We start from the raw sequence: 72089 nt of genomic DNA on the forward strand, positions 1-72089 counted from the left end.
CACCAGCCCGCACATTTATGGAAGGCTGCCAAGACGTCCCGAGTTCATGAAAATCTGCATTTTACACACATGTCGAAAATAAACATGCCATTATCAGGCGGCAGGGAAGACGTGTCCGGTTACAACTCGTCGTATTTCTCGCTAGAGAGGGACCGGTCACAATTACGTTTCCCAAAGCGTGGTTCGCGTCAAGGGGCAGTGAGTTCATGCTTATACTGCATTTCTTGGTTCATTCCACAATTTGCCGCTGTCAGATGGATTCGATGGAAAACAGTTTGCATTCTCCTCTGATGACTGTAGTCTAAAATGGCCAAAGTCTATTGTCATCTTTAACAGCTTTTTAACGTCGCTGTCTTAGTGACCACCACATCAGTCACTCAGGCTTGTGAGATCCGGATCAGGTCTGCCTCAACCAAAGTCCAAATTGACCAAAGCATATTTGGGTTCAATTTGTTGGTGATTGCTACAGGGGACCTCAAGTGTTTGTTTGTTTGTTTGTTTGTTTGTTTGTTTGTTTGTTTGTTTGTTGGGTATTTTTGTTTATTTATTGTTGGGTATTTTTGTTTTTGTGTCTGAATGCTGGCTGGCAACCGGTTCAGGGTCTCCTGAAACACTGCCCAATGGATAGGCTCCAACAAACACATGACCCTTGTGAGGAGAAGCTGTTTAGGTAATGGATGTGTGGATGGACAGATGGATGGATGGATGGATGGATGGATGGATGGATGGATGGATGGATGGATGGATGGATGGATGGATGGATGGATGGATGGATGGATGGATGGATGGACAGACTGATGGATGGATGAACGGGTGGATGGACAAATGAGAGATGGACAAACCAAATGGGTGGATGGACAAATGGACAGATTGATGGATCGATTGATGCACAGATAGTCGGAAGGACGGACCGATAGACAGACAGATGGACGGATGCTCACAAGGGAAAAACCAAGGAGTGATCCTTGCGAGCAACAAGTTCCCTACGTTCTCAAGCATTGGACGATGTTGAGCTGTGATCATCTGTGTGTGGCAGCAACCATTCGATTACCCCTGTGAAAGTGACCACTGTGGCGGTTTATCTCCAGATATGACATCTTTTGCGCCCACCCCACCGCACCCCACCTCCCCGTCCGCCCACATCTGTCTCTAATTGAACCTCCAGTCTTTACGGCTCACTCTCTTGAGCTTTTGTTCTCACCTGTCACATTCTTCCCGCCATCCATCCACTATTTTTTGTCTGCTCGTATCTATTGACAGTCACTGCTCCTTTTCGAGAAGGTGTAAAAATGCTGCATCTGATGGTGGGAAAAGGAGAAAAAAAGGCGAGGAAACAATCAGTTTTATTGTGCCGCAAGGATTCTTTCAGTCTGTTGAATGTACCGTACAGGGGTCTCATAAGAAAAAAGAAAGAAAAAATGAGGGCAGGCTCATGGGTGTGACTTTTTGGGAACATTTCTACCTGCAATTCCACTTGCCTCCCACTGATGCTTTTTGAACACAGTGTTCCAGAGAGTGCAAGCTGCACTCCGGCTGACCTAATTCCTCCCTGGCGTTCTTTCAAAGTGCTGAGCATTTCGAGCGCTGCTCTGTCAAGGTATCCGGCCCCGCCTCTCGCCATTAATTCTGGAAATCAAGCAACATCTGTTGTGCTTTGGGGCTCCTTGTGATTCACAGGAGAGATTTTTTTTCTTCTTCTGTATAAAAATAAATAAAGAAGATGTATTTGCCTGAAGCCAACAATGAGATCTCAATGAATTTTTCACATTTCTGAATATATTTAGTTGGAATCGTCATTGCTCGCTCAAGCTATAGCCGCTCCGTTTAAAAGATTGAGCTGACACTTTTTGTCAGTTTTTTATTTCCTTTAGCAGCGGCAGACATATGTCTGAGAATTTGTCTCGTTTTAAGCACAAGTCCTGTTTATCCGCATAGTCACTCACTCCATAAATTTTAATATTCCTTCCGAGTGCTATATGCAAGCAAAGTGCCGCACAATTCCCAGCCCCGGAGCACCAGTTTAGCGCAGTCTTCGAGCCACTCTCGCCATGCATCTTGCATGACTTTATGACTTAAAACAAGTTCAATAACATCACAACAACATCAAAGTCGAGGTGACTATGATATTATTCATACACGGTGGGCGGAAAAGGTTTGTCCTCCCTTGCCCCTCTCCTTCCAGGGCTCCCTGTGCGGGACATGCTATTTTCAGTTCCGCGGCCAACTGGCTCATTTGCCTCAATAATGTGGGCCGCGGTCTCCACGGGGGAAAGTAGTCGCCAGCCTCCGCCGTTGTCATCCTGACAGGGGATAAATGACACGGCGGAGTTCATCGATTGAAAGGATTTACACACTCGCGCTGGTATCGAAGCCATCATTTTGAAACACGGCGTGTAACACGGGTCCACATTTTGGACACCCGCATTGTAAAGGTTGTACATTGTAGAATTCTGAGATGGGTTGTAGTCTGTCTGCTTTGATGGCCATTGTTTATCATCTCCTTAGGTTGCCGGTTTTTGTCTCCGAAGACAACCTCAGTGAGTCCTTCTTTTGCCAAAGTATTTCCAAATGATGCTTGTCTGTAGCATCATGGGATAGTTTTATGTACTCTGACACACCCGTCAACTATCGTCTCCTTGACCACCTTTGTTCGTACCATATTTTCCGGTGTGTAAGGTGCACCCAAAGGCCATTATTTCCTTCAAAAGACGACCCTGCGCCTTCTACGCAGGTGTCCCTTATATGTGAAGTAATGTTGAGCTACAACAGGTCTCGCCTTGACTGTCAGCAGCCACTGACTCCATTTCACCCGGTAGAAGGAGTAGTGCGCAACCCCAGCATCTACTCTAGCGCCTTATAATTTGGTGTGCCTTATATTTGGAATGTTTTTATATATTATCTCTTTAAACATGTTTTTCATTCATTGAAGGTGCGCCTTATAAAGTCCCATGCGCCTTATACTGTATGTGGAAAAAGTTTGAAACGACACCATTTATTGGAGGTGCGCCTTATATTCCGGTGCGCTTTATACACCGGAAACTACGGTTCTCTTTTCCAAATTATCATGACACAAGTACATCTGTATGACGTTGTTTTTTTATATTATTACTTACCTGGGGGGCAGCCCGGTAGTGGAGTGGTTAGCATGCCGACTTCACAGTGCAGAGGTCGTGAGGTCAAGAACCGGTCCGGCTTCCCTGTGTGGAGTTTGAATGTTCTTCCCGGGCCTGCGTGGGTTTTCTCCGGGTCCTCCAGTTTCCTCCCACATTCCAAAAACATGAGTAGCAGGCTGATGGAACACTCCAAATTGCCTCTAGGTTTGAGTGTTAGTGCAGATGGTTGGTTGTCTCTGTGTGCCCTGCGATTGGCTGGCAACCAATTCAGGGTGTCCGCCGCCTGGTGCCCGAAGAGAGCTAGGATAGGCTCCAGCACCCCCCGCGACCCTAATGAGGAAAAAGCGGTACAGAAAATAGATGGATGGATGGATACTTACCTGGGACACAAGGCAGTTCCACCTTCTCAAACGACCCCAATGCAGCACTTTCCTTTTGTGACTTCAATTTGTAGTGTCCTGAGATGGCCAGACTCGATACTTTTCTCTGCCGGCTGTGGCATTCAGTTTCCTGGGATGACTGCTTTCAGTAAAAAGCGCAATTCCGATCAGGTTTTTCAGAACCTTTACATCGTAAAAACTATTGATGCTGCCGTAAAGAACAGTTCTGAATTCACTGTGATGCTTGGCTGATGGTTTTGATGATATCGCAGTTTGGGGGAGCATGCTTTGTGATAACGTTGGCGGGCCAAAAACATTGTGACATTTTATTGACTGCGGATTGTAGCCCAAATCTGATGGCCACCGCACAGTCAATGTCTGCGGAGCGCTGCGAGGTGAGAAAAATCTCTTGCGCTGCCAGTCAGACCCTGTTGAATATTAAAACAAAGATAATTATCTGTGGATTAGCCCCATTTTGGCTGAGGCCACTTCCACTTGTTGATGGACTCCTGGGAGTGATTGCTTAATCATTATGACCTTTTTTTACTCCCTATGAACTGCCAGCAGTGCAATTCGGTACAGGGGGGGGGGGGGCAAAGATATATTATATCCTGACTTGCAAGCCATTTTAGCAATGCAGCGTCAACCAGAGTTGAAGCCAATTGAAAACCTACATGTTTAACGGATCCTTTTGAAGTGTATTTATCAATGTGCGACAGCGCCTTGTGCAACATTTAACACCTCCAGGGACCGTCCGTCACATGTGCTCGCCTTCGGATGGGTGTGAACAACTTTTCACACTTCATCCTATGGACCCGACTCTGCTCCAGATATACATAGAGTCCAGAAGAGTGGCAAAATGCACGGGCGGGGGGCGAACGCGGGTGCTGCTGCCATTTTTGGTAGTTTGATTTTACGGTGATGTCATGATGTAAGGCAGGGGACAAAAATATTTGGGCAACTGGCAGTCGCCATTTGAGGTTGATAGGTGTTAGGTTTAGGGTTTTACATTTGTGCCCCATTTGGAGATCCATTTGGCTTTTGTCCTTACTTTTCCTTTCGAAACAATTCCCATCACGCTTGTGAAAATCCGGACTGTTGTGAATACAGTCTGCTCACTTGGACCTAATCATAGGGGCCCATTCAAAAGTGGCAAACATCACATCGGAGCTGTATTTTGTCCAAATGGGCCCACAATCTGCTCGGATGCGCCTTTTGAGAGTGACTCAGAAAGAAAGAGTATGTAGCGTGTAGTTCCCTTCTAGGTGTACATATGGCGCCATTCTAAAGCCTCGGATTTTTTTTTAACTGTTCATTTTCATTACCAGAGGAGGACGGTTGAGTCCCCACTGCTTTCTCCTATGGCAGCCCATGTGGTAGCAGTCCATCTGGGCTCTGTGAGGTCACTGCACACGCCACCTGCTCCGTGGCGTGGCTCTTAGGTGGCAATCTCTGCCCGGTGTGTAAAAAGGGAGAGCAGATGTAGAGATTTAGAGCTACACATGCGCACAAGCATAATGGTTAATGTTGCAGGATGACATTCAGTGTCTCCTTTTAACATAATCGTGTTTTTGCCGCATGTGTTTTAGTTTAAAAGCTATAGATTGTAAAATGAGTTTGTCATTGGCTCGCAAACTCCCCCAGAGGACCGAGGTCATCGAGTACATTACTGTATGCTGCATTAAATCTTGAAACACAGTTTCAATTTAAGATCAGATTTTATTTATCTTCTGTGTGCTATATGTTAAAATCAATGACACTCTTTGGAATTGTTTTTTTCTGCACTATAAAAATGTGACTTTAATATACAGTAAAGTCTCGTTATATCGATATTCAAGGGAGTACGAAAAAATATCGATATAACCGGGACTATCGATATATCCGATCCTGCGCCGAACTGCATTAAACAAAAGCCGCCAAAAGAGGGCAGCCAAGCGCCATATAAGAAACGGAGCTGGCCATTAGCTCCCTTTTTTTTGGGTCAGAGATGTTCCCCCAATGTTGCCTCAAAATGGCACATATAATTCTTTAATGATTGTAAACATGTATGCTTTAATCTTCAGAACTACAGTGTATTTGAAACATATTCATAACTGGATGTGTAAGAAGAAAGCATATTATCCGAATCTGAAGCCAGTGTTTGGATTCACAAGCAATGCAAGACGTCTTGGCGTGAAGTCATTTTTATTTGCATTTGAATAAAAAGTGACATCGGCTGTCCTTTAATACACAGTATGGAATGTTAATAATTTTCAAAATCATCGCGCTTCAGCAGACAAAACAAGAAACATTGTTGCAAAAAACGATTGCATTCATATACAGTACAGTGGGCATGTACATAACACAACAGGGAAACTGCAACGCTTAGATCTTACTGTATTATGTATGCAATTTAAAAAAGTCATCAATCTTCTTCTGCTTCCCATTTTTACCTTTTAACACAAACACTTCAATCTCGTCTGCTACACACGAGCTAGCGTCTGAAAATGAAAATGGCTCTGCTACACGGGTGCTGGGCACGTAACCAAGTCACCTGACCAAGTCGACCAATGGCGCGACTGATGGCGTGACACGTAACCAAGACACGTGACCAAGTTGCCCAATGGCGCGACCGATGGCGTGTCACGTGACAAAGTCACACGGCCAAGTCGACCAATAGCGCAACTGATGGCGGCTCATGTGACCAAGTCGACCAATGGCGCGACCGATGGCGGCTCACGTAACAAGACACGTGACCAAGTTGACCAATGGCGCGACGGATATATCGATATAAACAACAAAAATGGCCGGCGGGGGATGAAAAGGAGCACCGTAATAACCGGATTATCATAATAACCGGGTATCGTACTAAACGGTACTAATTATACATAAAAAGACTAGAAATGTGCAAGGGAAATGAAAATAGTATCGTAATAAGCGGTACTATCGATATAACCGATATCGATATAACGAGACTTTACTGTATACTCCATATATACTGTATACCACAGGTGTCAAAGTCAAGGCCCGCGGGCCACATCCGGCCCGCCACATCATTTTTTTCGGCCCGCGAAAGCAAATCAAACTTGTTTAATTCCATGATGATTGCTAAAATCTGAGCCAAAATTTCATATTTTTGGATGTTAACCACAATAAAAGTCATTATTCTTGACGAGTTATTCATTAATTTGCTGTGTGCTCTATATGTAATATTTGAAGGGATTTAAACATTCTAATGGGTTCCCCAAATTCATAACGGCCCTCGAGAGGAAACCATAACTACAATGTGGCCCGCGGCAAAAAATGACTTTGACACCCCTGCTGTATACTGTTACAATGCCTTGCATTGTAACAGTATACAGTATTGAAATAGAAACATTAGTAATACAACCTCACTTTTGCTTTTAGATAAAATAAAATTTGATAATATAAGATTAGATTAGATTAGATTAGATTAGATTAGATTAGATTAGCCTTTATTAGTCTCACAATGGAGAAATTTACAACTCATTTCTTACATTTTGACTACTAGTTGTGGCTCTCTTTTAATTTTGGTACATTACGACTCAATTTTATTTCTTTAGATAAAAAATGTAACTCCAAAAGATGCATTTGCCTTTAACCTGTCACGTCCGCTCGAGGAGTGGTGACAGAACTCGAGGGACGACGGAAGGTAGTTAAGGTCGGATCCAAAATACACGGTGGAGCCAGTGATTCCAATAAAGAGTCTTTACTGAGACACATGTATCGAACAAAACAGAAAGTCAAGCAACGTAGGAGGGCAACGGCAAAACAGACCTGCGTGCGGAAGGGTGACGGGGGACTTCCAGGAATACACCGACAACAACGCTATGGGTGGCTTTTATAGCCAGAAGGCACAATTAAGGAAATGGGGAACAGGTGTGTGAGTCTGGAGAGCCGGGAGGGGAGGGGCCCGCTCCAGGAGCAGAGGAGGAAGAGACAGGAGGGGAGGGGCTCGCTCCTGGCGACGACGAGGATGTGACAGTGCCCCCTACTCAATGGACGCCTCTTGGCGGCCCACCCGGTTTGGAGGGGTGGGCCGCCCAATCGACCAGGTACTGCACTCCCCTGCCCATGCGCCTCGAGTCCACTATCTCCCGCACGGTGTAGACAGGGCCGTCGTCCAACATCCGGGGGGGGGGGGGTGTCGGAGCTAGGGTGCTGGTCTCTGGCTTGAGGAGCGAGACGTAGAAGACCGGGTGGATCTTCATCGTGGGCGGCAGCCGGAGCTTCACCGAGACCGGGCTGAGGACGCCCTCGATGGGGAAGGGACCAGTGAACCGTGGACCCAGTTTGGCCGAAGTCCCGGCCAACCGGAGGTCCCTCGTGGACAGCCACACCTCCTGCCCGACCTGGTAATTGGGTGCTTGGCGGCGACGACGGTCCGCGACCAGTTGGTTCCGGGACGCAGTGCGCGACAAGGCGGCCCTGGTCTCCTTCCACACTCGATGGGCCCGTCTCAGGTGGTGTTTGATGGACGGGACCTCCATCTGGCCCTCCTGGGTGGGGAACAGAGGCGGCTGATAACCACAGGCGGACATCAACGGGGACCGACTTGTGGCTGTGGAGACCAGGGTGTTGTGGCCGTACTCCACCCAAGGCAAGTGGAGGGTACACGACGCGGGACTGTGAAGGCACACACACCGGAGGGCCGCCTCCAGGTCCTGGTTCTTTCTCTCCGTCTGGCCGTTGGTCTGTGGATGGTAGCCAGACGACAGGCTCGCCAACGCCCCTGGGGACCGACAGAAACGTTTCCATACCTTGGACACGAACTGCGGTCCCTGGTCCGACACGATGTCCGCCGGAATCCCATGGAGACGGACGACGTGGTTAACCAGGAGTTGAGCCGTCTCGATGGCGGACGGCAACCTGGTTAACGGGATGAAGTGGGCCGACTTGTAGAAGCGGTCGACAACGGTCACGAAGTCAATGGAGATGTGGGACCAGGGTCGGTAGCGGCTGGAGGAGTCCCGCCGGGGGTTGGTGGGAGGCCTTCCCATGAGCACAGGCGGGGCATGCCTTCACGAATTCCGTGACGTCCTTTCTGTACTCCGGCCACCAGAACTGCTGGGCGATGAGCTCGATCGTCCTGTTGACCTCCGGGTGACAGGCGACCCTGGAGGTGTGTCCCCAGAGTAGCCCCTCAGTGCGTAGAGCGGGGGGGACGAACAGGCGATCCACCAGGCAACTGTTGGGGATAGGGTTATCCCCCAGAGCCTCCTGGACTTTCCTCTCAACCTCCCACAGCAGGGCGCCCAGGATGTGTTGCGCCGGCAGTATGTTGACGATGACCTCCTCCTTCTCTGCCGGCTCGTGGATGCGAGATAGGGCAACAGACTTGGTGTTCTGTGACCCTGGGCGCGTGAGGAACAGCGCCCATCGGGCCTTCCGCGAGTTAAGTCTCTTGGCGGACCGAATGGGGGCCAGGTTCTTGTGGTCTGTGAATACGGTGAAGGGTTGTTTGGCCCCCTCAAGCCAGTGTTTCCATTCCTGTAGCGCCAGGATGACCGCCAGCAGTTCCCGGTTCCGCATGTCATAGTTGGCCTCTGCGAGGCTGAGCCGGTGGAAGAAGAAGGCGCATGGTTGGAGCTTCTGGTCGACCGGGGAGCGCTGGGATAGGACAGCCCCCACTCCGGACTCAGATGCGTCGACCTCAACCGCGAACGCGAGGTCCGGGTCAGGATGACGTAAGACCGGAGGGTTGGAGAAGGCTTGACGGAGGCGGTTGAACTCTGTGTCGGGTTTCCACCTGAATGGGACCTCGCGGATAAAGCGGTGGTAGAAATTGGCAAACCCCAAAAATCGCTGGAGTTGTTTGCGCGTCTTCGGGGTTGGCCATTCGACCACCGCTTTGGTTTTGGCTGGATCGGCCCGGAGCTGCCCCTGCTCCACGACGAACCCTAGAAAAGACCGAGAGCGGACGTGGTACTCGCACTTCTCTGCCTTCACGTAGAGCCGGTTTTGCAGGAGCCGCGCCAGGACCCCTCGGATGTGCTGCCGGTGTTCTTCTGTGGATTTTGAAAAAATGAGGATGTCATCTAAGTTAACAAACACAAAGTCGTTGAGAAAGTCCCTGAGCACATCGTTAATGAGGTTTTGGAATACGGCGGGAGCGTTGGTGAGTCCGAACGGCATCACCAGGTACTCGGATAAGTCCCGCCGCAAGGGAAGAGTCTATGTATGTGCTCAGGGCTTCTTGTTCCGGGTGTGATATATGGTAGAGTCTGGAAACCGGTAGGGGGCCCCTGGCTGCAGTTCAATCGCGCAGTCATACGGTCGGTGAGGCGGCAGGGATTGCGCATTGTCCTTGCTGAACGCCTCCCGCAGGTCATGGTAACAACGTGGCACGCCCTCGAGACAAATCTCTTTGGGCGGCCCGCCGCGGCAGGGGTCTCGCCATAGGCAATTGGCATAGCAGTAGGGGCTCCAACCCTGTATGGTGGGACCCTCCCAAGAGATGGAACGGTCGTGGGTGCTGAGCCAAGGGAGGCCTAGTACGAGTGGCACATTGCGGGAAGGCATGACAAGGAATTGGCGGTGTTCAACATGGTTACCCGATAACCTGACTTTAAGCGGTGCGGCGATACGGGTAACCATCGAGGTCAAGAATCTCCTTGGGGGTCTGGAAAATCTCGCAGCCCAATGATTCGGCCAGTTGGAGATCGATGAAGCACCCATCTGCCCCCGAATCCACTAGCGCCTGTATAGTCTGGGAGTTGGACGGGCTAATTAGTTCGCCGTCCAACTCCAATCGCGTGACGGGCACCGCCGTTTAGACGGGGACTTACAGGAGCTGGAGGTCTTCGACTGGGGGCCTTGAGTGCGACGACCCCCGGGGTTGGTTCGATCGTTCCCACCTCCCATCTGCATGGGTTCGGGGGACCCCTCCAGGCACCGCGACCGCTCGTGGCCACCGGGCGTGGTGGTCCGCAGCTTGCTTCAGGGTTCATGTGGCCGCTGGTAGCCTTGCTCCCGCTGCCTCTCCCGAAGGCGATGGTCCAAGCTGATGACAATGTCGATCATCTCCCCGAGAGTGGTGCCAGCATCGCGGGTGTCCAACTCGTCCTTGAGAGCGGCGCTCAATCCGCGACGAAATACTCCCTTCAGCGCTCGATCGTTGTAGCCACTGCCAGCAGCCTGGATGTGGAAGGCGATCGAGTATTCCGCGGCCGAACAGGAACCCTGGACGCAGTCGTGGAGGTGTCCGTCTGCCTCGACTTCCGTGACCGGGTGGTGGAAGACTTGGCGCAGCTCGGCCACGAAGTCCGTGTACGAACAACAAAGTTCAGGTCGGGACTCCCGGACGGCCAGCACCCAGGTCTCCGCTTAACCCTTGAGCAGGCTGCTGATGAAGGCTACCTTAGCCTCATCGCTAACGTAGGCGGAGTGTTGTTGATCGAACACGAGCGAGCACTGCATCAGAAACTGAGCGCAGCTCCCGGTTTCGCCTGCGTAGTGTGAGGGTAACTCGGTGAGGGTGAGGTAAGGGTAACTCGCGCCTACTCACGGGAGGGGGGGGGGGCGTAAGGGAGACAAGCCGTGTCTCAACTTCCTGTAAGCGTTGAGCCAGCGTGGACACGGTTTAGCGGACCTCCGCAACCGCTTGAGCCAGCTGGCTTGAACGCTCCGCCTGATGGGAAAGGGCGGCTAAGAATTTGTCTCCACCGGCGAGATCCATGGTTGGTTGGTGTATTATGTCACATCCACTCGAGGAGTGGTGACAGAACCCGAGGGATGACGGAAGGTAGTTAAGGTCGGATCCAAAATACACGGTGGAGCCAGTGATTCCAATAAAGAGTCGTTACTGAGACACATGTATCGAACAAAACAGAAAGTCAAGCAACGTAGGAGGGCAACGGCAAAACAGACCTCCGTGTGGAAGGGTGACGATGGACTTCCGACAACAACAGAACGGTAAGATTGCCTTTTATAGGCAGAAGGCACAATTAAGGAAATGGGGAACAGGTGCGTGAGTCTGGAGAGCCGGGAGGGGCGGGGCCCGCTCAAGGAGTAGAGGAGGAAGAGACAGGAGGGGAGGGGCTCGCTCCTGGCGACGACGAGGATGTGACATAACCAGTGATGAGATCATAATTAATTTTTCACATTTCAAAATAGATTTTGTTGGCATCGTCATAAAAGATGACAGGTTTTTTTTCTTTGTGCAGCACCAAACATGCCTCATATTTTTTTTGCACTATGTGTGTGTGATTTTAATAGTCCAACTCTGTATACCAGGGGTGTCCAAAGTCGGTCCTCGCACCTGATTCAAATCATCAGGACCATTTTGATGCTGCTTCAGAGCTGACTGATGAGCTGATCATTTGAATCAGGTGTGTTGCTCCTTGGAGAGCTGGAAAACAGGCAGGACAGCGGCCCTCGAGGACCGACTTTGGACACCCCTGCTGTATACTGTCAAAGTGCCTTGCAATAAATTATATTTTTTTTGCGAATACACTAAAACTTCACTTTTGCATTTGTTTTGTATTTATGGCTCTCCTTTGATGTTGGTACCTGAAGACTGTTTTTTTCAGAAACACTGTAAAAAAAATGGAGAAACATGCTTGTGGAATACACTAAATTTTTTTCACTATGGTCAAAAAACACAAGTGGTGATGCTCGTGCGATCACAAGAGGCATCCTGCCTGGTCCTCCACTGCACTTAAGTAGGTGATCCCTGATTACCATGGCAACAGCTGCAACATTTTTCTCAAGCCAGCATCCAAATGCTGTTATTTGAAGATCAAATGACCACATAATACTTCCCAAATAGGCTTATTAAAGTGGAAATAGGGGCTGAGCTCGACACATCACTAACTGGTTGGATTAGAATAAAGAAAAGCACGTTTTTTTTGTGTGTGTTAAAAGCTTCTTTGTTGAACATATCCACAAGGCTCTTGTTTTGATTTAAACCAGTTTATGTTGCCTATACATGTTGTGTTGACACTGTATACACACTTGATACTGCCAGCTGTCCTTTTACTACCTCCGAATGGCCAAAGAAACGCTGAATTACAAAGCACGGCCATTTCAAGTTGGTATATCAGCAATCTGATCTGTCAGGAAATCCAAAACTCTTTTGAGAAAGTGTCAGACAAGTGTTTTATCCATTCGCTTGTGGGGCGGTGCAAAAACGGCGGGCTTTGTAAGCTAGCAGGATTGTGTTAAAACTAGCTTGGATCTGTTGATGTTCCACTGTTTTTATGTCACCATAATTGCAAAGCTGTGTTTGTTTATTTGTGGGAGAACACAAAAAATAAATTCTGCTTCATCTTTTCCAATAAGTTTTTGGTTTCTTGCGTTGAAACCAATAATTTGAATCGAGAGACACAGTTTGGGCCAATGTCTTGTACGCCTCTGACTAATGATCTCTTTCCCTAAAAATTGTGTGTCTAAATATGAGAAATCTCAAACATTATGACACATCAGTGAAGGATGACTTCCATTTTGGATGTGATTATTTTTTTTTGTTCCTTTGATTTGTTTGCTAAAGTAACGCCGAAGCTAACGTGAAACCTTCCACCAATGGCGCACAAACAGAAGAATGTAAAAATGAAAAAACAAAATTATGTACTGTTTCTGACATGGATTCAGTTTTAAAATTAAGTTGGTTTTGTGCAAGAATGGTTGAAACGATTTCCGTGAAATTTTGATCATCCTTTTGCTACTTGGGTTTGAGCTGAGAACTGTTTTGCTAATATCTACGTCAGTTTATTTAGTTTTCTTTGACCGAAGAAAGCATTTTTTGGACACAAAATATTTCATCCCCTCCACATATGACATACAGAATGCACAACAAATTAACACATTTTCAAATTTGAATTAAAAAAAAATAATGACTCTTATTGTGATTTACGTGGGACAATTTGCAAATTTGGTTCAGATTTCAGCAAGAATCATGGATATTCAGTTCAATTTAAATTTCAGTTGGAATTTCAGTTCAGTTTTCAGTTTAATTTGCTTTCGCGGGCCGAATAAAATGATGTGGCGAGCCAGATTTGGACCCCGGGCATTGACTTTGATGTCAATACCTTATCGGTTCCGATATCCAATTGGTGGGTTATAACATGAGTTGAAGTTACCCATACTGGCAGGAAAAACTTTTTATCGAGGGCAAACAAATAAATTATAATTCATTAATAATTTAAATAAATAAATTATGACAGCTGCCATGCCATTTTTTTCCCATTATGCATTGCTGTTTCGGTGATTTATTTTAAGTTTGGGTAAATATGATGTAGAAAAAAATATATTTGAATTTGAGAGCAAAATACCTGCCCTTTATGTTGAAGATATGCAAAAACGACAGAGCCAACATCACGTGAAATCTCAAATGTTTTATCTGTACTGTATCTATTTCATTCGCTCGTGTGCTTCCTCTTTGGAAGCAAAATCGACTCGCTGTTGCACGCGCAGCTCTTTACACGTTTGTCTCTATTTGTTCGAAGGGGGGGGGGGGGGGGCGGGAGCCAATAGGAAATGTTTGAAAACGTTGCGACGTGAACTGTCGTACGACGGAGCGACGAAGCTGCGGGTGCAAACCACGCCCCCCTCCATCCCACTCCCCCTCCACTCCTCCCACTCCGCGCGTCACTGGAGAGTAGCGTGGACGCTGGAGTCACTCCCTGCCTACTTTTAATAGCTTTGTCATGTGATGGAAAGCAGTTGTAAGACAGGTGCCCTCGGTTCATTCTCGGCGAGGGGCAGCAGTTGCCTGTGTGCGAGCGAGTGGGAAGAGTGCGTGGATTTCTTTTTGACTTGAGCAACCTCCCCACCCCCCTTTTTTTCCTTTTCAGGCCCTTTCCCGACGTTGTTTTACTATTATTATTGTTGAGGGTTTGATTATTTTCTTTTTTTTCTTTTTTTCCTTTTTTTTACGGACCGTCATTCAGTGGCTGGATGGCGTGGGACAGGTGCAACCAGGACTCGGTGTGGAGAGAATTAGAGGTGAGCATAAAGAAGCATTCGACAAAAAAGAAATGAACCATGCAAAAAAGAGAAACGAATCGTTCGATCCTTTTTTTTTTGGACTGCTGCTATATTATTTCCTTGGAGCGACGGAGCTTTTAGTGGCTGCTGAGTCCTCTCTTCCCTTCCCCGATGCGTAACGCGTAATGTGGACGCAGTTGAGGATGCACAACGCGGGACTATTTGGCAACTGTTAAACAAGCGGAATGTTTTTGCCCCTTTTCACATTGATTTCTGGTGTAGTTTACCCTCAACGTTCCCCCTCCAACGTGCCCCCTCACCCCCAAAAAAGGAAACATTTCACTTTTTCTTGCGGATGTATCGCTTCCGTGTTGCGTTCAATTGTCGGAGAGGCTTCCCGGTGTTTTCGTGTGTGTGCGCGTGGGTTGGTGCGTGTGAGTGAATGTGAGTGTGTGTTTGCCTGCGTGCGCGTGTTCGTGCGCGCGTGCTTGTGTGAGTGAGTGCGTGTATGAGTGTGTGTTCGTGTCTGTGAATGTGTACGCGCAGGTTTGCGTGAATGCGCGTACAGTGTACGTGCATAAGAGAGTTGTGTGCGTGCGCGTGTGAGCGTGTAGTTTTACGCACGGTGGTGATTTGCGTCCATGTGTGTTTTTTTATTTTTATTTATTTTTTTGCCAAGGGAACAAAGGTTGCACACTTGAAGAGAGGGTGGGTTAGGGCCGACCACTGTTTGGAATTCGATCTTTAATCAACCACCCGATCACGTCAGCACCCCATTCGACTTTTTTTTTTGTTTTCTATGGCACTTTAATCTGCAGCATGCTACGCGGTGATGCTCTGCGGAGGAGCAGATTATTACCCTGCTGGAGGAAATTTCTCCGCAGTGCTTCAGATTTGTGTCCAAAATGTGCACATCCGCTTAAAAATGTTTGCAGCGGAAGGTATAAAGCAGCCTCGGTGCTGGGGGCGGGTTGCTTTCTCCATACCCCCTGCGCCGCTAGTCTTGTCTGAGTGGGAGCGATTCCATCACTTTGCACCCGGCCGGGAAGTCCATACGATAATTGGGCAGGCTGGAAGCGGACGGACGGAAGCTTGCAGAACGTTTGCGGTTTTTGGCTGCCGTGCCTTGTCAGACTGCATCATCTCACAGGCACAAGACCCCCCCCCCCTCGCTTGATCCCTCGCGTGTGCAACACAACCCAGATGTCTCATCACAAGTCTTGAAGTCATTGTGTATTCGTGTGGGGGGGGGGAATGAAGTGTGACACCCTTCTCTGGGTGATCCTCGCTTTGCTTCTTCAGCAGCAAGCGACATGTCTCCCGGCTTTTTTGACCCCAAAATCAGCCGCCCCCCTCCCCTTTTGGGGATGTCCACCTTTCCGGCATGTTACAGTTAGACTAGAATGTTCTACATGGCTTTGAAGTTTGCGCTGTATTTGAATGTCGGGGGTATATTGATGCATAAAAATCGGGGGGGTGGGGGGGCTTCCATTTCCATTCTTGCCTGGCGGAGGGGCATCAGAGCAGCCTTCCTCCAGCTCCATTTACCACGTACCTGAACAATACAAAATAAAATAAAATAAAATAAAATAGATGAGACATGCAAATTAGCCCTCATCAGCACTATAATTGCTTCTCTCTTTCTTTCTCTCTCTCTGTCTCTTACTCTCTTTCTCTCTTCTCATTTTCTTTCTCTCTCTTTCTTACTCCTCTCTCTCTTTGCTCTCTTCTCATTTTCTTTCTCTCTCTTTCTTACTCCTCTCTCTCTTTGCTCTCTCTTTCTCTCTCTCTTACTCTCTCTCTCTCTCTCTCTTTCTCTCTCTGTCTGTCTCTCTCTCCCTCTCTCTCTCCCTCTCTCTCCCTCCCTCTCTCTCTCTTTGTGTCTCTGTTTGTTTTCACAACACCCAGAGCCTTGTTCGGCCCTCAAGCCGCCATCCCAAGCCCCCGTCCTGTTACAGTTGGTGGTTGGTGGTTGTGTTTGGGGGGGGGGGGGGGGGGGGGGGGGGGGGGGAGCAGAAACAGCAGAACAGCAGAAACAGCTGCTCCCTAAAGTACACGACAAGTCGCGGAGATTACATAGAACGTCAAGCGGGCATGCGTGGAAATTGCATACAGAGCGGTCGCATATTGCAGGTTGGGAGATCGAACAACACACGCATTTGTTCTGTTTATGTGGCTTTGACAATTTATGTGTTCCCCCACTACAACAACAGTGTGCCGCTTTGGTTGGCGAAGACCAACCCCTCTGCCCCGATCTTCCCGAACTCGACCTCTCTGAGCTTGACGTCAGTGACCTCGACGCCGACGGCTTCCTGGGAGGCCTGAAGTGGTACAGCGACCAATCGGAGATCATTTCCGCACAGTACGGCAACGATGCGTCCAATTTTTTCGAGGTAGGTCGCAGCAGCATCTTTTTTGTCCCGAGAATGTCCCGGAGTGTTTGAAAAAAAACATTGCAGGCGGGCAGGGGGGGAAGATAAGGTGGAGCTTGATAAGAGTGCCGGGACCTTTGTCCCCTTATTTGGGGCTTGACAGTGGTGGGCCTCCTTATCAAAAGTGTTTATTTCAGCTTCAACTTACTAATGCGGCTCACATCTGAAAGCAAACTCTGGACACGTTGTAAAGAAAGGCTTCTCAAAAGGCTTGTAAAACTTTAATCTTCCCTCTATCACACTTCCACTGTTCCTTTTTTTCCTGTTGTCACCCAGTGGGGGCTGCCAACAAGGTCGATGATCCAGTCTGGGCCATAAAGCCGTCAGTCTCGCAGTCTTCATTAGGAGCCCTTATCGCTGCCGTAGATAGACAGTCAAAGGCCGGGAATGGACGTGGCAGCCTCCAAGGGGGTGGTGGTGGTGGGTTGGTTGAAAAAAAATGGTGCCGCGTCGTGTCACACGCTCACGTTTTCAGCTGCCGTACGTGTGCCGGGAGCTCCTGCGGGGCAACACTTGATAACAAGCGAAATTCTTTCCGTGTTTAACCTCGTTGACCAGCGTCGGGGAACTGTTTTTTGTGCTTTTGTGTTGCGCCTCACCTCTAAGTGGGAGCTGGCTTGACTGGCTGCCGTCGAGCTCAGCGGTCTGGTTAAAAATACCAAGTGTCAGATTCTGGAACAATGCAAGTACGACAACCGTGAATAGCTGTTTGAATTTGCTGTCCGGTTGCGGTTCAAATCGATGGTGTTTTAAAAGTTGAATCCATACGATGGTTGTACACTTTATGTGTGGCAGTGTCATCGGATGAAATAACAAATAAGGAGGTTGTTGTTTTTGAAAAAAAGTTTGTTTTTAAGCAGCAATAGTGGTCGGTAGAAATATGAGTTAATCCATATGTGGAACTATTCCCTTCTCCTATTCATTTCGCTCGACGCCCGAATTGATTGACCTCCCGGCCACTAGGGGTTTCTCATCATCCGATTTGCATTATTTGGACACACAGAAACAAAATGGCAACCGAAACAAATGGCAACGATGTGATGCCAGCACCTTCCATTTTGATTTCTGATGTCCACAATATTGGAAAGTGGCAAAACATGTCTTTGGTCAAATTTGCAAGGTAGAATCTTTAACTCATTCACTGCCTTTCCCAAATTTCTTCGGGAATTGAAAAGCATGACGTGGAGCGTCATTCCCAAATTTGTTCTGGTTTTGTTTTTTCTTGCGAGTTGTGCCAATAAAGCGCTGGTCAGGCATCTGGCACACAAGGGGGCAGCATTTGCCTTTTGTACAGCCGCCCCCATTTCAATCTCACATAACTCCAGACCCATAAAACTTAGGAATTACCTCATTTTTCCAATGAAAGCGAGAGTTTTAGGTTTCTTACGCTACATTGAGGGTTTATGTAGTCCTAAAACTCAATATTCGGTGTGTATTGCATTTTGAGTGAAAATGACAAAAACTCTGGCACTGGAGTGGACACATTTTTGCATGTCAGGTGGTATGAGTTAATTGTCATTACAATTTCTAAGAGGAAAAAAATATTAAGCGAATATCCACTTTATGTTTTCAGCGTTTGGGCAGAACTGTTGTGTCAGGAAGTCAAAATTTTGTAAGGGGATCCGTGAAAAGTCTTGTCATAAATGCCATAATGTCTAAAAATATTTATTCGGTCTTTACCTCTTTACCGGGTTTGTCCCAGCTTTTATTAGCTTTTACTTTTGAGGTGTTTCATTTATAATTACTTGTTCTTTCTCCCTTCGACATGGTAGTCAACAGTTCAGCACATCTGCCTCAGCATAAATAGGTCATGGGGTAAATTCTGTGCTCCTGGGTGGGTTTTCTGCGGGTATTCCAGTTTATTCCCATGTTCCAAAAATAAGTGTGGTAGGTTGAGCAGACACTCCAAATTAGTCGATGGATAGATATTATATTATTGTTGTTTCTATTAATATTTTTGGTACAGTGGGACCTTGGCTCACGAACTTAATTGGTCCCGAGACAGAGTGTGTAAGGCGAAAAGTGTGTATCCCGAAAAATTATTTCCCATAGGAAACCATTAAAATGAGAATAATCCGTTCCCAGGTCACCATAAAACATAATTTTCTACTTTCTAATTTTCTAGGCCTTAAAACTACACAAAATATACATTATTTTATGTATAATAAATGTGCTATAGTATTATGATTAAAGAAATAAATTGTACTGTACAATGAAGTCATTTTATTTACCTTTGTGATGGTCGTTAATGGCTTGTTGGAATGGAGTTTCTGGTTTCCTCAGCATTAAACACTTGATGAGGAACATAGGCTTCTTTCACCATCTTGAGGAATGATCCCTTGTATGTGCTTTCTCTGTGATAATTGTATCTAGTTCTTCATCAATTGTGATCTGTTTAGCTGGGTTGATAGCTTTTTGCATCAAGTGTACAGATGACTAGTGCGGGTTAATTGAGAAACCTGATTGGATTGGATTGGATTGGATATGCCTTTATTAGTCTCACAGTGGAGACATTTACATTTCACAGCAGCAAAGTGATGAAAGGGATATTTTAACTGTTTTCTATCCATTTTCTCACTCACACTTTTGTTTTTTGTTTCAAGCTCTGTCATCTCCCTTTCGTGTGTGTGTTTTCTCACTATCTCTCTGTCTGCCTGTCTCTTTAATGTATAACCCCCCCCCCCCCCCCACTGCTGGGTTCTTGACCAATCACATGGCTTTAACCGAAGACTGGGGGCCTGGAATAGAGGACAAAAACAGAGGCCACCATTTTCTTGTTAGGAGAACGGGCTCGTTCGCGAACGACAAATCACTCATTGTGTCAGCTCCCTGTGTATCCGGAAAAATAGTTCGTCGGACAAGGTAAAATTTTCATAAATGTAATGTTCATAAACCGAAAAGTTCGTAAGCCAAGGGGTTCGTAAACCGACGTCTCACTGTATTATGAAAGTATAAAATGCTACACTAAGCGCATATTCGCAATCCGCGACAAAAATATAATAACATTTCCAAAAAATCAACAAGTATTTACTTACATTTCCAAATAAAAACAAAACACGAAAAAATGACTGGTGCAATTACTCCAGCCATTTTGTTCCTGTAATGTGCAATCAGGCTTACTATACCCCACTTTGTTGTGGTCAGACATCAAGTAGGAGGCTCACGTGTTTTGCATGAAACTGATGTTTTGCAGCACTTGCCGTGCACGCCAGCAGCTATTGTGTCACACTGAGTGAGATCTCTACAAATCGATGCCGTGAAGAAGCAAGGCTATAAGGGGTGAGAGGGCGTATAGTTTGCAAACTACCACCACCACCACCACCGCCACCACCCCTTCCCTCTCCCACCCTTCACGGTCTCCATTTTTGGAAAGTTTCAAGTCACCATATGAAGTGGCCAGTTCTTCATGTAGCAGGACCCGGCTAATCCCTTTTAATCTGACACAGGAAATTTTGCCTCTTGGCAAGGATTAGAGCGCTGGGGGGAGGAAGGAGGGTGAATGGGGTGTGGGTGGTGACGGGGGCACTGCTGATGTATTTTCTAATTAGCCCGATGGAGCATTGGAATGATAAAAACCTGATCGTCATCTTGGAATCGCTTTCAGGTTGCGCAAGGTTTAGCCTGACCAACATGGCTGCCACTGTTGTACGCCTTTTGATGTCACGTCACACATTCGTCTGGGTGACAAAATGCTTGACACATGAAGATGAGGTCAATTCAACACGCCATTGTATGACAAAGGAAGGTCCACTTCAGATGGCTACACCGGTCCCTGGGGCAGACTAGCAAAGCGCCGGTAACTTGCTTGAAACCGAAGCTACTTTAGCACGGCTATGTTACGATTTGACGGTGTGCCCCTTGTGTGTTGGAATCATATGTGGGGCAGCACCGGGGGATCACGAGGTGTCCCCTGGCTGGCCTTTTCCTCCATTACAAACTGTTCCTCATGCGAAATGTGCAGTATGGTAGGCCACACCCCACTCAGCGCCAACCCCACACATGCGAAACTTTCTTTGCTCTTGGTCGACATTTCTTCAAATCGGGCCCACAGTGAACGCCGGCGCTCTATTTCGGGCCGTGGTTGTTGGGGCGGCACAGGGAGGTGCGCTAGCTCCAATAATTTCTTGATGTACTGCCAACGACAACAGCATGGAAGCGTTGACCCAATGTCTTTTGAACTGGCCACAGCCCTACTAGGGTTACACAGCTGGCGGTCAACGGAAGGGTGGGCATTGGGGTTTGTTAGGGTAAGCAAAGACTCTTCACGGATCATATTCACACACGCCTCATTCATCCTCATTGAATCGATCAAGAATTATTTGTCATTCCTGAGTCCGTTCACTGAAGCATCGCTAAGGCTAAGCTAGCTGCATTGATCGTCAACAGGTGCAAACCCCAATTTAAGGATTCCACATTTATTGTCAAAACATATTGGTTCCTCTATTATGAAATCAACATAAGTAATAGTCCTGTTACATTAGTTTCTCAGGAATTGCAACAATCTCCCATAGTCCACTGACCCAATAATCGTCGTCATTATAAACTCCGTGGCGCATCATCTGTCATATGCGGTACGTTGATGACACTTGGGGAGCTACATAGAAGTCGTTTCATGCCGTGGACGATTGTTTTGCTTTTATTTAATTGAAAAATGACCTAAACTGGCCAGCGACAAGAGGATTCGGTGATGTTTGGGAGTCATTTTGCTGCGATTGAACGCCATGAACTCTGCCAACAAACAAATGAAGAAAATAATCAAAGCAAATCTGTCTACCTGTCCTTCTGTTCCTGAAAAAAAATCCAGCTTTTCCATTTTCGAGTGAGTCAACTACACAGGATTTTTAAAAAAAAATATTTGCTGCTTTGAGGCTGGTACCACTCCCTCCCCCACTCATTCGTGTCGTTGTCAGCCTCACATTTGTCACCGCAATGGGCCAGACAGACATGAGGACAGATGGGTAGAGGAGGAGAAGGTTTGGGCTGCTGCCAGCCTGTATCAAAGCCGAAGGATTGCAAGTAAAAGGTTGTGGGCTTTGCAGCTAGTAAAATGAAATGCCAAGGCTTTAGAGTCTTACAAAGATAGTGTGCGTGGACATTCTGCAAGCATTCGATCATGCGTCGCCCAACTCGGTCACACATGCCCTGTGACAGATTTGGCGTAGGACCTTTGAGCCAATTCTCCTGTTTAACCTCCCCTTCTGGATTACACTAAAACAAGCAGAAAAGTAAATAAAAAATATATATACACAGTAAAGTCTCGTTATATCGATATCGGATATATCGATAGTCCCGGTTATATCGATACTATTTCTATGCACGCACGGAGAAAATTACATGCAAACAGGGTCGGATATATCGATAGTCCCGGTTATATCGATATTTTTTCGGACTCCCTTGAATATCGATATAACGAGACTTTACTGTATATATATATATATATATATATATATATATATATATATATATATATATATAATAATAATATACAATTATATTTTTAGGATTTGGTTTTTAGATTTAAAAATTTGAAGTTCCAGAAAATTGAATTTTAAAATTTACTTTTCTGCTTGTTTTAATGTAATCCAGGACGTTTGTTAGGATTGGTTTAATCTCTGCCACTTTTAAGATGCTCAAATTTGCCTGGGTCAAAATGACCCTGAAACATGATTGCAGTTCCCGAGAAATGAACCGAGTAGGAGGTTTAAGATTATGGTGATCGTGGGTTGCATCAACTAGTTCAAAAATATAAGAAGTAGATGATCTTAAATACACACAATCACACACACACACACACACACACACACACACACACACACACACACACACACACACACACACACACACACACACACACACACACACACACACACACACACACACACACACACACACACACACACACACACAAGCAGACACACAAAAACACACTACAGGGCAAGCTCTTGTTGTTCCTCTTCCTGCCCCTTGCTGAGCACTTTGATTTTGCAAATTTAATTTATGGTGACATTTGAGAATACACCACCCACACCGGTTCGGCACTCCAGCAAAAGCGGTGTATGAATTACCGCAGTCACCACGGCGCACCACCTCTTAAACATCTTGGCTGTTAATTCAGCGCTGCTTGGGCGAGCAGCGGAGAAGGCGCACGTTTGGGCGTCTTTGCGCCACCGAAAAAACTCCCCGCCTCCTTCGGCTCCCGAGGCGGAGGATTTGTTTCTTCTGGAAAGACGAAGCTGTAGAATGTGGGTTGGGGGGGGTGGGGTTTGCATCCCAAACAATAGTCCCTTCTGGGAATGTTTGGGAACAGAGTAAGGAAAGGAAAGGAGCATCCGTTTGGTCTCGCTCTATCTCTCCTCCACACTCATCCCTTCGTCCCAGTGGGAAGCTGCTGCCGCTGATTGCGGCACGCTTTGGTGAACATACCCAGCTGATCCCTAACCTCCCAAGTGCATCCCTGTCCTCGCCACAGGTGTCCACAGGTGTGTAATTGAAACGTAGCACGGGCACGTCAGATGGTGGTCTTTTGGAGCCGGCGTGCATCAGCCAGTGCCGGCTATTTTTAGCCAATGGGGTAATCTCAGCTAAGAGCCTTTCAAGGCTGTTTCACGTTAACCTGGCCAAAACACTAAACCAATAATCCAACCCTCCCCCAGACTATCTCGCGCACACACACCCACATACAGACACTAACATGTTGCCGTGATCCCACCCAATAACCCACCTTGTATTACTTAACACAAGATTGGATGCACGGAATTCTGATCCAACTCCCAAAATATTCCCATTAAATTGCTTCAGTGACATGTTTTTTTTCTTCCTTTTGTAATCCAGAAAGACCCGCAAAGAAGAAATTTCATTCCTTTTGCTCCATCAATCAGCAGTACGGGTTCCATTGTCATAGAATGGATTGGATTTGCCTTTATTAGTCTCACAATGGAGAAATTTACATTTCACAGGAGCAAAGTGATGAAAGTTATGAAAGTAGAAAAACAAAATACTGCCGCTGCTGGAAAGGCAGCCACTGTCGCGGCGCCGTCTTGAAGTCAAAAGAACAAAAAAAATATGACAGCACAAAGACAGAGAGTCATTCATTCTTGAACTCTCTGAACCCTATTTGTTACACGAAGCAGTTCTAGATGAGAGAGGAGAGTATCAAAGTGTCTTTCCACCAGTGGATCAGGGACATCATGGTGGAATGTGCATGTCGACTACAAGCTAAATGTTTAAAGCAAACAGGCATCTGTCGCATACATTGATGAAAACAGATTGTCTCACATATCCTGTTCCACATAAATCCGCTTGAATTCCAAGCCGCAAAAGTTTCACATGCACATCGGCTTCTTCTTATCGCGGGCTCCTCAAGCCATGCATCCATTCAGCCGCAGACTGTCCAACAGCACCGACCTTTTCGCTGAACAAAGCGGGGCTGTGAAAATGCTGCTCATTACAGGCGCAAAAAAAGCACAACGGCCCCAAAGCTGTCCAGCGATGACAGTCGAATGGCACCAGCATTCCTCCCATTCAAAAACAGTACTGGCATATTCATGTTGCCGAAAAGGCGCAACCGCTCAGCACAGTCTCCTCCTTGATGAATGTCGTGGTCAAAAATGCTGAAAAACAATCCGTATCCATTCCACATGACGCACAACAACACAAAATGACAAAAGAAAACACAAAACAAAACAAAAACAACAAAAAAGCAAGGCTCATGAGAGTACTTGCTGACGGCTGCCTACTCTGGCGCCATCTTGGACTCCTGTATATAATGTATGTATGTATGTATGTATGTATGTATGTATGTATGTATGTATGTATTTATTTATTTATTTATTTATTTATTTATTTATTTATTTATTTATGTACTTGCACATTCATAGTTTTATTATTTAGTTATTTTGTATGTACTTGTGCACTTATGTATGTATTTATTTATTCATTTATTAGTGTATTTATGTACTTGTGTCATTTATTTATTTATTTCGTTATTTATTTATTTATTTGTTTGTTTGTTTGCTTACCTGTCATTTGATGTGGCCATTCATTGTATTTGTTTATTCTTTTCACCTTAGAGTTCTCCTCAACAACCAAACAAGTGATTTTTTTTAAGCTTAACGTTGTTCTTGTCAAGTAGCATCTTTTCCGTGAGGTCAAACTGAGCCACGTAACAAATCTCATGAGGGAGGTGTGGTAGGATGCCGCGGAAAGTCTCATCAAACATATTCCCGGAACGCTCGCATCATTATGTGTGGCATTGATGTTCGACAAAGATGATCCTTGTACCAGCTTTGTTCTCTACTTGTAAAGAGAACGCAAAAGCCTTGTGAAGTTCTCTCTCTTTGACGAGCCCATATGGCACTTGAAAGTCCATGACAATCGGGTGGCGCTGAGGGGCCTGCTGGTGGGGGAGCTCGGGGAGGAGGGGGGACTGGTGTAAAGCGAGATGGAGACAGCTGAGATGGCGTGCTTGCAAAGTCACGACCAGGAGAAGAGATTCTACCTGCTTCCGTGCGCTAGCGGGCACAAACACGCACACACACGTGCAAACACGTGCACACAGAAGTCAAGGTAAAAGATAATAGGTGTATTTGGTAATCAGCAAATAGCTTTTAGCTAGTGGGTAAGTGGCGGCGCCTGTGAGGCCTTGATAAGATCGCGTGTGTGCTTTCAGGTGTTTCCCTGTCCCGCCGCCATTCAGCGCAAATTGAATACGGTGACCTTCTTTTGCCGCCGCGTCAAATTGACTGCATTTCCCTCCCCAAAAGATTCTGCCATTTCAATTACCATACATCTGCGATATTGCCAACACATGCACGCTCACACGCACGAGCACAACTCACAGTTGTGACGACGACGTGCACAATTTGTTTGATACAGCACATTGGCGTCCTTCCGAGGACGCCGTAACTGCGACAAAACGCTATCGATGGGCTTGGCCAGGCCCAGAAGGTCACACACAAACACACGCACACACACATGACAGCGTGCAGCTGCGTAAGCGTGATGGTAGTATCCTCTGGTTAAAAACACGACAACAAACCCAAACAAATGTAAATTTCTCCACTGTGAGACTAATAAAGGCATATCCAATCCAATCCAACCCCCACGTATTTACAAGTCGGCATTCGTGAAGTCGCATGTATGTATTCATAAAAATAAAATACATGGCACTATGTTGTAGTGAAGGCGAGGAGCTTCATTTCGTCGTGCTATAGCTTTGTACGAATAGGATAATTTTACTCCCTGGTGCATCTACTGGCTTTATGACTGCTTTATTTCCTGTTTTGATAGCTGCCCATGTTAGCGCTGTGTTACAGCTGCAGCTGTTTTTGAAGCTCTATATAAATCAATATGTATTGTAATATTTTCTCAAACATTGGTTAGTCCACTATTCACGAGTGTTACTTGTTGCATACCTGCCAGCCTGCGAGGCACTGTTACCTTACTAATGGCTCAATTTTCCCTTACTTACTGAGAAAAACCATATGCGTGTGTAATATTTCATTGTGCAATTTTATTAACAAAATTTCACATGCAAACATTCATACTTTTAACAAGTTACAACATAATTCCAGCAATAATCAAGTATGTTCTTTGTTGTAGAGCCTTTTGGCTTTTTTTTGCTGTGGACAAATTGAATTTGTCCACAGTAAAAAAAGAAAAAAAATAATTTAAATTGTGTTCTCACGATGTATAATGTTTATTAAAAAAATATGAATGATATTACGGCAAAAAAAATACATGGTAAAATGTTTTATTTAATTGATTTCAAAATAAAAATCCACTTGACCGCAACTTTTGTTTATTCTCGAGACTTTTAGCACAGACTGGTTTTCTCTGTGGCGGACTTCGCTTTTTATGAGTAGCAATATTTGTCATAATTAACGTTACTGCTAATATTTAATGGTGAAAACAAAATTGAAAATATCCCAAAAAATTATATTTAACAATGTTCGCGTTTCCCGTCCAAACTTTGTTGTAAGCTGTGCACATCTAAACATGTGCAAAAATTGTACAGAGTATGGCAAAATACAGCCGGTTGAAAGGTATGCTTGTTGGGTCATGTGACCAGTTTATCGTCCAGACATCTTTTTGGTCCAACCGAACTGTCATGTATTTTTTGCGATTTTTTCCCCATTGCATATTTTCAGTCAAAGAACAAACACACGGTGGTTCGGAGTTCATGTCCAGCTCTTTGTTCCCGCGGCGAACTACTAGATGGAGGAACATGGCGAGGTTGCACAAAAGGAAACCGAAAGAAAATTTTTGCTCAATCCGATCTGGTCGCACGTACACACGCACGCATATCCGGTACATATACAGTATAAACAGTATATGAATCTACCTCTTCTCACTTTCTCTTTTCCTCTTTTGCGTTCCCATCTGTTCATCTGATAGTGTTCTAACGGTGTCGGATGTTTCTTGGGATATTTATCTTTCTACGCACGCAGGCACATCTTCATTGACGGGTCAAACCATTTCCTCTCTGATGTATTACTCGCATGGCCTCCTAAAGCGGAGACAGACAGACATCTGGCATATAAATAGCCAGCACGCTCCTGCAATGCCGCCTAATGTCAATTCATCCGCATAGCTCGTGCGCTTTAACAAGGAGACTCCGAGTGGTGAATTCCGAGCAGGACTAATGGATTATTACAAAGTCACGGTAGCGCCACCGTCACATCAAATGATTGGATTGGGAGTAACTTCTGATGATAACAAGAGCCAGTTGGCCGCTATTTATTAAAGCTAATCGCAGCGCCGGGGCCGAGTGGAGGTTTAACATTTAGTTTTATGGTTTGGAACTCTGTCAGGCACACTAGGGGGTCAGGGCGGGTGGAGGTTAGGGGGAGCTCTTACGTACAGTTGCATGGCTGCACACGGGCTATAATCACCTTTCTCCGTTTCAGTGAGTTCATGCAAAATGAGCGGAGGTCTTTGGCGGGACGCTGTGCCCTGAGCCCCTTTTTTTTTGACACCTTCCCCCATCACGGCCAAATGCGCGTCCAGACCCAGCTGACTCACCTTGAGGACTGACTGACTGACTGATTCAGTCCTCCTGGAGTTTTGGCAGAGTGACATTATTTGTTTTGCTTATCCCAAAGTTGAAAGCCGAAATGATTTGCCTGAAATGTGATGAAACGTGACCGTCCAGGAACGATTTAGATGAAGCCAATGCAAAATATATATTGTCTCACTTCTGGAAAAAAAAACATGTTGCTATACATAAGAAGCAATTAGCTGATTTAATTTGACTATTTGCCCCAGAGTTTAGAAGCAAAGTGTTTGTTCGAAGCAGCTCCTTTCACCTCTTTCCCTCTCTTATCAGTCCGGTGAATAGTATCTCCTGGAACACAATGCATTGGTCCAGAACTCAATAAAATAGTTAATGGCACTGACAATCTCAAAGACAGCCCTACCCGATAACAAAAGGACCTCACCTAATAATGAACAAGCGGCTTTCTTTGCACCGACGTTGGGCAAAGGAGGCGGTTAGAGGGAAAGTTCTGCCAAGCCCTTGCCAGCATGTTTTATCGCTAATTGAAGCATTTGGAATAAAACAGCCACAGAATGACACCCTTTAGAATTGCGGTGGGGGTTAATATATTGTGATCCCACAATTAGCCTGGGATTGTTAAGATCTCTTTAATTCGGCGAGGTCCATTAAGCGAGATGGGCCAGAAAGTGCCTCCACCGAGACGTTTGTTTTTTGCTTTTTTTTCCCCTCCCCTTTCTTTGTTCCGACTGCCCCCGGATACTCTCCACAGCTCAGTCGTAATCAATATAAGTGGACTGCAACCAGGTTAGCCAGCGGGCTTTTTACCCATCTGCCGTGTATGTCAAAGCACATATAGGGTGCCACCTTGGTCACTAAAATTGTATTTATTGAGGCATGCAGGCTTGGGTATGAACATGTTGCATAATCACGATACAAAAAAAAGATTTTATTCTGTTACAGTTGCAGGCGTGAAAAATGTGCATTATTCTGTAGAATTGTAGGTTTTAATGTGAGAGATTGGTGTATCTATCTATCTATCTATCTATCTATCTATCTATCTATCTATCTATCTATCTATCTATCTATCTATCTATCTATCTATCTATCTGCCTGCCTGCCTGCCTGCCTACCTACCTATCTACTTCTCTCTCTTTCTCTGTCTTTCTCTCGCTCTGTCTGTCTGTCTGTCTGTCTGTCTGTCTGTCTGTCTTTCTATTCCTATGTCCATCTATCCAGCTACATGGCTAGCTAGATTGCTGTCCAGCGGCTAGATATATAGCTCCATAGCTAGATAGCTTGATAGCTCGGTTGCTTGCTCCTCAACCTGATGCACAAGTTGTTAGCATCTTTGTGGGTGCCCAGGCTCCCCCCTCTATTTAAAAAAAATATGAGTGACAAGACCAGACAAATATGTAAAAATACATTTCATATTAATATTGTTTGAATTTTGAAAAACATATTTGGTATGGACTAATCCAAAAGTAATTACAAGTGTATTCCCGTTCCATTACTTGAATATTGAGCTACTTGGTTCCCGTTAATAAATACATTTAACATTGATCTTGTCGGCGTATCAGAATACTTTTTGAAAAGTTACCATCCCATGGTTCTCATTTTGAAACTATAAATCACTCAAAGTAATGGTAGAGCTCTGATAAAGGTATGTCCACATAGCAATCATTACAAAGAAAACCACACTATGTCCCTTGTCTTTTTAAACATCGTTTGTCGACGTGTAAATCATTAAAAGTCGCTTCGTGACTGGACTGGTTGAGCATGTGACCGATTCTCCCCCTCTTGTCACCTGGAATTTGGAAACAGTAGCGATTTGACTTTTGGAACATTTTCTCTGTGTAGTTTGTCTTCTTCAAGGCGGTGCGGCTGGGGGGACGAGGGGTTATCAAGCCCAAACAGATGGCTCATCAAAGACGATCGGCGTGAACAATCCGACTATTAATCTCAAATTTGAGTTTGTACGGAGGTGTGCGCAAATCTCATGTTTGAAGCTGATGAGCCAAAAAAAAGGGTTGCACGCCGTTCCAGCACGCTGGATTTTAAAGCTCCTTACAAGTAATTAAACAGCATGACACCTCATACCGAGCAATTTCCTGTGAGGCATTTTTTTTGCTTGCCAGTGTTGCATAGCCCCAGTCTACACCGTGTTATCTCGGTGAAATATGTCCCCTTCATCATTTTCTAATAATGACAGAGTGCTCATGTTGTTAGGGAGACGCTCAACTCACTGAGCATCCGATTATCATTTTCCTCACTGTTAGAGAGCTAACTCAACATCTAAGATGGCTTCTAAATGAAAATTAAAGGTGGTGCGGGTGGATGGGATGAAGGGGGTGGCGACATGAAAATAACCAGTGGCGGCCGGTGACATTTTGTCAAGGCAAGCATAATAACACTTATTTATCCTGAAAACACTCAGAAAATGGCTGTTTGCACATAAACAACACATTGATTCTGTTGCGGCAGTGTTTCCATAGCCCCCAACCCCACCGCACCCCCTGTTCGTCTGAGTGCTATCAAATAACAATAATTGAAGTTTAGAAAACAAGTTTAGTTAGCTTTGAGTAAGTTATTTGCTGCATTTCGAATGTGGAATAAGTCATCACTTGGTATAATACGCATCTAAAAATGTGGGAAATTGACACCTGTCATTGGCATCCGCTCTCCTGTCAACATTTTGTAAACATGCCGTGTTCATTTTTGCATAAGCGGACAGTAATTCTCAATTGGAGTGGTGGCAAATGTCTTGCCAGCCAATGGCAGGCAAGAGAGTGAACTTGCCGTCATTTGTTTGCCCACAAATTCATTCGTAGCCAGCGCAAACATGACCGTCTTCCCGAACTTGATGCTTGCAACTTGTCAGCCTTGGTAATGGCTTTCTCGGAGAAGATATTATTTTGGTCCAGCAAAGCTGCGTCTTTAAAATATTAGTGACAGGCTTGACTCACTTTGCAAGAGGAAGAGAATTTTGTTTGCCAGAATAGAGAGAGAGAAGGGGGGCACAGTATTAACAATAAAAGTCTGCATATAGCCACCCACCACTCTTACTTTCCTGGTAGGAGAAGATTTACAACTTCCAGACTATAATGTCCTATTTTTCCTTTCTCTATGTGTTTCTGTCTGTCTTCTGCACCCCCCCACCTCCCAAACCCCACCTCCCTATTTTTTTTTCTTTTCCCGCCTGCTAAGAAGATAGATGAGGAAAATGAGGCCAATTTGCTGGCAGTGCTTACAGAGACCCTGGATAGCATCCCGGTGGATGAGGACGGTCTGCCTTCGTTTGAGGCTCTGGCAGATGGGGACGTGACCAATGCCAGTGACCAGAGCTGTCCCTCCTCCCCCGATGGCTCGCCTCGCACCCTGGAGCCCGAGGAGCCTTCCCTGGTAAAGCCTCTCCATTTGTCCTGGCCGCTCCATCACTTTAGAGCATTTGTATGCAATTGCCGTATCAAGAGCTGGCTGTGGATCATAACACGACTCTTTCTACGCTTCCATTTGGCTTGAAGTCGGTTTGGTGTTGGGTTGTGGAGGTGCACAACATCTGATTATCATAATTTCCGGACTGTAAAGCGCACCAGATTATAAAGTGCACCTTCAATTAATGACATTTTTTTTTTTTTCCAAATGTAAAACGCAGCGGATTATAAAGTGCACCGTCAATGAATAACACATCCTTAAACTATTCTGTATATAAGGCACACCTTTAATGGATGACACATTTTGAAACTATTTCCACATATTAGTCGCACTAGATAATAAAGATGAACGACACATTTTAAAACGTTTTCCATATATAAAGTGCACCTTCAATGAATAACATATCCTTATACTAATCCTTATATAAGGCACACCTTAAGGGACAACCGATATCACTTTTTTGTTTCCTAACTGACATCAGAAAAACGTTTTATAGCAACGTAAAAGCTGGGCCAAAACAAACATGCGTATCATACCTCTGAAGATGGAGGTTACTGATTCGCTGTGGCGACCCCTTGAAGGGATAAGCCGAGAGGAAAAGAAGAAGACCATCTAAAATACCCAAAACACGCAGTATATTTTTTGTCAAATGCAAAACACCAATAAAAATGACATAAAGTGTCCAAAATCTACAAAAAAAATGAACCCGGACGTGGCCAGTTTCAGAGGGTCCCGCCCCCTTGTTCGTGGTGTCACCCCAAGAAGTCTTGCTTTGCTAGAGAATCAAAACAATGGCTTCAGATTCGGAGAAGCTGCTTTCTTGTTACTCATCCAATTATGAATATGATTCAAATAGTTCTGAAGAGGAAAGCATACATGTTTGCAATCGATTAAAGAATTTATTCCGTGCCATTTTGAGGTAATAGTGGGGATAGTAGCTGGCGGAGAAGGAGAAATTTTGGTTGGACTTTGATGAAGTCATACAGAACATCCCGAGAAGTGAGAGGGTTGTAATTGTTGGAGACTTCAATGGACATTTTGGTGCAGGAAACAAAGATGATGAGGAGGTGATGGGCAGGTTTGGACTCCAGATGAGAAACGCTGAAGGACAGATGGTGGTTGACTTTGCGAAGAGAATGGAAATGGCTATTGTGAATACTTTCTTTCAGAAGAGACAGGAACATAGGGTGACCTATAAGAGTGGAGGCAGAAGTACACAGGTAGACTACATTTTGTGTCAACGGCACCATCTAAAGGAAATCAGTGACTGCAAAGTAGTGGTTGGTGAGAGTATAGCCAGACAGCATAGGTTGGTGGTGTGTAGGATGACGCTGGCAGTGAGGAAGATGAAGAAACCAAAGGCTGAAGTGAGGACAAAATGGTGGATGTTGAAAAAGGAAGAGTGTTGCATGACATTTAGGAAGGCGGTAAGACAAGCACTGGGTGGGCAAGAGGTCCTTCCTGATGACTGGCAAACTACAGAGAACATAATCAGAGACACGGGTCGGAAAGTACTTTGTGTATCGAGTGGGGGAAAGGTAGATAATGAGACTTGGTGGTCCGATGTAGTGTGTCCTTTTTTCGGTGAGGCGCGTTCCTTCAGTGATGTAACGTGAGGACCCGTCACCAACTCAAAAACAAGACTTCCGGAATATTCAGCGCGAGTCTTAAAACGTAAAATATAGTTACATGCGGTGGAATCCTCGTAAAATACGCTCAGTACAAGTCATTTGAAACCATTTTACAAATTATGGACACAACTTGTCCGGACACGTCGGTTGTCCTTTAAATTTGTTTTTAATATTTTAAACTGTTCATATATAAAACATACCGGATCATAAGGCAGACCTTTAATGAATGACATATTTTGTAACTTTTTCCATATATAAAACACACCGGATTATTAGGTGCACCTTCAATGAATAAAATATCCTTAATCAATTCCAGAAGACGCACCGGCAAAAAATGCCATATTTTTAAACTCTATCCATTTATTAGGCACAACAGATTAGAATGCACACTTTCAATGAATGAAATACTTTAAAACTTTTTCCAAATATAAAAAGGACCTGATTATCAGGCACACCTTCACCGAATGGCATATTTTAAATGTTTTCCTTATATAAGGTGCACTGGATTATAAAACGCACCTTCAATGAATGACATATAAACATATAAAGCGCGCCGGATTAAAAAGCGCATCATCAACGAATGACATATTTAATTTTCTTTTTCCATATATAAGGCGCACCTTCAACGAATGACATATTTTAAAACAGTTTCCATATGTAAAATGCACTGGACTATAAAGTGCAAGATAATCTTTACAAAAAAATGAAGGCTTTTAGTTGTGCCTTATGGGGTGGAAAATACAGGGTTTTTTGTACCTTTTTTTGTGCCTTCACATGACTATGTGTACTCGAGTACTACTGTTTGTTTTGATCAAATTAAATGAACAAATCAGGGAAGTCAAATCATTCTGGCTCTTAAGTGCTAATCCTATTCAAATAGGAGCAGCCTGGTGGGGGCCAAATATGGCCGTAAATGGAGTGGGCAACGAATGAAAGAAGCGAAATTCATCTCCTCTATTCCCGATAGGTCTCGGCTAATCCCCCCCCCCCCCCCCCGGTTCCCCCGACCCTCACCACTGCCACGCTCCTTGTGCCAAAGTCATCCCTTTTGGAAGCAAGGCCTTTTAGTATTGTACAGTTATTTTTACACACCAGCGTGGGAACAATTCTCATGGCTTTTAGATCTTAAATGTTAACTTATACTTCATTAAACTTTCCTAATGAGCTTCCCAGTGTGTCTGTTCAGCCCCTTCGGAGAACGCAAACCTGTCACGTACTTATTTCGACCACTTTACCAGCCCCCCTGCATCTCCTCAGATGGATAACAATTACCGTCCATTTGTCGGTCATTTGCAAAACGGGAGCTAAATTCACCCTCTCTAACTTGCCTCATTCTTTGTCGTGTCGCCACCCTCCATCTTCTGCGCCACTTGGGTCCAGCTGAAGAAGCTCCTTCTGGCGCCTGCAAACTCCCAGTTCAGCTATAATCAATACACAGGTGGCAAGGCACAGAACCATGCAACCAGCGGCAACCACCGCATCCGACCACCACCTGCTGTCATCAAGGTACGCACGCACACTCATTTTTACGTAGTTAATCTTCCTCGCTCTGCTCTCGCGCTCACAAATTTCTTATTTTGGTCGCCGACTTTAGAAGATGTTAGACGACTGCTCTGCTATCCCAAGCCCTTGGGATAGCAGAGCAAAGGGGGCTTCTGGGAATGAAAACAGGTTGATCGCTGTTGGGGTTTGCACGCGCGGTACTCATTAGCTTCGCCGCTTATATGTCAGAAGAAAAAATAACATTGATGGGATTCCAGAATTTTGGTCACGTTCAACGTCGCATGAGCTCAAAATGGACTTGCTTTGCTACGGGTTGTCGTTTTGTGTCCAAACACATATCGCGCCACTTCATTTTGTTCTTGAAATGAAAAGATCAGACGTACATTGGCGCTGCGCTATCTTTGCACGGTGTCTGATTCCTTTTTCACACGCGTGCTGCCTTCGATTCACGCGTTCGCGAAGTGAAGCCAACGAAGGGTCTCAAAGGACGCGACATGCTAACGGAGCGCTCGGAGGGCTTCGCAATTAAGATGATCACTTCACACCCGGCATCGGTGTCTCGTCTCTGAGGCAGCCGCTGCTTCCCAGGTCCCAGAGTTGTTCTTTTGAGCTCTCTGTTTACAGATAAATATGATTCGAATGCGTACTTTGCATCGCGCCAACTTACACAAAGTGTTTTTGGAGTAATTGCTTCAAACGACAGTTGAATACGTCGCTTTCATAACTGAGCACGGAGGAGGGTGAACTTTCTTCCTGTCATTAGGAGAAAGGAAATGAAACACATTGGCCAGTCCTTTCTATGGTGGTCATCCTATGGCAGACATGTCCAAAGTCCAGTCCTGGGGCCACATTTAAAAATTGACCATGGGCCAAATATGGCCCGTGGTCAATTTTCATCCAGCTTGCAGCCTCCATCATAAAATCAATAACATCTTGCCCGTATGAAGAATGAATACATTGGGCAGAAGTAGCACTGTTACCTTCGTATGCTAAGTGCTGCCATTTAGAGGCTCATTAGAAACAGCAAATTAGTATGAGTCATTGACCGAATGAGCCAACCAATTTTCTAAAATGGCGATTTTCAAAATTCTTTAAAAATGTTCTAAAATGGTGACAAAAAAACAATTACTTCTATTCAACTGTTACAAATAATTTAACTCATTCACTTCCATTCCCGAACTTATTCGGGAATTGAAAAGCATGACGTGAAGTGCCATTCCTGAATTTTTTTGGGTTGTGCTTTTGTTTGTAAAGAACATATGCCAAAGTTGGTCCCACCCTACTTTTTTAACACACCAAATCTGGCCCCTTTGCAAACAGTTTGACCTCAATTAATCACATGAATTTTGTCACTCACAATTCCAGAATGAACTTCGCTAACATTTTGGAACTACGCTTCTCCCTCCCCTCCCCCACCTCCTCCCAGACGGAGAACCCCTGGAACGGCAAAGCGAGAGGGGTCTCCGGCCAATTAAACCGCCCTCTGAGGCGACCTTGCACAGAGTTGCTGAAGTACTTAACAGCTACCGATGACATCCTGCTCCACACCAAAACCAACGACAAGGGCAGCTGGAGCGCCGCCCCCGCAAGGGACAAAAGCAACCTGGGTCTCGGCGCTTCTTCTTCCTCCTCTTCCTCCTCGCCGTCCTCATCATCCACTTCCTCCTTCTCCTCCCTGTCCTCCACTTGTTCTTCATCCACGGCCGCCTCCAAAAAGAAGTCGGGCGCGCCGCCGCAACCGCCGCCGCTGCCGCAGCAGCAGCATCACCAGCGAGGTGAGAGCCGGGCTGCAGGCGAATGTAGTGGGGCTGGGAAGTGGCAGCGTTGCCCTCAGGATGACGGGGTTGAGGAGTCGGAGGGGGCTTCTGTCTCTGTCGGCCACAGAACCTACAGCTGCGGCCGCGTTTGCCCTAAAGCCAGCGAAGAAGGACGGCCGCCAGGTGATGAGGGCCACCTGGCCGCCGCTAGGTTCATTAGGTATATGCATTCTTATTCCCTCCCCCCCCGAGAGGTGAGTCACAGCTGTGAGCATTGCCGAGAGGCTGTCGGCGCCCCTCGAAAAAAGAGTCGCGGCCCCAACCGCGCTCAACGTACGCATGTCACGGTGACTGTTAGGAAAAGGGAAGCCAAGCCGGGTCACCCCTTACTTAGCCGTCTGCTCACCGCCAGACCGAGACCCGCTCGCTACCGGGGGCACCTTCTCAACCCCGTAACCGGCAAATTAGCGAGAGGGAAGACCTCCGAGCGGGTCAAACCCAAGGAGGAGGACGAGCGCGCAGGTGTTAGAACCCCCCGCGGAACCGCAACCCCCCATAAGATAGACTGGGTCTTTGGACTAGACCTGGGGCGGCCAAGCCGGGGAGGCTATGGGGAGGATGTGGACCATGATCATAAAAACAATAATCATGATGATGATGATGCTGCTGATGGTGTCTATGATGATGACCATGTCACGGGCAGCAGCCCCGCCGCGGTGCTCTCGCAAGGCCCGCCGAGCCCCCTCTTCCCAGATACTAGCATTGCAGAGCCCACCCCTGCCTGCTTGATACACGGGCATGGTCGGACACACAGGCAGGCACTCAGCGAGCACCCAGACGACCACCTGTTGTTAGGTAATCATGACTGCATCCCCCCTCAAACCCGACCCTCCCCCCTTCACCACCACTGGCCTTATCTCTTCTCCCTCTTCTCCTTCTCCTGCTCTAACCGTTCCCGGTTTGGCGTCACGACTAACCGCTATTTCTAATTCGAAGCTAACACTCATTCCCGAGCGCATCAACACGACTGACACCATTTGTTTTGTTTCCGATTTCGATTGAGTGAAAATAAAACACAGAAGGTGGTGGGGAAAAGGGGGTGAGTGTTGTTGTTTTGTTTATTTTCTAATGTGCATTTATGAAGACAGTTGGCCGGTTGAGCTGAGTGTGCTGAATATTTTAGCCTCCCAACCCAGTGGCTGCTCTTTAGCCACTAAAAGCCACATAACGTTCCCTTTTGCCGGAGCGCAAGTCGGCCAAAGCCTCGGGCAACTGCACAAGCTTCCTTGACTCTCCTTTCTTCCTTTCTTTATTTCCACCCCCCCTGCCCCCTCCTCTGCTGTTGGTGCATGCGATGATGACTTGTCCATGAAGGGGCTCACCCACCACCATTGTGTCTTGTCCGTGGCATCGTCTCTGTATGTCTTTCCATTCCAACGTGTCCGTATGGAGACACACCCGTGACCCATGTTGCCATCACCTCATCCTGCCTCTCACAGTCAACAGGCTAGCCTGAGAGAATCAATTGATAAAATGGGGTCTTCAAAACAATGACAACAAACCACAAAAAAATTGTAGTTCAGTCTTCTAACCAGGGATGGGTGTTTTTTGTTTCTTTGTTTTGTTTTTTGTAGTGCATTTGATGAGCAAATTAATTGTTGCAGAATGTGGACCTGTTCTCTTCTGCCAAGGGTGTTCTAACTAGATCAATAATTACCCGTGCTCCTTTGTGTTCTGCAGCCAAACCAACCACCATGCCACTACCTTTGACCCCAGAGTCTCCAAAGTAAGTGTGAGAAGTTTTCCACGTTGTTCTCGGCCCAAAAATAAATAAATAAGACGAAACAAAAAAAGGTCAGAAAGAGACAGACAAAATCACTTGACTGAATTGAATCGGAGGCATTTTTGTGACTCATTTCCACATCTTAGATCATTTTGAAAGCCTCCTCATCACCCGTGGAGTAAAATGTCTTGCTTATTTTGTTTTTGTCTTCCAGTGACCACAACGGATCACCGTTTGAAAGCAAAACCATTGAATGCACATTGAGTGTGGAGATTGCTGGAACCCCAGGTAAGCGGACATTTTCCTCTCCCCATTTTCCTCTCCCGCTTCCTTGAAATGATGTTGATGCTATTCGACTGCTGGCTTAGCTAGCTAAACATATAGCCTTATTCTTATTCTTATTCTTATTCGCTCTAAAGGTTTTTATTTTTCTCCCTGTTTGCATGTCATTGCTGAACGCTTATTTTTATTTTTTATTTTTGCAAGGTCAGCTTCGGTGTCCTTTTGCCTCATACAGACGGTTAAGTCGCACCGGCCCCCTTTTAGGTATTTATTTACCTGCTGCGGAAATGGCTCACCGCGTCTGTGCACCTTGTACCGTCCGTTCGTCAAGAACGGGGATGCTGAAAATGAACTCTAAACCTTCCATTCTTTGACGTGGTTAATATTTATTATAGTTTTACTGCTTGCATAAATTGACCCGTAGCCTGTTTTGTACCACTGGCTCCGCGCAGACCCTGAACTGACATCCCTCTGCGGCGCAAATTTTTAAGATTCGTGATTCGTTGAGAAGTTATTAGCTCGGTAAATCTATAGGTTACTGAGCCTCTCGCTCGTTTCGACCTGGGGATTAGCTAGTGCTGAATGAGAGAGAGGGATATAGATCTCAGTAAGTCAAGGTGAAAGCTACTTGGTCCTTTGCGGACTCAGAGTAACATTCCACTACAGTGAAATTGCGGCGGCGTAATTGATAAACCAGGGGGGGATCTGGCATTCCGACTTCGAAACAAGTCATCCCTAAAGGAACTTTCCATGAATACTATGTGCTGATTAGCCAGACTGTCTGATGCCAGTTTTTGTATTGTCGGTTATTTGCTTTCCTGACTTCCGACACTGTGACACAGCGTGTTTATTTATTTATTTATTTATTTATGTATTTGTGTTTTTGTGTTTTTTGTTTGTTTATTTATTTACTTATGTGTTTAATTATCTATGTATTTATTTATTTACTTTACTTATTTATATTGTATTTATTTATTTGTCTTTTTATGTATTTGTTTGTTTGCTTGTTTTTTATTCATTTCCTTTTTTCCCTTTATAATTCCTTTTTTTATTTCCTTTATTTGTTTATTTTTTGTGATGAATGACAATAAGAAATGTGCTTTGTTGTCCCTCCAGTGACGGATGACACAATTAGTGTTTGACTGAGAAACTCAAATTTGTCTAATTTAGATTTATCCCACCCATTGCTAATAGCTCCTAGTTTATGACCCTACGTGCGCATTGTTTTACACAGATGGTACTTCATTGTGTCTTTTTTGTGTTTGTGCATAATTCATCTATATATGTTTTTCAAATGGTGGAGGGGGGACCAGGGTGTCTGAAGTTTGCATGCCACAATAATCCGATGTAATCAGGCATTCCAAATGTAGCAATGTCCTATATTTGCGTAGCCAGCTCCTTTTTGCGAGATGCCTCTCTGCAGTCTCCTCTCATGGCAGATTCAATGCTCATAGCTGTCATTTGGTGCAATTCAGCAGCAAGCAAGTAATGGTGTGCATTACAAGAAAGGTAAAGAAGAGTAGCGAGCGTCGGGGTGTCGGGAATGACTTGCTCTGATATGCGAGGGAAATATGTCGAGGAAGATGGCCGACGGGAGGGCCGGAGATGGCGAGAGGATAGGAGGAAACTGGGAATGAGTGTAATGGTGACGGCGGCTTGTGTGAGTGCATTAACGGTGCTATAAAGTGGGCTCATCTCAGGACTTCACATATAACTGCCATCTGTCTGGTTGTAAATCGAACCAAAGGGGTGGAGGAGTAGATGGGAGCTGTAGGGGCATCCCATCGGAAAGGACAGACAGTCAATTTGCCCACTTGTACTTCCGTTGTACATTCGCAATGTAAAATTAGAACACCTGAGAATCGGGTTTCTGTTCCAAACATGCTCTTGCTACTGGAATTTCTTCTGGTGACCATTTACCTAGTCATAAGGTGCGTCCTCAGGAGTGTTGTTTCCCCTCTCTTTGGCCCCTTCCAAAAGAGATCATTTCAAGGTCACTGAGAAAGGGGCGGTGGGTTGGGGAGTTGCATTTGAGCCGTATTATAGCACCACCATATTAAGTTACATCAAGCATTACATTAATTTGTCAGGGCTGTAATAAAATAGAGATCAGGATTAATCATAGTGAACGTGCATATTTTAATCAAACACATATCTTTGTCCTCATCCATAAAGTCACTTCAGGTTCTCTAAAAGGGAATGCGGTGTATTTGAGACCTGTTTTTATTTCTTTGACCATTCCCCAACCACCCTTTTTTTGTAGGTCTGACACCACCGACCACGCCCCCACACAAAGCCAGTCAAGAGAACCCTTTTAAAGTATCGCTCAAAACCAAGTTGTCTTCATGTTCCTCCTCAACCTTGACGTGTAAGAGAGCAAGGCTGGTCGAGTTGGGTCCTGGCCCCAACAGGAAGGGTCCTGAACAGACTGAGCTGTATGCCCATCTGAGCAAAGCGTCCACCGTCCTCCCATACCCAGTCACTCCACAAACAACAGGGAGTGAACTCATGGAGCATTGTGGTGCGAACAACCCGAAGCGGGTTCCTTCCCGAGGTGTCAATGACCATGACTATTGTCAGGCGTCAGCGAGAGCAAAGAAGAATAGCAACATGGCAGCCGATACCATGACTTCAGCTGGGGAAAGGCCAATCGCACCAGGTGTCGATGCTGCTTCAGGTGCAACGGGGAACCAGCATGTCGGATGTAAGGATTCAACCACGCCCCCACCCTCTTCACCTTCATCAAGATCTTATCCTCTAGCGAACCGGCAAAGTTTTGCCTCCGCGACTGGAGACGAAGCTCGCATTCAGGAATTTGGGAAGGAGTCCCTTACCAAGAACTCCCAGGTCCCTGGACAACGGGACAACTCATCCGCCCTCAGCCACAAGCTCTTGTGCGACCAGGAAATCCGAGCTGAACTCAACAAGCACTTTGGCAACCCCTCACAAGCCCTGTACAGTCATGGTGAAGACGAGACAAAGGCAGGGGGCAAAGCAAACAAGGTCAACCCTCCTTCGTCCCTTGAGGAAGAAGAGATCGACTCCCAGCGGTTACCGCGCTCTGGCAACCTACATTCAGGGCTCCTGTCCCTCCACGACGAGCTGGAGTTGAGCGAAGGACGCGAGAGTCGCTTCCTTTACCCGTGGGAGGGAACCCCTCTGGACCTACTCTTTGACTGCCCCCCGTGTTCTCCCTCCTCTTCCCCACCGTTGAGCTGCTCTCCATCACGAGGCTCCGTCTCACCGCCGTCATCCCTCCTTCTGTCGCCCAACGGGCCTTTCTGCTGGTCTGGCGGGAGGTCGCGTTCCCGTTCTCACTCCGGCTCACGCAGCTCTTCGCCAGGTTACCGGAGGAGCTCCCTGTCCAGCTCGCCTGATAGACATCCCTCCTCCTGGTAAGTCAACCTAATGAACTTCCTCGACCTGAACCTTGGCTGATCCCCACCCACGCAATTAAACGGCGTTTGGAAAGTAGCGGGGGGTGAACTTAGTAGCCCGATCAGTCGGTGTCAGACTGGATCATCCTTGGAGTCTTCGAGAGCTCTTGCTGTTCCCAGCTTCTGTCTATCTGCATATAAAACCAGGTTGAGTGTACAATCAGATCAATTGCTGTTTGCATTGTTGAATCATCCCCACCACACCCAAAAAAATAATGACTAATCAACAAAAAAGGGAAAATCCCAGGAGAAGGGCATTGTCTGAACAGTTTCCATCTCCCGAGAGAGTTTTGAGCGCCTTTTGAATATTAACACCCTGTCCCTCTCCCGTTTGCTGTGATGCTGTTTCTTTCCGTTTGATGCAAGCTTTAATTGTTTTAAGCGGCAGCTGTTGTTTTTACGGCACGCTCGAACCTCTTTTGCTTCGCGCAGAGATGAAAGGAACAAAAAAAATGCTGGCTCTAGGATTGTCATCTCAAATCCTCGTCAAAGGATATCCCCCGTCATCAGAGCGCGTGTGAGAACTTCATTTCCCATGGTTCTCTTTGATCAGTACGTGGAGGCTTTCCGCGGCGTTCCGTGGTGAGGCGAAGCGAATCTCTTGTGAGTAAATGAAGTTAGTCAGCCGTAGGTGCCTTTGAGTTCTTGACTCCCGTGCAGTTTTTTTACCTGATTACCAAAAGGTCAATTTACTCGGCGGAGTCGACGGGAGTCACTTCAGTTCTGTTGCATCGTTTTGTTTTTTGCTCGGAGCTAACATGCTGGCGCGTTTATCCAATAATAGTCTCAAGGCAATTTAATCACAGTCTGTCAAGCTTTCCGAAAATACTAGGCCACGGCAGAACAGGAGAGAATAGCTACGCTTGAGGTGTTTTCTTCATATCTCTTCAGTTAGAGATTCTCCATCCTTACCAGATTCTCGTCGAGCATAATTCACGTTGTCGTTCCTCGGCAGTGATATGAAGGTTTAGATTTTTTGGGAGTTTGTTTAAAAATGCTCATCATTTCATTCACTCCTTTTTTCTCCGCCTATGCAGGTGTCGCAACAACAATGAATCGTGCACTTCCCGCTCCAGGAGTCATAAGAGACCTCACCCGCAGTCACGATCTCCTCTCAGTCGGAGGCCAAGGTGAGACGGTTATTTTGTCAACCGCCAATAACAAAGTGCACAAAAATAATCCATATTAAGTAAAAACAACCGCCAAATGGTTGGACACAATCACATCCAGTCACAATTGTTGGACAAGATCCCCTTTCAGAATACTCACCTGATTATTTCAGTTGATGCTCCAGATTAGGGTTGGGTATGGATAACCCTCCGGTTCTCACGGATTCATTCAGATTTTCAAATGTCAGTATTAAATTCCGATGCACAGTTTCTCGTGCAAGGCGTAAATGAAGAAGCAATCAATAGAAAATATTTGTGCGGGGGGAAGGGAATCCGTAATACTGCTACTATTACTACTACTACTACTACTACTAATAATAATAATAATAATAATAATAGTAATAATAATAATAATCATAATCATCATCATCATACATTACATTTTAAGCACCTTTCAAAGCTCTCAAGGACACTTTACAGTCACAGATAAGCATAGGTACTATAATAAATAAAATACAATCACAAATATAATACAATAAATAAAATACATAGAAACAAGAGAGAGAGCTACACAGAAAATGCAATTTTAAATAGGTGGGTTTTGAGATGGGACTTGAAGGTGGGAAGAGAATCGATGTTGCGAATGTTGGGAGGAAGTGAGTTCCAGAGTTTGGGGGCAGAGCAGCTAAAGGCTCTGTCACCCATCGTGCTGAGACGGGCAGGGGGGGGGGGCACACAGAGGTGGAGGGAGGAAGAGGATCTGAGGGAACAAGAGGGAATAGAAATTTGAAGGTCAGATAGGTATGGCGGGGGCAAGGTTATGGATAGCTTTAAATATATAAAGAAGAATTTTAAAGTTGATTCTATATTTGACCGGGAGCCAGTGGAGTTCTTGGAGTGTGGTGAAAGGATGAGGTTCTGGTGATGATCCAGGCTGAATTCTGGACGAGTTGAAGTTTGTGGACAAGTTTCTGTGGATCACCAAAGAGAAGTGAATTGCAATAGTCAATCCGGGAGGTGACAAGACTATGAACGAGGGTAGCAGTGGTGTGAGGAGTGAGAGACGGGCAAAGACGATTGATATTGCGTGGGTGGGAGTACGCAGATCGGGTTATTTATATGGGAGTGGAAAGATAGTGTGCTTTCAAGGATGGTGCGACCGAACGCAAGTTGAGCATTTCTGGTGACAATTGTGTCGCTGCAGTTTGGGAGATCACGCGAATCGGTATACACCCGCACTAAAAATCAGGTTCGGGTAAGCAAGTCTCATGCTAACATTCACAAATCAAACTGAAACTAAAACTGTGAAATAACATAGTCATGCAAATGCTAAGCTAATATTTGGCTTCCTTTTTTGTCATTTCTACTTTTTTTGCTCTGGAAAGAAAAACAAAAGTAGGTTTGTGTATCAATAAGTAAAATAGGTTTTGGACAATTAATGCTGAAAATATCCCATTGGGAGCTCAGTGTAAAGTCAACAAACGTTAAAAAAAACATGTTCAAAAAACCCCTTAGGAGGCTTCGTTTTTTTAAATTACTTTTGTGAATTACTACCCAGAATCAAATCAATTAATCAGAACTGGAACGGTACAAATTCAAGCGATGCCCAACCCGACTCGAATGAACCTCGTGCCTGTGCAAACGTGGCAATTTGGGAGCAAGTAGAGGGACATCGACCTTGCAATCGCAGCTGATTTTGGCACCCATGCGCCTAATCGCCCCCGACAAGGCTGAGAGTCGCTCATCAGCACAGAGGGCGGGTAATGTCGCACTTCCTAAGCAGAAAGTAATGGCATGTGAAGTTTTGCTGACAGATTCAGCTACCGTGGTCCCCTTGACTTCAGAAAGACTTAACTGTAACATTTTTTTCGGAAATATGATTGTCGGAGATATTAGAAGAGAGAAACCGAATCCCCTCGTCTGGATTCCCTTTGAGAATCAGAAACCACATCTTTCTCCTCAGGTACGACAGTTACGAGGAGTATCAGCATGAGAGGCTGAAAAGGGAAGAGTACCCTTGGGATTACGAGAAACTGGCGCTCGAAAGGACCCAGCAGAGGGAAAGGCAACGACAAAAGGCTATGGTGAGTTCATTTGCATCCTGTTAGTCAGCGAAATGATAATCTTTCTTCCGGACATACACAAGGGCGGAAGCCTGGGGACATATGTCACCTGGTTGTGTATTTTTGCGCATCCCTGGGGAAGTTTTCAATTAATGAAGGACAAAACACAAAATTATTTCTTCCAAGGATGTTGGAGCTAGCGCACGAGCTAATTATAAGAAAGGAAATCCGCATTTTAGCCTTGTCATTCTTGAAACAGAATCATTTAAGGTCGGGGTGGGGGGTTGTATTTATAGGGAGACACGCCACGGCGTAGATCAGAATCAGAATCTTCTTTATTGGCCAACAATGAAAAGGTTTCTTCAGCCGTCATCTGTACTTCTTTGAAGGTGTTGGACGTTTCGCTACTTATCCAAGATGCTTCTTCAGCGAACTAAAGTCTTACTGGTAGTTTCGGCCCTATATATATCCCTATTGTCCAGACGTGACGGTGCCGGACTCTGCTATGATAGGTCCCTGCTGTCAGGTTGGAGGGGTATGGTGGTGTGAGGTTCAATTTGGATCGGTCGTACAACAGCCTGCTTAGGCAACATAGGATTAGTAATGCTGATGAGGTTATACCAGAGCAAATAGGGCAATCAGGCCAGTCGTTAGTCAGGACAATAGAAGCAATCAGTGGAGCCGCAGGGAGTAGTCCTCTGCTCCCCCCCAACTTGAGAGCAGGGACCTATCATAGCAGAGTCCGGCACCGCCACATCTGGACAGTAGGGATTCAATGTAGGTCCGAAACTACCAGTAAGACTTTAGTTCTTGGATAAGAGATGAAACGTCCGACACCTTCAAAGAAGTACAGATGACGGCTGAAGAAAACTTTTCATCGATGGACCACTTCTGTACGACTGAGAGTTTACACAGACTTTGTTGGCCAAGTATGTAGAACAAAAATAAAAAAAACAAAATAAAACATCTCTACTGAAATTTTAGCTCATTTTAATTTCCCATGGCCCTCCTTAGAAGGGATTTTAAACAAACACAAAATACAGCATTTAAGACATAACCACATGAGAAAATGTACATTCGTAAAATTGAGGGACAAAAATACTGTCACGTTTTGCAAGGTGGTGATGGCGGTTGAGGATCCCAAAAAGCAGGCAGGCGGGAGCAGCAGGTTGTATTTGAGAAATTGTATTATAATAAAGTCAACAAGAACAAAATCTAAAACGTTAAAATCATTTGAACAGAAAAATACAAAGTATCAAAAGAAAAACTAAGAGTAAAAGTCTGCCAAGGTGAAACAAACATACAATTGCATACAAAGCATACAACAACATTCAACATACAATGACCCGACAGTGAATGGTCGTGCCGGGAGTCCTTTTGAGTTTCACTGATTGGGAACGACCATCACCTGAGAGGCATCAGGCAGGGCCGACAGTGCCACCCGTTGGTCGCCAACCAGATCATGACAAATACAACACAACGGACCCCTAGGACCTTCCCCACTCACACACCCTACAAGTCATTTCAAGAGACAAGACAATCTCATACATATTTTTTTTATATGGCGGCATCAGCACGAAATCACCATGTCCCCCGTCTCCTTCAGACAGGGGCGAAGCCAACGAAAGCGACGCCTCGACCGCCCGTCGATAAAGAACGCATTAAACGATGTGCTAATGCAAACTCGTCGCGGAGACAAACAATTACCGCTCGCACTGTCAAATGAGGTTTAAGAGGGCAGAGATGCCAGAGCGCCTCTGTCCGTCTAGCTGCCTCTCTCCCACACAGGCGCCCCCCCGGGAGTGCCGTCAAGAAAAATTCCACCTATTTATCACTTGTCAGCAACTAAAGTCCTAATTCAGCATTTACTTGTCCGTCACGGATAGAACCCAAGCATGAAAGAAGGTGCAGGGAGGGGCGAGGGGTGTTACAAAGTATAAATCTGTAGTTAATTTGGACTTCTCCCGGGGCGTAGGTGAAGTTGGAGTGTGACACCTGATTTACATATGTCACAAGTACCCTCAAGACGCCACTCACCGTCTCAACGGGCTTCCTTGGCTTGCCACAGTGAAGTAAATGAAGGAATAAATAAATAATGTGACTCTTACGCCATACCCTGAGGCGTGTGCGGCGTTAAAAAAATGATTAGCGGATGCAATTAAAGTCCTCAAAAGATATAATTGCAGCCTGGTGCAGTTAGTGGCTTTGTTATTCCTCTTCGACCCCTGCGTCCTCTGAGGTTTGGGTAAATATAGTAGGTTTTTTTTTCCATATAGGTCAATGAGTAACAATGACACAATAAGTGTACTTTGTACACACGCTGAAATGGAAACAGAAAAAAACAAAACAGCACAATTTAACTGGATTGCACATTTTCCATGTTTGTGTTCCTCAGTTTTCTTTTCTATCACACCATAGATTAGCAAGCCAATTCCATCTTTCATTATAATAACAATAAGAGGTTAGATGAAATGTATTTGAGTGTTTGAAACGATTTCTGTTGCAATTGTTTGAATCTTTGAGTTCCCAGAAAGACCACAACCCCCCCAAGATTCCTTAACCAGCCATAAAGTTGTCCATTTGAAAACGCAATCAAGGGGGATGCTTTCTGATAAGAGGCTGAGTCACCACTGGGGTTTTTATTTTTAGACAAAGTAGAAGACGGGATGCCGGAGTGAAGACATTGCATCATTTGATAAAAATCAGTCTCCCTGTGGTTGATGTGTTGCGCAGAGAGGAAGAGGAATTGTAGTGCCACGGCAGACCAGGGGCACTTTCCCCATACAGCTCCATCAGATAAGCTAAAGCAAAACGAAACAATCACAGAAGGTACACGTTGGAGAAGACGTCTGTGGTGGGCAATGGTGGCGAGTCCATTAGGGACGGCAAAGGAAGACCACAGAAAAGCGGCGGGTGGGGATGGGGATAGGGGGTGGGTTGAAACAGCCAGCCAGCCGAGCACCCCGTGTTCATCTCCTGCATTTTTGCCCCCTGTCTTGCTTGTTAACGAGCAGGGGGAGAGACGGGTGGTGTACGTGGGGCGACTGAAGTCTGACTGCACTCGGACCGAGTTGAAGCACCGCTTTGAAGTCTTTGGCGAGATTGAAGAATGTGCAGTCAACTTGAGGGATGACGGGTAAGTTCTCCGCTCCCTGTAATACTATTTCTAGCGGACAAACAGTTGACGATTAGTCATCTAGCGTGACCACGATAGCCGAAATCTGGAGTGTCTGAGTTCTTTTATCCGTCTTGCCGCGTAGTATTGACGGCCCACGTTGTCCTTTGATTGATTCTTCAGCATTGACCAATGGGAAGACAGTGTCGGCCATTTTGTACTTACAGTAAAGTCTCGTTATATCGATATTCAAGGGAGTCCGAAAAAATATCGATATAACCGGGACTATCGATATATCCGACCCTGTTTGCATGTAATTTTCTCCGTGCGTGCATAGAAATAGTATCGATATAACCGGGACTATCGATATATGCGATATCGATATAACGAGACTTTACTGTACTTAATTTTTAACCTCCAGTTCGTTTCGATAAACGATCCACCTAACCTGGAACTGGTCCATAGTCTCTTTTTTCCCTTCTATCTCTCTCTCTTGCCTTTAAAGGACAAATAATAAATCACATATATATAAGCTGCCTTCGCGGACATTATTTGATAGCTGCTTGTTCCACCTCCCTGACTGCAATAGACGGAATGTTGACGGAAAAACGCTAGTTTTGGGCAAGATCTGGTCGGTGACGGACTCCTAGTCTGACATCTCACCCGGTCCGAGACACAGACCAACATTTAACGGGTAGTCTGACAGCGTTACAGTCATGAATGACATAATTCAAGACGGAGGCTAACCGATAGTCCAGTGGTTAGCTCGTAAACCTCAATGTGCAAAGGTACCAGTTTCCTGTGTGGAGTTTGCATGTTCTCCCCAGGACTGCGTAGGTTTTCTCCGGATGCTCCAGTTTCTCGACATGCACGACTAAAATTGCCCCCAAATGTGAGTATCACCGCGGATGGTTGTTCATATATGGATTCCCTGCAATTGGCTGGTAATCGGTTCAGGGTGTTCCTTGCCTCCTGCCCAAAGATAGCTGGCATCAACTTCAGCACCCTTCGCGACTCTTGTGAGGATGAATAAATGGTTGAATAAGTCAATATATTTAGCAGTTTTAACCAGCAGCCTCTAATGAACCTGATCGGACCAATGTAGTGAAAGTGAATAAAATCCCGCCAATTGGAGCTTTTTTTTCAGTAAGTACGGCGATGCTCATTCCCTCTAACCTGACCTGTCCAGCCTTGTGGTGTTCTACACTATCCCTATCTCATCCTTTCCCTCCAGGAATTTGCACATAAAATCCAACTTCTGAACTAGCCATTGCTGTCATAATGGGCCACTGCACCATTGCTGTTTTCAGAGGCATTTTATTGATTTTCTTTTCCATGTAAAAAGCGCATACATCCGTTCTGTTAGCGTTGTACGACTGTGACACTCTAACACTTTCCTTGTGTGTCCTTGACCATGCAGGGACATTTTTGGCTTAATCACATACCGCTACATGTGCGACGCCTTGGCCGCCCTCAACAATGGCCACACCTTGCGGCGGTCCAACGAGCCATGCTTCGAGCTGTGCCTTGGCGGACAAAAGCAATTCTGCAAATCACATTACACAGACTTGGGTAAGTGCGCAGTTTTGTTGTTGTCCTCGCGCAAACTCACACACACACGCACACGCACACACTCACACACACACACATTTAGTCCAATTCCAAGCCCCTGGAGGCAGCCTTGTATGTTTACATGGCTGCAAGGACTGTCAAGAAAAAGAGGAGATGGGAGGTTTGAGTGAGGGCTCGGGGGTGTGGGGGTGGGGGGGAGAGGTTTAATACGGCAAAACAAAAAGGCGATGTAGATAAAAGGAGACTTGTCTCTCCACTGGCAACAATTCCTGCTTCGCCTTCAACGTGTCCGCTGGGCATTCACTGCTCAAACGGGTCAGGAGGAGTTCCGAGGTCATTTTGTGAACATAGTTGGCTCCAGGAAGGAGCCGATGCGGGATGCCCCCTGGCATAAAAACAAAAGGGTCCGGACAATATATATCTGTATAGAGCATATATTTTATTAAATGTTTATTTTTCAGTCCAAACCAATACAGGTTGCTTAGACAAGCCTTAAACATACATATATAAACCTTAAACATACAGTGGTACTTCGGTTTACCTTGGCATACAAACTATTTTTCGGGATACACATGGAGCTGCCACAATGAGTGATGTGTCGTTCGCCAACGAGCCCGTTCTCCTAACAAGAAAATGGTGGCTGACTGATTTGTCCTTTAATCCCTACCCCCAGTCTTCAGTTAAAGCCAAGTGATTGGTCAAGAGAACGCAGCAGTGAGTGGGGGTTAAACATTAAAGAGACGGGCAGCCGACAGAGAGAGAGTGAGAAAACACACACACGCACACACACACGAAAGGGAGACGACAGAGCTTGAAACAAAAAAAACAAAAGTGAAAAAAAAACAAAAGTCTTAAAAATAAATGGTGAGAAAATTGATAGAAAACAGTGAAATTTGGACTTGTTTCAACTTTGATAGTTCAAAAGCAGAGTGTTGACTGGAAGGTTAAAATATCCCATCAATCAGGCTCCACAAATAACCCGCACAAGCCATCTGTACACTTGATGCAAAAAGCTATCAACCCACCTAAACAGGCAACAATTGATTCGGGAAAAGGTAAAATTATCACAGGAAAAGCACATTCAAGGGATCATTCCTCAAGATGGTGAAAAATAATGTACATTTTGTGTAGTTTTAAGGCTTAGAAAATTAGAAAGTAGAAAATTATTGTTTTTTGGGGACCTGAGAACGGATTATTCTCATTTTAATGGTTTCCTCTGGGAAATTAATTTTTGGGATACACACTTTTTGCAGTGTTTATAAATAGCATCTGCCCGGTGGCCGGGGGTGCACAACTTTTACGTCGGGAGTACAACCTTCAAAACGTCTCGGCCCGGGTGGCCAACAATTTCTTCAAGAAAAAAATATATAGTTTTTTTTGTTTTTCGAAAATCAAACGTTTGTTCTATTCAATTAAGCAAAAGCTACAAACAAACCACTACAAGGTACGTGGACTCCTCTTTCTAAGTGGCGTTGTAAAACTCTCAAGTACATTAGGTATGAGCAGATTTCAAAGGAGAATTGGATCAAAAAAATTGTCATACAGAGATCTTTCAGAGACAGAAAAGGCGGTACTAACCAAAGGTTTAAATTTCTCAGTAACTCCTAAAACAATACCTACAATAGACTAGATCACAGCTACTGAATCGGCTATTAAAAATAACAAACTTTCCTATGCAGAGGCAGATGATCTGCACATTAAAATATCAGCCTATCTTAGAAGTGCCAAACCACCTCCGTCCAACATAACATTAGAAGAGAGAAAGGCGTTAACTACTCTACAAAAAGGTAAAAATATTACTATTTTGCCAGCAGACAAGGGTAGGTGTACAGTGCTTCTCAACACATCGGATTATGAAGACAAAATAAATAGGTTAATCAGTGATTCTTACACTTATGAGCAACTAAAAAGGGAAATGATAGACTGTCTCCAAAGGTTAGAGAAAGGAAAACATATAGACAAACAGATGTATTTTAGATTATACATGGGGGATGCCATGCCATGTATCTATGGCCTGCCAAAAATACATAAAGAAGGGTTCCCACTCAGACCCATTGTTTGTAGCATTGACTCCTCTACCGTTGCTAGAAACTGGTTTAGATATGTGGACGATACTTTTGTCATAATTAAAAAACAAAAAATTCAATCCTTCACAGATCACCTCAACTCGGTAGACATCAACATTAAATTTACTCGTGAGGACATTAAAGAGAACAACCTAACTTTGAGCACACAACGAATTGCAAAAATTACATTGTGCACCATGATGACAACCAGCAACTTGAGCAAAATCTTCAGCAAGGCATATTTGCCATAAATTAAGCAAGGGAGAGTTTGTGGTAGGTATTTCCTAAATTTAAAAAAAAATCTTTTATACTTCGCAACAATGTTTGTTTTTGCGATTAGTCGTCTTATTGTCTTTCAAATTGTGAAAAAGGGGGCAGGCAACTTTATGGCCGGGCAGGCAACTTTTCAGAGTTGTCTGCCCGGGTGTCCACTAACTTTTTGTCATGAGTTTCAGACACTGCTTTTCGCCTTACACACTTTGTCTGGGATCCAATTAAGTTTGTAAGCCAAGGTATCACTGTACTTATATAAGCTTTAAACATACAGTCCATACAAAATATAGCACTGATTCAATTTACAAACAAATTCACCTTACGAACAACTGTTCGAAACGTATCTCGTTCGTAAGTTGGGCAGCATCTCTACTGTGTATCGTAACATGCCGATACTGGCCTTATTTCATGATTTTGGATTTTGAGAAGCCTGGCGATGCCCGCCATGATACTTCATGTTATCATGTTATCAGCATAGCAAATATTATTTGCTATGCTGCAAACGATTAACAGGTGAAACATAATGAGCGTCAGAAAAACAAAACACTTTTATTTATTTATTTATTTATTTATTTATTTATTTACTCTGTTATCTTGTTTATTAAAAATGTTTTGTATCATCAGTCAGACTGTTTGCTGTCGATATTGATGACTACTTAAAAGTAAATACTGATATTGGTCTGGGCAAAAAAAGTGTTATTGATCAGACCGGATTCTTATTTACAATTATACTCCCCCATTTGGGTAAATTGGATTTAAAGAAATTTGACCCTTTCGTGTTTTAACATGTTGAAATTTCAAACGGGAATTTTAGATCTTGCCAAATACTACGCTGCATTTCTAATACAGACACTCCCCAACTTATGAACAAGATACGTTCCAAACAGTCATTCGTAAGGTGAATTCGTTTGTAACTTCCTTCAGTGCTATATGTTTTAGGATTATATAAGTATGTTTAAGATTTATATAAGTATGTTTAAGGCTTGCATAAGTAACCTATATTGGTTTATACTGAAAAATGTAATAAAATATATGCGCTATAAAGATATGCACATGTGCAACTGGAGAGAATACTACATATGTTCCTACAAAAATGTTCGGATGTACCGTTGTTCGTAACTTCAATGTTCGTAAGTAGACGAACGTCTGTATTGGGAGCTGCCAAGAATGAGCTCTATTGTGCCTGGCCCATGCGAGGCTCTTAAGATGGATCAATCGTCAGCAGGGGAGGTTGGACTAATAAGTGTCGTTCGTCAGCTTATTTGCGTCACTTTGTTTGTGCATGACTGCGTGTTTTCACGGAACACCGTCCATTAGTTTTTAAGTAAAGCGCCGGGGTTATTTTTTTCATCCCTCAAGGTACGCAGCAGGACACAAACGCCGCCGTCGGCCATCGCATTAGTGTAGATCACGCCTGGTATCTCCTCTAACTGCCATGGTCAGTCCCATTTCTCAGCGTGTGCCGGCGGGTCCCTTTGGGGCCCCCATTTGTTGGAGCTGTCTGTTGCCAGAGATAAGATAGAGCCTGCGTATTATCTGCTCCATCGGGGAAAAATAGGACATATGAGAAAGTGGAGGCGTCGGTACAAAAATAGCCACTTTTGCAACAATCTAAAAATCAGGATTTTTGTGGGTTTTTTTTTGGTCAGCCTTCGCTGACACGTCAAAGGAATTTGGGGGGAAAGCACATACCCACGCTGAAAACACCCAAAATGGTATTTCTACTTCTGATATAATCCTGTAACATGTTATGGAGGTTGTTTGACGGAATGTGAATACAAACATCTCAAAACTGGCAACCACCATCAAAGCCTTTCTCAAGATAAGGACCGTTGTTGTGCAATTCCAAAAAAAATTGCTTCAGGCTCTTTAACACCACCCCCTGCTGAGGTTTACTCAAAAACCAGCTTTGCCTGACGAAGAAAACTGGAGATAGGAGATGAGGCCAAGTCAACCCCACCTCAAAAAAAGTTGGACAGCAAACTCTATCCTCTTTCATCCCAACATTTTCAACAGTCTCAAACTTGTGTTAAACTGAACAGTGACTTTAAACTTGACCGACAAATTTGTGCTGTTGTTAAATCCATAGTCTTTCATCTTAGGCAACTGGCTAAAATAAAACCTTGCCTTTCTCATGAGCACTTTGAAGCAGTAATTCATGCCTTTGTCACATCTCGGCTTGATTACTGTAATGCAATTCACTTTGGAGTCAGACAATCCTCCATGAATATGTCTGTGTAAGCTCTCAGTCGTACAGGAGTGGTCCATCGATGAGAAGGTTTCTTCAGCCGTTATCTGTACAAATTTGAAGGTTTCGGACCTTTACTACACAAACTAGAAGTTATCAGAACCCTCCAGCATAGGGCTAAAGTTTAGCCCTATGCTAAATGCCCTATGCTTAGTTTAGCCGCTAAACTAATACCAACTAGCATTGAAGGTAGAGAAAAGGAGTCAAAACATATCAGGAGAGCACTCACTAACTGTGGGTACCCTCAGTAGTCATTCAACAAATGTCAGAAAGAAAGAATAGTAAATGAAACCAAAAATTCTCAAGATACAAAAAGGAGAGGAGTAGCAGTACCTTACATTGCAGGAATTTCTGAAAAAAATACAGAGTCCTTTGGCAACACAAAATTCCTACTTATTTCAAACCGATAAACACGTTAAGGCAAAAATTAGTGCATCCAAAAGATAGGCTATCAAATGAAAAACAAAGTAATGTAGTTTATTCAATACATAGTAAGAATGAAAATTGTAAAGAGCAGTACATTGGGGAGACTTAACAATTTTTCAAAAAAAGACTTTATCAACATTGTAGGGATAATACTAGTGGGCCTCAATCGGCAGTACATTTGCACCTAAAAGCTAGCAACCACTCATTTGACGACAATGAGGTTTAAATCTTAGCGAAAGAACATAGATGGTTTGAAAGGGGGGTAAAAGAAGTGATTCTTATAAAACAACAAAATCCTTCATTAAACCGGTCTGGTGGGGTGAGGTTCAATTTGGATCGTTCATACAATAGCCTGCTTAGGCAAAACAGGTTAGGCAACATTTGTAATGCTGATGAGGTGATACCGGTGGGAGTGGGGCAAATAGGCCAGTCGTTAGTCAGGAATGTAGGAACAATCAGTGGGGCCACAGGGAGTGGTCCTCTGCTCCCCCCAACCTGAGAGTAGGGACCTATCATAGCTGTTTCCGGCGCCGCCATGTCTGGACATTAGGGATATATAAATGGGGCCGATACGACCAGTCAGACTTTAGTTCGCTGACGAAGCCTCTTGGATAGGAGGCGAAACGTCCGAAACCTTCAAATTTGTACAGATGACGGCTGAAGAAACCTTCTCATCAATCCTCCATGAAGCATCTCCAGCTGGTCCAGTATGCTGCTGCTCACCTCTGACTGGTACTCGAAAGAGGGAGCACATAACTCTTACTCTGACATTCCTTCACTGGCTCCCTATACATTTTAGAGTTCTTTTCAAGATCTTATTATTTGGCTTCAAATCTTTAAATGGCCTGGCTCCTCCTTACCTCTCCAAGCTCATCCACCTCTACACCTTCCAGGTGCTTCAGGTCTGCTGACCACACATTAATAGATGTGCCAAAATCTAATCGGAAAACACAAAAGTGTTTGTCTTGTACTCAAACATCATAGAGTCTATTGGGAAAGTAGTTAAGATTGCACAAATGTCCATGTTTTTATGTTCCTGTCGTGTTTATTATGTTGCTTTGTATTGACTATCATGTGAAGTAATTTGTTACAGTTGCAGCTGTTGTGGAAGCGCCATATAAATTATGATGTATTGTAGTGCATTGTATTGTATTGTAAAATCTTTTTTCAAAAGGTGAAATGTTCTTTGAAACTTTGTCTATTAATTTATTTATGTATCTATTTATTGATTTATTTTCACTTCTTTGTTTGTTTACTCAATCGGTTTTATGTATTTATTTAATTATGTATTGTTTTTTCATCTTTCTATCTTTATTCATTTATTAATGTTTTTTTTATTAATCCGGGCTTTGTATGAAATGTAAATGTGAATTTTTCAAGTAATATCCTATCACTTCCACAGACTCCCATTCGGACGATTTTGACCCCGCCTCCACCAAAAGCAAGTATGACTCCTTGGATTTTGACAGCTTGCTAAGGGAGGCCCAGCGCAGCCTGAGAAGGTAACCCTCTCGGGGTTACCCTCACAGCCCGTCGACCTCCCCCCTCTCCCCCCACAGACCTCCCGAGTGACTCCTGATACCTCACTCGCGTCTCTTATTTCATTTTACTTTCTTTTTTGTTCGTTTTGGGGACGACGAGACACTGAGAAGTTTTACACTCTATATGTGGTGGAGTATTTAAGAAGAATAAGTCTATAGACCTCTTTATCTATCAGAATTTATCCGAAACGAAGTTTACATGAACATAGCTGCTCAAGCGCTGAGGACTTGACTTCTGGGAAAGCCAGTGAACCCTCAGAACCTACTGCAACGCTTTGACTGCTGTAGAACCACCCCCCCCCAAAAAAAAAACAGGTACGGGGTTTAAAAAAAACAGAGTTCCCCCAACCACAAGCGGCCCCGCCCCCAAGACACTACAAGACCCACAATTCTTTGGAGGAACTGAAAAAAATGCAGCTTGTTCAGCGACATTGTTTTTGTTGTGCTTTTTTTTTGGGGGGGGGGGGGGTGTCAGCTCTGGCTGATTTTCAATCTCTTTGGAACTGGTGTTACATTTCAAAAGCAAGCGTTAAAAAGCGTTTAGGGGAATTGTATCTTTTATTGTCTACCTTTGAAAGAGAATTGTAGTTGTGTATTTACAAATAACTCGAAAATGGAATATTTTTTATGTTCATGTAAAGTTGGGGAATAAAGTTGTTAATGTGTTACAGCTATGCACTGTAAAACGCAGCCTTTTTTATGTGAGGAGGGGGTGGGCGTACATTTTCTTAATTGCGAATGTTGATGGAGGTCTATAGTAATTACCATACTGCAAAACAAACTGTGCGCCGACATGATGTTTCGGAAACATATGATGATTGTAAAAAAACAAAAGTGGTGATCGCTCATTTTTGAGGCAGCACGTGAACAAATTTCTTTTTGTAAAGTTATTTAGTCAGGCTTCTCCATGCTTTTCTTCCAACATGTAAAATTATTTTTTTTATGTTTTTAATGATTGTGAAAAAAAACACAGAAAACCGACCCCGTTTTTTATGGATGATTTCTAAAGCAATCACGATTTTGTGCGTGTATACTGTATACGGCATATATTTATGTGTGTGTACAGTGATTATCAGTGACGTGCGGTGAGGTTCATGGCTGGTGAGGCACTAACGTCATCACAGTCAGATTTACAAACATGAACTCTACAGAATAGCTTATTCACCATTTGATTGGCAACAGTTAACGTGTTTTGTTTAAAATGTCATGTCAGCATTCTTTATCTACTGTATACAAACTGTAGCATAGAAAAAAAATAATTAAAAAAAAGTTATTATCATGTTACCTTTACTTATGAATGAAGTCCAAGTCCCTCTGTCTCAATGGAGATCACTGCCAGTGATGAAAGTCGTCCTTGATCAGTCCTGTTCCGACTGTATGTTTTCAGTCTTTTCAGTGCTGAGAATGACCGCTCCACTGATACTGTAGTAGCTGGAACAGTGAGCACTAGCTGGAGCAACTTTGTCGCTTCAGGAATAGTTTCAATGAGATCCTTCTTGGCCAAAAAGCTGAAAAGCTGTCCAGGAGATTTACATTCATCCCTCACCATTTGTGAGCTATACAGTCCGGTGTTGGTCTTCCTTTAATTATTATCTCCTGCTTCGATTGGAAGTCCAGTTTAGAAAATTCTTTCAATTTAGATATGTAATCCTCCATTCTGAAAATAATGCCAAGCAACACGAAAAAATGACTCGATGGTTGCACTTAACTTGCTAACTGTTTACTGGAGCTTGCTCTCACTAATTCAATTATTCTGCAGCCGAGGAGAAGAATCTGTAATCACCAGCGCCCCCTGTCATGAGGCAGGAGATCTGTGTGCCTCACCTGTGCACACAGTTTTGATAAAAATAAAATAAAATAAACACTGTAGTACAGTGTTTATAATGTTCAGTGACTGTACATTATATACACAAGCTAGACTGTAGAAATTTAGTTCATATACTAAAAGCTTTTAAACACTTTAATCGAGGGGCAGCAATGCAGTCTCACTGCAGAGCAAGCCAGCACATTTAGCATAGTGATTGTGCAATCCATGGTGAGGCTCAGCCGGCTGGTGCCTCACCGCTCGTCTCTAGTTAGCATCTGAATGGTAAATGTGAAAATTCAGCGATTTTGAAAAAAATAATCCAAAAATGGTGAATTTAAATGGAAAAGAATGTTCAAGTACAAATAACTAAATAAATATAACCGTTTAATTTATTTTGTCATTTGATATTTCCATGATGACAGGTGAGCCTCACCTGCCTCCCCTGACTACACGTCACTGGTGATTATGTATGTATGTATGTATGTATGTATGTATGTATGTATGTATGTATGTATGTATGTATGTATGTATGTATGTATGTATGTGCATAGATGTGTGCGTATATACATCTATATGTAAACTTTGATTTTTGTGCTTTGGTTGGTTGTCATTGATTCAACGCAGGGATAGGATGATGCATTGGAATCGTTTAAATCAGCGGAAATTGCATATTTATGTCTTTATTTTCATATTTGAATTAGCAATATTTGTGGGCTCCATTTTACATGACTTTAAAAAAATGTATATTTATTTTGGAATTGTATTTAACGCTCAATCACGAGACAGGGTGTCCAATAATTTCCAAGGTGGTGAAGTGGTACAACCTTCTATGCCTTTTTCTGGAACAATCAGTAGCTTCATCCCAGTCTCACGTCATTGAGTCCGCAGCACTTTCTTGCTTGCTTTTTCCTTTCAAGTAGAACAGAAAGCAATAAACGGGGTTTCTTTGCAGGAATTTTGCGTCGCTCTCAAAAGACTTTGTTGCGTCTCCACTCTTGCTTGATTAAGTGAATGCCAAACAAAAAAAGTTTACAATTTCTTTTCTTGAATTTTTTTAAAAGATGTTTAAAAAAGAAAAACATATATACTACTGATATTATTCGCAGTAATAACAAGATGAGTAATAATCTAAATAAAAAAATGGGAAAATATATAAAAAAGCAATAAATTATTTTTCTGAATTGTATTTTAGCGTTGATTGTTGTGTTATTTCATTTGTATTTTTTTTCCTCATCTATTTCATCTTTTTCTTGTCATTTTTTGACCCATTACCCAGTCGCTGTGATGTCAGCGCCTATACACCAGCCGGTCCCTTTAAGACGTCTCTGGGTCGGTAAACACACACCCGACCTTTGAGACATCCGATTACAGCAAACTTCCGAATGACCGTGTTCAATGTGAACTTGTTTGTGGTTTACTCGCGTACATGGCCGATCAATGAGACGGTGCTGACAACATGACTAAAAAAAAATGCTGAGGTCGTGGGTCCGTTTTACGGATGCCAAAATAATGTTTCCATGCATTGTTTTCTTTTCGTTGACTCTCCTGGGTAATGGTGTCGCGTTTCATAGATGTGCGGCTTTAATCAGTGTAATAAACTGCTTTGTAAATGGCCTAGAGTAGCAATATATTTGAGCATTTTTTTTAATAAGGTGACCTACCAATGATTTTGCCACTGCTTTGTTGTTGAGTGATCTTGTTTTCTTTGGAAGGACAATACGTGCGAGTGAGCTTTCAGTTTTGTATGTTTGTATGTTTGGGGAGGGAATAGAAACCTCTGTGTGTGTGTGTGTGTGTGTGTGTGTGTGTGTGTGTGTGTGTGTGTGTGTGTGTGTGTGTGTGTGTGTGTGTGTGTGTGTGCGTGTGCGTGTGTGTGTGTGTGTGTGTGTGTGTGTGTGTGTGTGTGTGTGTGTGTGTGTGTGTGTGTGTCCTGTCCACGTTGCCTTACTAATGCCTTTGTGGTTCTACCTATTGTACGAATTTCTTGTGAATTTAATTTTTTACATGTGCAATTCTCATCAGCCTCACCATGCCAATAAAGGGAAAAATTTGACTTTTTTTATTATGGTAATTATTGTTGCTGTTTTTGTTGTATTTTTTACTTTATTTTTTCCTCCATTGGGGGGGTCGAAGGATAAAAGTTGACGGGAGCGGAACCCTCGAAGAACTCGCAAAGGTCTCTTCCTCCTTGGTATTCCGATCATCTGGGAGGTTACGGCGCCGCAGTCTGTGTCCACAGCTTGACTTAGCTTGCGAGTTAATTAAAATGTAGGAGAGAACAATTTCATTAGGACATGGGAGCCAGTTGATAATGGCCATTTCTTCCTCCAGCAGGCAGACGAAAATCACATTTGTGCTTCATTTCTAACATTTGAAAGCATTCCTCGACCCCACCCCTCCACGTCCCCCCCGGTCGATCAGTGCAAGGGAAAACATGAAATTGACTAAAGTGCACGTAGGAACCAGAATGTAGTCATTCACAACAAGCTCAATAACAGCAACAATTGGAAACGGAATCCAAACAGAAACCATGCAAAGAAATGGCCCCAAATATATTAAAAAATGTGTTTTGATTTTTTTCCCCTTCTTCCGCTTTGCTGGCCGAGAGAAAATATGAGGGGCGTGGGGTTCGCATTAAATTTGAAGCGCGGCGGGGAGGGAGGGTGTTGTTGTGTTTATTTTTATTTTCTTATTAAGGCTGCCGTTTTGGCCTTCGAGGAAGAGAAGAGATGGGCTTTCATTTCAGCGGGAGGTCTCCCCCTGCTTACCCATTTCATGCGATGAAACCCTTCTCGGAATTTGTTCCATCACCTTTATAGCCTCTTCACCTTCCCTCGCCGCATCTTTCTTTCTTTCACATTCACATCATAAAAACATGAACACAATTGTTGGAATCAAAGAAAAATTCATAATGCTAACTGAAATAATTTAACAATAACAGTCAGTAATCATCCATGATCCTCATCAATAACAAGTCAGTAATCTTTGGGTCACAACAACAGCAACAAAAGGCAAAACGACTGTATTTTCCGGTGCATAAGGCACACCCAAAAGCCTTGATTTTCTTCAAAAGATGACCCTGCGCCTTATACACCGGTGCACCTTATGTGTGAAGTAATATTGAGCCACTACAGGTCTCGCAACTATAGTCAGCAGCCACCAACACTATTTCCCCCCTCTCGAAGTAGTGCGTAACCCCAGCCTCTACTCTACCACTATATAATGTGGTGTGCCATATATATGGAAAACTATCTATATACTGTATAGATATTATATTTGGAAAACATTTTTCATTCATCAAAGGTTTTTTTCTGTGTGTGCAACGATCAAAGAAATGTGAAGACTATTGAATCAACCTCAATCCAAATCTGCCATTCAATAACGACTGGATCACAACATTGACAAGGACTGATCTCATTATGATAACCTGTAACCTGCTAGCATGGTAAGCTAAGTGTTGTGGCTGCTGTCCCCTAAATGGTTAATGACAGAAAAATAGGATTGAATTTCTTCAGTTTATGTTCTGAAAATGGTCATTTGTTGTGACATTCGAAATATTGCTCGTTTTATGGGTCGTGACAGATGCGGGAATGTACTGTAAACAAAAGATCCCAAACAACGCATTTTGATTGGACGCGGTGAATAATGCATGAATACTGATGACGGTCGTCGCATTTTATCTTCCAAGCTGATTATCTGGAAGTATGCGGTCAACGATGGAGTGCGCCGCTGTCAAATCAGTCCAAGTAAAAAAAATAAAATAAAAAAAAAGCAAAAGTCCAACTCGGGGCTCAAAACAAGAACCGGATTGTTATTGACCAATCATGTTTGTTTTTCGGCGTCCGTTGCATTATTTTGAACGCACTTTTTGAACCCTTTCATCATCAGATAGATGATGATAACCCCCTTCCCCCCTCCTCGCTTCCTTCTTTATGTTTTCTTCACAGAGTCTTTTATGCCACCTTATGGGAGAAAGATAATGACAGTGCTATTAAAATTGCAATCTCCCCATGCGACATTCAAGTTTCAGCACTTTCTGCCGTTAAAGAGTAATGAGGAACAGACGGACAGCCTTCTTCTAAACGATCAACTTTGGGGACCGGATGTATTCTTTCGCTGGATAATTAATGGCCACTGACAAATGGCGCTTGATTGAGGGACTCATCCTTGTATTTTCAATCACCATCTGCTGTGCAGCGCCGGCAAAAAAAATAGTTAATTACCTCGAGTGTGCCCGAGACGCGGCGTATTAATTAGAACAACAGCATTGCAGTGTTTTAGTCGTGATGGTTTTTGTTGATGGAGTAGAGATGGAATGAGATCCAGAAGTTAGTTGCAAATGTGCTCCTTTGATAAAGACTCGCTGCTTTCATCGTTACCTGCAGCTCTGGGCTAATGGCAGCTCACTACGGGTGGGACGTCGGTTGAAAGATGGCCGCCAGTGGCGGGCCGACGGCTGATCGGATGCGGCATTTGCAGCGCGTATCATCACTAATTATTTACCAATCACCGAGTTTCATCAATAACAATTTCGACAAGAACATCGACACTTAATGGCTTCGTTCAAAGCGGCGAAGAATAAAATATGCTTCTTGCCTTCATATAAATGGGCCATTTCCAGTTTTATTAGGGAGCGGATGGAGACTCGCACTGTGAGTTAAAGAGCGTCTTGAGGTCTGAATTACTAACTTACGAGCCTCATTACGCAAACAAGTAAACGCGGGCCTCATTTGACAAATGTCTGGATGCAGTTTGTTCAAAAACATGTCTTTCTTCTTTCTTTTTCTTTTTTGTCGAAATTGAAGCGCTTGGATGATAAAAATGTGATTTTCATCTCACATACAAACTTTTTTTTCTTTTGTCTAAGGAGCAACTTTCTATTTTTATGGATCATTATTAGTATTGTTTATCTTCTGCTGGTCAATCCCAAGAACACAAAGCTAAGGTGTTCTGATATTATAAAAATATGACAATATTTCTTTAAGATATAATTAGGTGTTTTTATTTCTTAAATTCACTTTGTTGATAGCAGCAAACTATCTTCTTGTTTGGACACAAACCTAAATTGATAAATAATTCGAAAATTAAGGACGATCTAACTCTAATGTAATTTGAGAGCACTTACTGTGCATATTTAAAAATCCAAATTGAGGACACGCTGATGCAACATAAACATTTCCAGTAAAATGGCTGCCACGACGATGTATAAACAATCAATTACAAAAAAATACGAAAAAGTATTTAATATGACAATAAACAAAGACCTTTATTGTATCTTTTCAGTAGCCAGCCGAAGTGTTTTTGCTAGCTAGCGAGCTATCTAGCTAGCGAGCTGTCTGATGTGGCTTTATATTAATCTTATAGAGTTTACCTACTCTCATTATTTTTACATGCTCGACTTGAGACTTTTTTGCAGGTCACCTCAGAATAGACCTGCCCACCAAATTTAATGTTGCTAAGTGAAACTGGCTTCCAGGTGGGTTACAAAGTTAGTTTTTCATGATCATGCCGTGCTATCGCCACATATAATAATGGAAACATTTGGTGTACATTTTGGAGACTTGAAACACCTCTCAGTCCGAAAACACCCTTCAGGGTGTCCTAATCGCCATCTACAAGCAAGTTTTTTTTTTTTTTTCCAGCATCATCGCAGAAACGTCCCACATTTGTCGGATCAAGGCGCCATAATGGCTCCGTTCAAGCATTCCCGATGACGGAAATGGAAACTGGAAATGAGAGAGAGATCTTGAGTGCCCGTTCCTTTTATTTGCCTCTTTTTTTTAATTTATTTTTGTTGTCCTGTGTAAACCCAGTTGTAGGATACTCCCTTAGTCCCCCTCTCGGTCTCTTTCTCTCTCTCTCTCTCTCCATCTCCAGACCGCAGTTTGAACCCCCGGCTCATCACGCCACAGGAGATGGGTCACATGGACAGTTATTGTTTGTTTGCACTATTTATGTCAATGTACAGTCTGTGGCAAATGGCCCCATAATGTAATCAGTCATTCCTGCTGTCCCGCTCTGCCGTCCATCAGGCTAATGACGATCCGGAACTGTGAGAAGTAAGACGGCTTTGATTTCATTCCACTGTCTGGAAAAAAAATGTCAACAAAAGGAAAGAATTCGCCCTTCCAGGAAGCTCGAACTCACTATTCTCATTGGAGCATCCAATTTCTTTGTAGTCATGCAAAATCATGATCCAAATCCATCATCGTAATCCTGGTTTGTCGGTACAAAAGCGTCAAATGTTGTGGTGGTGGTGTTTTTTTTCATCTGTCATTAAAATGCACGGACAGAGGAGCTGTAATTAGTGGGCAAAAATGAATTCACGTGGCGAGAACGCAATTAAAGTGCTGTTTGGAGCACTTGGTAATCTTGTGTGACAAGGCTTACAATTCAATTAACCCCCGCTTTTTAGCACTTTGTTTCAACTTCCTGGAAGGCTCATTTGCTTTCAACTTACTTCAATTTCATTAATGAGGCCGCAGGAAATGTCCAGTTTGTGAGTTTGCTGGTGTTGGCGTCACGTGAGACGCTTCGCTGGCCAGCTAGCGTTCAAATAGGATCATGGATGATCTTGGGGGCAAGGTATAGAAAATGGTTGCAGCAATTTGTCAATATCCTGAATATCCAGCTAACCAGTGTGCTTGCTTAACCTGCTACACTACTCCAACTACAGCTGCGTAAGTAACACAAGTAGACCTAAAGTATTGTCGATTCTTGCTGGGCAATAATTGCCTACTGCACCCAAGCTGTAGCACCAAAATGCCAACTTGTAGTTATTATTTTTTTTAATTTTTGCACCAGTCATATTATGTCGTCCTACCACTCTGCCAATGTTGACCTATTTATAGTAGAAAACGGGAATTAGTAAATAAGTAAATATTTGGCAGTTCAGAATCATTTTTATTGGCCAAGTATGTAGAACACGTAAGGAATTTGTCTCCGGTAGAACACACTGCACTAGTAACATCATAAAAAAGACATTACAATAAATATGCAGTATACTAATGAATCTAATTTAATCTAATCTAATCTAATTCCTGAATGTAAATGTACCTCTCAGGAACAACTGTGAGACAACGTGCAAAGTATCAAGCAGACAGTGGTTGAATTGAGTCCAGAGCTGGAGCTACAATGATTATAATGGGATGCTGTTCCACAGTGTTGTGCAAAATTGTAAAGAGGCGGATTTTGGTTACTGTTTCAAGAGTTAATGGTGACGGGGAAAGAAGCTGTTTAAATGTCTGCTGGATTTGGTGCAGATGAATCGGTATTGCCTGCCTGTGGGGGGGGGGGGGGTCGTTGAAAAAGGTGGTGGGCAGGGTGCGCAGGGTCCAGTAGGATTTTCCGCGCCCTTGTCTTGATTCTTCGAGAGTGGGCAATGATTTTTTTTTCCACCGACCTAACTGTAAATTGAAGTAGTATTGTGTTCATTTTTTTTCATTTCATTCATTTTTTTCTACTTTCATTCCTTTCACAACTTTGCTGCTGTGAAATTTCTCTTCTCTTCACTGCGAGACTAATGAAAGCAAATTCAATCCAATCCAATTTTTGTGGCGGCTCCGAACCAAACCGTGATGGAGGAACACAGGATTGATTTGATGATTGCTCTAGAGAAATGTCATAGCACCTCCTGTGGCAGGCCATGCTCCTTGAGCAACCTCAGGGAGTACCCTGAGGTTGCTCTGTTGGGCCTTTCTCAGGATGGAGCTGGTGTTGACCTCCCATTTCATGTCTTGGGACTATGTGACTCCCAAAAACTTGAAAGTCTCGACGGTTGGCACAAGGCAGTTGGATAGTGTGAGGGGCTGCTGTGGTAATAGATGTTTCCTGAAATACACTACCATCTCTCCTGTCTTGAGCGTGTTCGGCTCTAGGTTGTGTCGATGGTAGAAGTACAAGTAGTGTGCAGGCTTCAACTAGCTTGCAGTGTAGCCTTTTTTTTTAGCTTATCGTCACCAGCATGGGAGAAAGTATATTAGACATTCTTGTAGGACCTGTATGAGTAGGATTTATACTGGTGTTTATTTTTGTCACATTTTTATTTGTGAGTTAGAAATATTTTTCTCAGGTCAATTTGTACTTCGGTTAGGAAATAATGGTTACAAAAACAAACAAACAAACAAATAAAAAAAAATGGACAATTGTTACCGTGATATCATCATCAGTGCTGTTTTGGAGAAGCGTGACGACATATTCTTTCAAAGTAGCCCAAATTCCGCCATTCATTGCTCTTTATTTGAATAGACTTCAACAATCTGTTCGTTGTGCAAGGAGGAAGTGCAAGCAAGCACTGTGTCTCTAAAACGCTGACTAACTTTAATAGGAACACCATTGCAAATGCCATTAACTCATTCACTGCCAGACGATGTGCAAAATTGTGTCCACTCCAGTACCAAGGTTTTTGTCATTGTCACTCGTATTCCAGGACCCACAGAATATTGAGTTATAGGATGTCATGTCCGCTCGAGGAGTGGTGACAAAACTCGAGGGTCGCCGGAAGGTAGTGGGGATCGGATCCGAAATACACGGTGGAGACAGTGATTCAAATAAAGAGTCTTTACTGAGCAACATCAAACATAACAGAATGTCGAGAACAAGGAAGGTAGGTGACTATAAACAGACCTGCATGCGGAAGGGAGCCGGGGGGCTTCCAGGAATACACCGACAGCGATGGAACGGTAAGAGAGGCTTTTATAGCCAGAAGGCACAATCAAGGAAATGGGGAACAGGTGCGTGAGTCAAGAGAGTCAGGAAGGGAGGGGCCCACTCCAAGGAGCAACGGAGGAGGAGACAGGAGGGGAGTGGCACGCTCCTGGCTTCGACGAGGATGTGACATAGGACTATGTAAACATAACAATACAGCGTTAGAAAACATAAGACTCTTTTGTTTCATCAGAAAAAAAAATTGTTAATTCCTAAATTATATGGGTCTGGAGTTATGTGAGCTTCAAATGGGGGGGTGTCAAAAATATAATACAATACATACATATTGGTTTATATAGAGCTTTAACAAAAGCTGAAGCTGTAACAAGGCACTAACATGGAAAAAAGGGAAATGCTGCCCCCTTGCGGAAGAGACATTTATTGTGAGAGCTCTATCTCGGGAATGGCACTCTCCATCATATTTTCAATTCTAGAATACATTTGTGAATGGCACTGAATGAGTTAATATATTATTGTGTATATAATCTGCAGATTGTTACAACTGAAATAAACAATTCTTTGTCTGGTTTTCTTCCTAGCCCGCTTATTTTGCATTTCAGGTTTTACTGCAAGCAGGCAACTTAAAAAAATCATCATTTGATTTGTTTTTTTTTTCCGTGCCAAGATGACTATTGTTTAATTCAACTACAGATTGTGACGGATAAGACTTGCACTGCAACCAAATGTATATTTAAGTTGACATTGATTTTAATTGTATTGAATTTTTACTCCAATGGCTTTGGGAGCATGACAATGATTTTTTTTTTCAACTTGGAAGTACACCTCACGTACATTGGGAGAAAGCACCTGTTGTTTTGCAGTGCAAGACTCCCAAATTTGTAAGTGTCATGATCTGGTTGGCGACCAACTGGTGGCGCTGTCGGCCCCGCCTGCACCTGCACAGGTGCTGGTCGTCCCGAGCCTTGGCGGACTGCCACGTTCGGATTGGCGACCACCGGGTAGAGCTGTCAGCCCTGCCTGCTGCCTTGCTGGTGCTGGTCGTTACAATTAGTGACACTTAAATTGTTTGTTGCATGCTTTGTCTGCAATCGCATGCATTGTATGCTGCGCATGTGTTTGTTTAACCTTGGCGGACTTTTACACTTGGTTTTCTTTTGACACTTTTTTCTGTTCCGATCATTTTGATGTTTTATATTTTATTCCTGCTGACCTTTATTTTAATACAATTGTCAAACAACCTCCTGCTCCCTCCTGCCTGCTTTTTGGGATCCGCACCCGCCATCACCACCCTGCAAACCGTGACACTAAGTATTTCACCACCACACCATCTTCCCAATACTGTGTTTACTGAAGTCAACACAGCATCATGTGCCATGTTTTTGACACAAATCATCCTTGTGCGTCTTTTTTGTGCTTTTTTTCGCCCTCAGGTCAAACAAGACGACACATTGCCATCTTGGACCATTTCCACCCTTAATGTGTGGATGCTGGCCAAGGGCAAGAACTTCCCATACAGTCCTGTCATTGATACCACATCGGAGAAGTAGGGTGATTTGTTTCCTCATCACTTGTCAAGAGGTAAGTGTGTGTGTGTGTGCGTGTGACTATAAGTTTTATCAAACCATTTGAGATAAGGGCAAGAAAGACTTTGATATCCGTCATATTATCTGCCGGCTGCCTGGGGGGTGCCAACTTGTTAACAGGGAGATGGGTCCAATGTTCTTGTAGTGCGTCAAATTTTGCGTCTGCTTTTTTTTTTTATAACGCCACATCCCCACTGAGAATGTGACAGTCAACCCACACATTTTCGGCTAATGGCAGCTTTGGATGCTTTGAAGTGGCTGCTTTAATTTGCTGCATGGAGCCGATCACATTAATGCTAGACAAAATTTTCTCATGATTTATCGTGGCCTCACTTTTTTATGTATTTGTTTGGGGTCTCAAGAAAGTGGCACTTCAATATGGGTGTGTCGTCTTTTTGTATCTACTTTACAGAATTTTACTTGTCCAAGTCATCAGTTTGCAGGGGAATGTGTGCTTTTTCTATTATTGTCCCTTGTTAAAACACTACAAGCGAGCGCGTATACCCGGCGCTGACATATTTGCAGAGTGCCGACACGACACAATTTGTTTGCATCGGAGTAAAAAGGGAGAGCGAGTTGAGCCCCCGAGAAAGTGCCGGTACTCACCTTTTGTTATTATTTTCCGACGCAGTCTCTTCTTGCCCTACTTTGAGCGTTGTTGAAGCTAGTGGCAATTTAACGCTGTCTGCTTACTATGCAAAGGTATTTGAGAAAGTGGGCGGGTTGGGGGGGCATAGCCTTGTCGTATCTGTTGGTGCACATGACATTATAGAACAGTGTCATTCTTGAAATTATCCCCCCTCCCATCATATACATGATATGACATGTATTGGATTTGTCCATGTGAACAGTACTGTAAAGATGTTTTTTTTCCACAATCCAGCCCAGTATGTCTTTATAAATGTAGAAAAACTGTCTCTCAATATGTCAGATATGACGCTCTGGTTGCACAGGTAGAAATTTTGATCAGGGTAACAGGAAAAAGAAATCCCCCCCAAAAAATATTAAGTTTCAACCGGCAGCCTTGTAGTCGAGTGGTTAGAACTCTGGCTTCACAGTGCAGAAGTCACGAGTTGAAGTCCCGCTTCCGGCCTCCATGTGTGTCGTTTTCATGTTCTCCCCGAGCCCGTGTGGGTGTTCGCGGGGTCCTCGGGTTTCCTCCCACATTCTAAACACATGCATGGCAGGCAGATAGAACACTCCAAATTGTTCCTAGGTGTGAGTGTGGATTGTTGTTTCTGTGGGTGCCCTGCGATTGGCTGGCAACCAATTCAGAGTGTCCTCCCCGCTGAGTGCCCGAAGACGGCTGGGATAAGTCCCAGAACACCCCCCAGAACACCCCCCGCGACCCTATGAGGATTAACTGGTCTGGAAAATGGATGGATGGAAGTTTCAACTGACGTGTCAGCTTTCATGCCACATTTCTGTGTGCATGAGTGCCACTTGGTGGATGCATTCTGTTCACCTTCGAACAAGGGTGTCAGTCATGTTTTGCCACGGGCCACATTGTATTGTATTTGGGGAAGCCATTAGAATGTTTCATCCCCTTCACATATTACATAAAGAGCACACAACAAATTAATTAAAAATACTTTTCAAATTTGAAGTAAAAAGTAATGACAGTTATTGTGGTCTACATTGGACAATTTGACATTTTGGTTCAGACTTCGTCAAGCATCATGGAATTTCATATGCTTGAATTCCTTTCGTGGGCCAAACAAAATGATGTGGCGGGCAAGATTTGGGCCACAGGCCTTGACGTTGACACTTGTGACTCAGAAGACTTTTTCATAAAAAAGCTTTGATTGAACAAAAAAATCCAAACAGCGTGCATACAGCCTCAAGTGTCTACTTGATAAAAAGAAATGTATTTCACAAGTTGTATGGATTCATTATGTATCTGGACATTTTGCAATATTCATTTTCCGTACCGCTTATTCCTCATCCTCCGATCCATGCGCACCAAATCCAGCAGACATTTAAACAGCTTCTTCCCCCAAGCCATTAACTCTTTGAACTCTTTGAACTCTTTCAACAGTAGCCAAAATGGAACTGTATAGTGCCACTTAGCAGTTTTTTTTTTTTGACGACGATACTAGTGCAGCGTGTTCTACCGGAAACAAATTCCTTGTGTGTTCTACATACTTGGCAATAAAGATGATTCTGATTCTGATTAGGGTCGCTGGAGCCTATCTCAGCTGTCTTCGGACAATTTGGAATGGTCAATCTGCCTGCCATGCCTGTTTTTATTTGGAGTGTGGGAGGAAACCCACGCAGGCCCGGAGAAAACCCACGCGGGCCCGGGGAGAACATGCAAACTCCACGCAGGGAGGCCAGAGCGGGACGCGAACCGGCGACCTAGGCACTGTGAAGCCGGTGTGCTAACCACTTGACTACCGGGCCGCTATTCTGTTTTATAATTGGCATTATAGAGAAGAGGATATTATGACTACAAACTATTAAAGTATTTTTTAATAAAAAAAATAGAGGTGGGTGTCCAATGCATCTGTGTAAAGATCTTGAGTGGCATGGCCATATTTGTAGACTGAAGCCCTCACAGTGCGGATTGTTATAGGATCGTTTGATGTGGCCGTTCTTTCGATTGGCTGTCACAGTCACGGCTTGTTTTAAAAGCGCATAATCCTCCCTCGACATCACATTCCCTCAATAGCTGGCTAACCCTTGTAATTGGGAAGTCTTGAGACGCTGTGATTTTTCTCCTGTGCGTCTCTTCTGTGAAGAACGCCATTGGCTTTTTATTATTCGGCAGGGTTTCCAATTTGGCAGTGTCAATTTACCGAAGCGTTTCTGCCTCCTTGTCTGCCATAATCAACGGCAACTCCAATTTTTCTGCAGCTTACATAGACGTCAGCATGTAGCGAGAAACCCAAAATTTGCAGGGGTGCCAAGTCGGCGCCTGACAACAGTCATGCGGCGATCTGATCCCACAATTTGCGTACACACGCACGGAGGCAAATCCTCGCTTTCATCCTATACGTTGCCCCCCCTACTTTGCAAATCAATCATGTGACACAAACCAGTGGCTTAGAATTTTGTTAGGTGCAACTGCTGAAATATGTGGCAGTGTGTTTACAGAGAACACAAATGAAGGTATCGTATGAGTTTTATGGTTCCTAATAAGCCCCAAGGCGAGGAACATTATGACTCTACACTTTTACAACCTCGAATGGTCTGCTCAGGAGTATGGTTGTGTGTGTGTGTGCGATTGTGTATTTGTAAGGCTATGCTTGCGAGGACCACTATGATTTGATACCATACGTAGTGAGGACATTTTTGACATGTGAGGACCTTTTGGTCGATTCTCACAAGTTATTCATTCTAAAGGCTTCTAGAGGGTCTATAAAGAAGGTTAAGTGGGAAACGCATTTATGGCGATATTTAGTGTATAAATGAAACACTAGTTCTTCTCTAAACTTATCAGAAAGGGTTGCCCTCGGTCCTTACCTGGAGTTACCCGGACGTCACAAAAATGTTCAAACAGGAAGGTGTGTGTGTGTGTGTGTGTGTGTGTGTGTGTGTGTGTGTGTGTGTGTGTGTGTGTGTGTGTGTGTGTGTGTGTGTGTGTGTGCGTATGGGTGTGTATATGCGTGTGTGTATGCGTGTGTGTGCGTGTATGCGTGTGTTTGTGTGTGTGTGTGTGTGTGTGTGTGTGTGTGTGTGTGTGTGCGTGTGTGTTCTTGTGTGTGTTGCTCAGCAGAACATGAGTGTTTATAATACTTTCACAATTGGTGGCTAATTCAAAACACAAATTAAATTACGCACATAAACAAATATACACATACACACACGTGTTGGTCATGTTCATGCATAAGTTGTGTTCAGAGTAATAGCAGATCGCTTATCGTTTTCGGTACAAGTTGTATGACCACACGGCAAATAAATTGGCTGCGGTTTAAGTCACAGAAAACCAAACATTCATCATGAGG

General features: G+C 44.1%; 1 protein-coding gene across 10 annotated transcripts; it reads left to right on the forward strand.

Annotated features, from left to right (window-relative positions):
• The first annotated feature begins 14090 nt into the window (after positions 1-14090).
• ppargc1a (peroxisome proliferator-activated receptor gamma, coactivator 1 alpha) lies at positions 14091-57246 on the forward strand. Of its 10 annotated transcripts, none has more exons than XM_088990370.1 (13): positions 14092-14437; positions 16633-16812; positions 31052-31246; positions 34291-34416; positions 35840-37025; positions 37911-37956; positions 38168-38241; positions 40499-41630; positions 42710-42802; positions 44745-44865; positions 47859-47980; positions 49380-49531; positions 55947-57246. In XM_088990370.1, the coding sequence occupies exons 1-13, from the start codon at positions 14390-14392 to the stop codon at positions 56048-56050; spliced, it is 3579 nt and encodes a 1192-aa protein (XP_088846496.1). In that variant the 5' UTR covers positions 14092-14389; the 3' UTR covers positions 56051-57246. The 10 variants fall into 10 exon arrangements, 7 of the variants coding, with proteins under 7 accessions (XP_088846499.1, XP_088846496.1, XP_088846497.1 ...); XM_088990371.1 differs by having other exon boundaries at positions 31055-31246; XM_088990376.1 differs by having other exon boundaries at positions 14096-14437; positions 35840-36188.
• The last annotated feature ends 14843 nt before the right edge of the window (positions 57247-72089 follow it).

The sequence above is a fragment of the Hippocampus bargibanti genome, linkage group LG02 (assembly GCF_051943395.1).
Source record: "Hippocampus bargibanti isolate YZ-2025 linkage group LG02, ASM5194339v1, whole genome shotgun sequence".
Taxonomy (NCBI): domain Eukaryota; kingdom Metazoa; phylum Chordata; class Actinopteri; order Syngnathiformes; family Syngnathidae; genus Hippocampus; species Hippocampus bargibanti.

Coding starts and splice junctions, on each gene's coding strand:
- ppargc1a (XM_088990370.1), top strand. CDS start 14,390: ATGGCGTGGGACAGGTGCAACCAGGACTCGGTGTGGAGAGAATTAGAG. Junction 14,438..16,632: donor CGGTGTGGAGAGAATTAGAG/GTGAGCATAAAG, acceptor CTACAACAACAG/TGTGCCGCTTTGGTTGGCGA. Junction 37,026..37,910: donor AGACGACCACCTGTTGTTAG/GTAATCATGACT, acceptor TGTGTTCTGCAG/CCAAACCAACCACCATGCCA.